Source organism: Helianthus annuus, chromosome 11 (genome assembly GCF_002127325.2).
Source record: "Helianthus annuus cultivar XRQ/B chromosome 11, HanXRQr2.0-SUNRISE, whole genome shotgun sequence".
Classification (NCBI taxonomy): Eukaryota; Viridiplantae; Streptophyta; class Magnoliopsida; order Asterales; family Asteraceae; genus Helianthus; species Helianthus annuus.
The window spans coordinates 116,943,736-117,015,824 of record NC_035443.2 but is presented as its reverse complement, the minus strand read 5'-3'; positions in this window follow the sequence as shown (position 1 = coordinate 117,015,824).

Sequence of the window (72,089 nt, the reverse complement as noted above, 5' to 3'; positions counted from 1 at the left end):
TTTCGGCCAGTTTCTTGGTGCTATCCTTCTCACTGATCGGTAAAAAATGTGCGGACTTTGTAAGTCGATCTACAATTACCCAAATCATATCATGGCCTCTTGAGGTTCGGGGTAACTTAGTAATGAAGTCCATCGAGATTTGTTCCCATTTCCATACGGGAATTTTAGATTGTTGTAGCAAACCCGAAGGCTTTTGATATTCCGCCTTAACCTTGGCGCATGTAAGGCATTTCCCAACATAAGCAGCAATGTCGCTTTTAAGCTTAGGCCACCAATAAAATTCTTTTAAATCTTGGTACATCTTATCCGAACCCGGATGTATAGAGTACCTTGACTTGTGTGCTTCGTCCAAGATAACTGTTCGTAGTTCGCCAAAGAACGGGACCCAAATTCGTCCCATAAAGTACAGTGTTCCATCCCCCTTTGGCACCAATCGTGCCTCCATTCCTGTTAAGGATTCGGCTTGTACATTTTCTTGTTTAAGCGCCTCTTTTTGAGCATCGTGTATCCGAGAAGTGAGATCATTATGTATGGTCATCTCTAAGGCTCGCACCCTTAGTGGTTTTACACGTTCTTTGCGGCTCAAGGCGTCCGCCACAACGTTCGCCTTACCCGGATGATACTTTATCTCACAATCATAATCGTTCAATAACTCGACCCATCGTCGTTGTCGCATATTTAAATCCTTCTGATCAAATATGTGTTGCAAGCTCTTGTGATCTGTAAAGATTGTGCAACGAGTACCATATAAGTAGTGACGCCAGATCTTTAACGCGAATACCACCGCACCTAGCTCCAGGTCGTGCGTGGTATAGTTTTTCTCATGCACCTTTAACTGACGAGACGCGTACGCAATGACTTTGTCCCGTTGCATCAACACACAACCAACACCTTGGTGCGATGCATCACAATAAACCATGAAGTCATCGGTACCGTCGGGTAAGGACAAAATAGGTGCGTCACAAAGTTTATCTTTCAGCAGTTGAAAAGTCGCCTCTTGTTTCTCTCCCCAATCAAATTCTTGTCCTTTTGTGTTAGGGACGTTAGCGGTTGAGCAATTTTCGAAAAGTTCTCTATGAATCGTCTATAATAGCCCGCTAATCCCAGAAACTGTCGTATCTCAGTAGGGGTCCTAGGCGCTTCCCAATTCTTAATTGCCTCAATCTTTGCCGGGTCGACATGGATTCCCTTCTCATTTACCACATGACCTAGGAATTGTACCTCGCGAATCCAAAATTCGCACTTCGAAAACTTTGCATACAATTGTTCCTTTCTCAAGAGTTAAAATATAGCTCGCAGATGTTGCTCGTGTTCCTCCTTGGTTCGCGAGTATATTAGGATATCGTCAATAAACACAATCACGAACTTGTCCAAATACGTCTTACACACGCGGTTCATGAGGTCCATGAATACCGCCGGTGCGTTGGTTAAGCCGAACGACATAACAAGAAACTCGTAATGTCCATAACGAGTCCTAAAGGCCATTTTGGGGATACTTTCCTCTTGTATCCTCAATTGATGGTAACCCGACCTCAGATCGATCTTGGAGTAGTAGCTGGAACCTTGTAGTTGGTCAAACAAGTCGTCGATTCTTGGTAAGGGATATCGGTTCTTGATGGTCAGCTTGTTTAACTCCCTATAGTCAATGCACATGCGAAAACTGCCGTCTTTCTTTTTAACAAATAATACCGGAGCTCCCCAAGGTGAGAAACTCGGTCTAATAAATCCCTTATCTAGCAGCTCTTGCAGCTGAGTAGATAACTCCTGCATTTCAGACGGAGCTAACCGATATGGTGATTTCGCCACTGGTCCCGCTCCTTGCACCAAATCAATTCGAAACTCCACTTGACGTTGTGGAGGTAGTCCAGGCAAGTCTTCTGGGAAGACTTCTGGAAATTCTTTCACGACAGGGATGTCTTCTAGCCTCGGCTCTTTGGTTTCCTTGTCAACTACGTGGGCGAGGAAGGCTATACAGCCTTTTCGAAGACACTTTTGCGCCTTCATGCAATTTATGATCCGTAGAGGTGTCTCGCGTTTCTCCCCATGAATTATAAGTGTTTCTTCATTCGGCAGTGGGATGCGGATTGGTCTTCTCGTGACAAACCACTTCTGCCCGATTGTCGGACAACCAATCCATTCCCACAACCGCGTCAAAGCTGCCCAGCTCAACGGGTAAGAAGTCGATAGAAAATTTCCGCTCCCCAAGCTCGAGTGTACAACCCTTGATAACCTCATCCGCTTCGACTAATTTTCCATTCGCCAATTCTATAGAATACGGGACTTCTAGTTTACTCGACTCTAGACCAAGTATGTTCTTAAATTCTATAGATATAAAACTAAAGTCGGCGCCAGTATCAAACAGAATGGATGCAAAGTGTTGGTTTATAGGGAACGTACCCGTAACTACGTTCGGGTCCTGACGCGCTTCACGTGCTCCAATCGTGAAGACTCTTCCACGGGCTTGATTTTCTTTAGGACAATCCTTCATAAAGTGCCCTAAGTCTCCGCAGCCAAAACAACCTTGGCCTCGTCCATTACCATTTCTACCTTGGTTGTTATTGCTATTGTTTCCGCCCTGATTGTTGTTGTTGTTTCCTCCTTGATTGTTGTTACCACCATGGTGATAGTTACCGTTTCCTCCTTGGTTTGCATTTCTTCCTCCTGTTCCTACCCAACATATTTCTTTGTTGTGCCCATTCCTTCCACATTTGTCACACTTAGCTCTCGGACATCGACCATTATGGTGAAACTTGCACTTATCACACCTAGGCTTGGAACCCAAATACCCATTACCACTAGCCTCATTAGTGGCTCCATAAGCTTTAGTACCACGAATTGGGTTCACTTCCCTTCATTTGTTCGCATTCCAGTTGTCTTTGTTTGCTTGAGTGCCTTTCTTTAAGTTCGAAAACTTCCGCTTGTTATCACCTGTAGACTCCACATGAGTCTCCTTTTTGTTAGAGCCCGGCTTTGAAAACTTGTTTAAACGAAGAGCCTCCTCGGTGAGGGCGACAGCCAAGTCGATCGCCTCGCTGATTGTAGGGGGCTTGGAAGAAGTAACCATGCTCAGAATTTCAGGAGCAAGTCCCCAGATGAACCTCTCAATCCGCTTAAATTCAGGGTCCACCAAGTAGGGAACAACCCTTGACAAATCGTGGAAGCGTTGTATATACCCAGCAATATCAGATCCGATCATTCTTAAATTCCAAAACTCGGTCTCAAGTTTCTGAATCTCCGCCCTAGAACAGTGCTTCTTTCTCATTAGTTCCTTGAGCTCGTCCCAGCTCATGGCACACAGCAGTTTCTCCTTTAGTCTGAACCTGTAGGTTCCCCCATGAAAGCGCCCCATCCAAGAATAGCTCGGAGATATAGGTGACCGTTTGTTCAGGAAGGCATTTGCTCATTCTTAGGACTGAGTCTGTCTTCTCGATCCAGCGCACAAACGCTACGGCGCCGCCTGTGCCATCGAAGTTCAGCGGTTTGTAGTCCAAAAACTGCTTGTACGTGCAACCGGTAGGGGGATTGTTTCCTGATGTACCACCGCTTTGCTCGGAGCGGTTGGCTTCATACTGCGCAATAGCCTGAGAGATGCGCTCATTCAGTTCGGCTTCTGTTCTCGGTAGGGGGTTTGTGTTGGTACCTCGCCTCGGCGGCATTGTCTTCTAATAAGAAACGTCAAGGAAGATTAGACAAATACTTTTGATTAAATATGTGTCTACTAAGGTGTATATGCATATAGATAATAAGCAAATAATCATCACATCATCCAAACATGCAATCACATAAGCCACACATGCATATGTATAAGCAACAATGTGTAATAAAGAAAACAAACTACTGAGCTTTCATATATCAGGCAACTTGATACATTGTTTAGTAGAAGAAAACAAAAGGACTCGAGGCTACACAACCCAGTCGTACAAGTTCATAATACACAAAAGTAGTAAGTCTTTTCCTTCTACATTGGTCTTCCAAAATCTCCAGGTGTCTTCAGCTCACACTAGGTCTTCATATGTACACTGAAAGTGAGTCTGCAACTCCCAAACAAAAGTATCTGCAATAATCACCTAAGGAGTAAGAGGGGTGGTGTGTGGTGAAGGATGGATTAAGTTGAGAAGATGGACACACTCATCCTCCTGCTCGTAGACACTGCGAGAGAGGGCACTGAATTACTGTTGGAGCACTAAGTCAAGCGCTCGAACAGAAAAGTCAGGGTCGGCAGGTGCAGTATGGTGTGGTGGTGGAGGGTAGGCTGGTGGTGGCGGTGGCTAACAATTTTTGTTTGTTTAGTTGACTAGTCTCAACCGACTCGTGATATAAATCGAATGCTAGGTGTGAACAAATATGTGTGATCTTCCGGTGTCGTAGGGTGTTATAGTACCACCCCGGCTAGTGTTCTACCAGATAGAACTTAAGATTTTTGAATAGATAGTGATCATTAGCTTGACCCACAGAGCCCATCAGGATTTCCATGCACTACAAGTTGTTATTACATGGGCCCCGAAATAATAAATTGCCTTGCATGATCACCCTAATGTTCTCTCGTTCAGAGCAGATGATCATATTGAAGGGGGGGGGGACACTACTGTCTTCATACCTTCAACATAGAAGGGACCTTCATGATGGTCCACGTGCTAACATCCGTTGTCATTACTCACGAAATGGCACAACGTTAGACGAAGTAGAAATAAAGACAATTTATAGCAATAGTAGGTGGAGGGGCACCTTCAAGATGAGTACTTCATCTTCCTGGTCTAGACAAGAGTGTCGTTAATCATGATTCGTAAAAGCCACAGGGACCTTGCCCCACAAATAGAGTTGTTGTCTGAGGTTGCCTCCTCCGCCTCGTTGTCGTCACTACCGAAGTCTGGCATCTTCCACATTCAAGGGAAGAACAACCATCTTCTACGGCATCAAGCTTAAGGTCTCACTTAGTAACTACATCCGCCATAAGCTCCGCAATAGATGCGAGGTTGATATTCTCACCGCGCGAGTCAAGAACAAAAATAGAATTTGAAGTCGAAGGTATTTCATTTTCGGCAAAATATTCCGTACAACATGCATATATATATATATATATCAATAAATAATAACATTACTTATTATATATGTATGGGGAAAGTAAATGTAGCATATCACATGTAATCACATTGTCCTTGTGCGTTTCAGTTCTAATTCGGCAAGTCTATCCCATATAGACTATGCCCCGATTAATGTCCTCGCATTGTTTTCTTGAGAAGAGTTTTGTTATCGGAGCTTGGTGCTTTTGTATATGCAATGAAAAACATTTTTCAAAAACAAAATTTTTTCGTGAGAGGATCCTAGTGATTGTAGACTAGACTCGAGAAGGAATCCTAGTTCACTACAATCGAAGCTCTGATACCAATCTGTTACACCCGTTCATTAGCGGAAGCGCGCGGTGTGAACTTGATTAGTTCTCATTGCATACGATATAAGTAAACGACTACATGAATAAAAACATACGATGTTCACCCATTGACATAATAAAATATTACACATCATAAGTTTGTTTAAAATGCCAAACGACATAAGTTATAAATTTTACAAAAGACGAGTTCAACACAAGTTTAAAACATAAGGCTTTGCATCCTATATCTCATTGAAGATGAGATATATGGACCAAACCCTCCAAAAGGGATGACATCGATGACTTGTACTCCAAAAGCTTCATAGTAAACACCAGCACCAAGTTTCATTAGTTTCCTGAAATACATGTGAGTTTGAAAACATCAACAAAAGTTGAGTGAGTTCATGTGTTTTATGTTTAATGCGCATCAAATGAATCTCAAAAACATTTGAAAGTTCAGTTTATAAGTAGGTATGTAAAGCGTTTATGAACATGTTGATCATTAATGTTTTGCAAGGACATTAATATATGTGACGACATAGGAGGTACTCAACCCGCGTAGGCAATTTAAGTGTCGAACTCTCGACGATGGACACAACAGCACTCTAGTGGTCACCCATGGACCGTGAGTGGGGCTCGCCCGTACCCATTAGATCTAACCTTTGTTCCTTGGTCCTCAAAAGGATTAATGGCACCTCAGTTACAGCCTATGCTCACATGATCTAAGAGTTCATTCCATAACTTAATCATACCTAAGTTTGACATGTATTTCCCCCCGAAAGTTGTAAACCGAAACGTTAAAAGAAAAGAGGGACATGAACTCACAGCTTTGCGTTCCTGAGAGAGAAAGAGATATTCAACCAAAGTTTTCCGTAACGCGAGTCAACCTACAAGGGTTCTAACTTATTAGACACGTCGGTCTTTCTTAGACCTTGTACTCGTTGCTCATCTTGAACGTTTATTATTTTCATTTCATTTTTGGAACGCTTGCGTAATTTAATGATAATATGTTGGCATTTGTTTCTGGTATACTTTGATTCGAGACTTTTTATTTGTTACACAAATATAAGTGTAAAAAGTGCTAAAAATATTTATTTTCAACGTCAAAATACGTTGCCGTATGTATACAACCTTAGTGAGAGAGTACACTTCAACAAGTGTATGTGTGTATATCGTCATGTACTAGAGTCTTTTATACATATACCGTATGTATACTTGTATTTGTGTGCTTTATACGTGTACGTATACCGTATTTATACGGGTAGGTATACTATATTTATACGTGTATGGATATCGTATAATACGTGTAGGTATACTGTATTATACGTGTAGGTATACCGTATTTATAATGTATTTTTATAATATATATTTATAAAAATTATACATGTATTTTTTACCTTGGGCCTAGCCTACATCTTAGTGTCATTGGGCTTAACCCATGTATTTTGTCTTTGGGCCTGGCCCATATTATTTACTACAAATGGGCTCTTGTAAGGGTTTATGGAAATGGGCCATTGCCCACCTATTTAAGAAATTGGGCTTAGCCCAAAATTTATATTATCTTAAGCCCACTATTAATTTAAAAGCCCAAAGTATTATATTTTTAGCCCAAATTTAGTGTTTATTAAATTTTGATAACATTTACTAGTTATGCTAGTAACTTGTTATTTTTATAAGTACACTTGGCGTTATGATCAAAGTTAAACTTTCCAATTTTTCGTTGTCGTGTGTGTATAAATTTCAAGTGTCTAGAATATGTTGTTCATTATAATTTGACGCCGTGAGTTGTTATTATATCATTTGTGTCGAAATTGTCCATCTCGTTGTAGAAGCATAAAGAATCGTCCGATGTTCGCGCCTTGAGTTATGGTATTACAATTGTGCATTTTAAGTAGGCGTGAAGGTTCGCAACTAACATCACACTTGTGAATGTTTGTAATGTTTTTGTCGTGGCGAAAGTGTATTTTTTTTATAAGTGTTGCATATTTCATTTTTGGTACATATCCCTACAGCTAATACGTACACAAAATATACACATTTTATACTTCAAATAAAGCATTTAGAATATAAACATATAATTTTTTTCCAAAAATTATATTTGTTATTCTTGGAATTTTTGCCCATCTTTATTTAATAAAAATACCTTTTAGTGTTAACATAAATTCTTGGATAGTTAAAACTTAACCCTTGTCATTAGGGTTCGTCTAATCACGATTAAGGTCGTTAATCGCAATTAAAGTTACTAATCACGATTAACCATGCTAATTACCTCACTAATCTCTTTTTAGTCGTGATTATATTTTTATAAAATTTCGCCATAGTTTCCCTAAACTATGGCGTTTTTCCCATGTATTTAATACATGTTTAAAAATCATCTTCAACTTACCATTAGCATTATTATCATACTAATCTCCACAATCCATACTTTCAAGTAACCAAATATCCCCATTTATTCCCTAAATTCATGAGCTTTTACATACTCATTTTTCTAAAAAGATTTCAAGACTTTTATGTCTTGCATGTTAAGACTTTCTAAATGTAGTTTTTTTTTATAACCATATATTAAATCACTTGATACTTTTAAAAATCACATTTATTAGTTCTTAAAACATCAAGTTTAGGCCATTATAGTCCTTAATCCTTCAAGTTTAACACATATATGAATAAAGCTCATGAACATAATGATGATGATTTTTCATTATTTAAACTCTTAGTTATTTAAATCGTATTTTTAAGCCTAATATAACAAGATCATCACTTATTTAAGTTACTACACTAAATAAACAACATGCTCAACTTAAATTATAAGTTTAAACAACTTATTTTAACCAAGATAAGCAAGATCATACAACTCCTACAACTCTAAAACACGTAATAATCACATAATACTTCACATTTAGTAAGTTGTTAAGTTTTGGTTTAGGGTTTTAAGTGGAATTTTTCTTTGATTTCAAGATGATCAACAAGTACTTTAATAATCTACATATGATAACAAACTTAAAAAAAAAATGGTTAGTGAGAGCTTACAACTTTGCACAAGATTATAAGATGATTAAGAAGAAGATTAAGCTCCAACCAAAGCCCCAGGTGTGCTCCATGTATAAGTGATGCTTAGATGGTCTTGTATAGGCTTAATTTAGGTGAAAATGGGGTGTTTAATCAAAGAAAATGGTGGTATTATTGTGGTGGTTTGAGGCCGAGACCAAGAACCAGGGGAAGGGAGTGTTGGTTGATATTTTGAATGATAAAAATGAGTATGAAGGTGATATGAATAATTGAAAGAAGTAAGGTGTTTAATAAATAATTTCACATACGATGCTCTGCATATCTAGCACCATACTCTAAATTTTTTGTAGGTGATCTTGTGGTAGGGTCCACCATGACCGATTGGGGGTTATAGGTTTATATTAATATTTTTTTTTGTTATATATATATATATAGATATACTAATATGTTAATTTAGGTAATTAATTTAGGTAGGGTAATTAGGGTGTTAATAATAGTTTAGAGTTTTAAATGAACTCTAATTAGTTTACTAGTTTAGTGGGTATAGGTTTTGGATGGTAAAAATACCGCTAGTTCGCTCACCGGTTTGATATCGGGTGATATACAAAAGTTGTAGTGTAGTACCGGGAGCTAGGGTTCTAATTTATCATCAACACTATAGCGTTTTAATCAAGGCGTTTGTGACGCCAAAATATCGCTAACTAGTTGGCTAGCCTTTTAGTTTAGGAGATTGGATGGTAGAAATATAATTTATTCGCCTATCGGCTCGAGTTTGGACAGTGTGTGAAAGTTGCGGCGTGACACCGGGAGTAAATGTTTCGGGTATCCCATTGATATCCCCAAGCTTATTTATGATGTAAAGTATTATTTACAAGTCCTACGAACCTTAAAATAATAGGTTATGGCGTCGCGGAAAAATTTATTTTGGTTATATTTTGGCACATAGCGGACAAAGTGCAATTGTAAGCGTTCACCGGAGAGCTAAGGTGTTTTAAATGTTTAGCGTCCCTAATTAGGGATTTTTATTCGTATTCCATCTACCAAGAGCATCCGTGACCTTTGTTGCTCGTTCCGACAGTTTTCGGAACTTGTTGGCATGAATAGTGTGCTCAGGTGAATAGTGTTTTCAGCATTTTGCCAACATATTAGGACATAGTTTGCAGTTTTCTCGCGACATGGCGATCGTGTTAATGTTGTTTAGCATTTTTAACCGTGTCCTATGAGTGCTAGCCTTTGTACGACCTAATCATGCAATAATTAAATCGTATTGAGAGATATTAAACATTAAATCAAATGTTTAAGTTGTACGGAATTACCATTATTTTTGCCGGTTGTCACATTTACAACTTGTAGTCACATTTTACAAAAATGTTTATTTATTAGACCTTCTTGTTTCATAAGTGTTTATACACTTGTCTTTCCACTAAAAATTAGTGTAAGTTTAAGTAAAAACCACGATCTTTCAAAAATCACATTTTGAACTTGGTTTTCTTGGAAAATCATTCATAATCTTGGATTTATAAGTTTACTAGCTCACTTTGTTCATTATTTTACAAGAAATCTCTTTATTCATCAAGTTCATGTTCATACAAGAAGATGATCATCTTATGTTGTTACATAATCATCCTCCCACTTTGCTAGATCATGTGTTTAATCACAATCTAGCAAGCTCCATATAATGATCAACATCACAATCTCTAGTAAACAACAATCAAACATCTTACATATACTAAACAACATCATTTCATCCATATTTTATCTTATGTTAAGCTTTATGTTCAAGATTCAAGTGTATGTCTTTTAGTGATCTTATGATTTTCAACATAATGCATCTTTTAACCAATCAAAATGGAAGTAAACAAGGGTTATGAGGGATCTTACTACTAGCTCTAAGCTAGGGAAGAAATAAGATGAATATGGAGTGGATAAAAGCTTGTGATGGAGGTCCTTCAAGTTCCGTGAGCACCGAGCTTCCTTAATCACCCTTGAACACCTTGAGATAAGCTTTGAATATATGGAAGCAAAGTGGAAGTGATGGTGGTGGTGGTGGCTTCTTACGGCCGAGAAGAGGGCAAGGGGAAGGAGGGGGGTGAAGTGAGTTGAAGTGTTGGTGATCAAGTCTTCTTATAACCACAATTCTCTAATATCTAATGGTTCTAATGCTTCCCAAAGTACACACCATAATCTCATCAAATCCAAGAGAAAGATTATGGAAAGATTTAGAGGAGATTATGTAGAATCTAGGTGGTGGGGTCCTTGTGACCGTAAATATCAAAAGGGGGGGGGGTTAAATGTAACTTTGATGGTAAGTAGGTTAATTAGTGGAGGTTAAGTGTAAAAATCTAGTGTTTTAAGTGTATGATGCATTATGTAGTATGTTAGGGTGTTCGGGAACCATAACTAGTTCAAAAATAATAAAACAATGCTTCTAGCAATATTTTGGTGTTCCAGGTAATGTCCGGTTGTTCGGTTAGATACCGGTTCGTTAAAGTGTCAAGTTATTCCGTTTAGTGACTTTTAAGTACCCTTTTGTGACACTTTTAATTCCCGACACTTAGGAAAGCATACAAGACCATTTTGCCATATTTTTGCACCTTACTAGCATGTTAAAATGCTGATTTTTGCTGATTAATGCAGAATTCTGCACTTTGAGTGGGTTTTAGGCACTTTCCGGCACTTAAACTATCACCTAGTGACGCAGTTTTATGGTCCTTACTTCCCTACACATCATACTAGTGTAGTACCTTATTTCTGGCTCATATTGGGTCTCAAAACACTGGCTGTCTATGTACTGACATTGTCCGCATGTTTCTGAGTTATCCGCTAACTGTGCTTTGTGCATCGTTTATGTCACTAGAGTTTGTATGTGATAAATGGTGTGACAGCATGAAATGTGATGCACATGTATGTATAATACAGAAATCAGAAAGCAGTTTAAGTTATCAGTTGTAATTAAGCACAGTCATTAACCACTAATCAAGATTAATTAATTGTACGGATACATGCAAATTTGACAGTTGTCACATTCTCCCCCTGTTAAGAAAATTTCGTCCTCGAAATTTTATACTACCTTATCTCCTTAGGGTTATATTATGCGTATATGTACATGGATAATATTGAGGTAGGTAATCACAAAACCGAATCAGACCTTATTCACATCAGGTGAACCCAAGAATATATAACAACACGAATCCAATGGTTAAAAGGTGTGTGCTTCAAACATTTGATGTCAAAGGACACTAGATGTATAGACGTATAGTCTAGTGTAATCTAGTTAACAGGGGTTCCACAAAAGAGGAGTTTTGACCAATAGGATTCTCAAACAATCGGTCACAATCATGCAAACGGGTTTTCACGAACCATATCATCCGCTATATGAATTCAAAATCATCAACTCAAATATGATAGTAACATGAAAATGATCTGTCAACTTCCGAATAAATGAATGGTAAGGTTTAGTGTGTTGACGTTCTTGAATTGCGAAAATACGCTGAATGAAATACAAGCGGAACTGGTGTATCATTGTATGTCACACCCCAACCGATGGCGGAATCATCGGGGCATGGCACTGAGCGAAACAGATTGTCCAGAAGTTTCCATAACAATTATCATCACTATTCAGTTTAAATTAACACGTCCCATACCGTGTCCCAAATAACAAACAAATTATTACAGATAACAACTAGTCAAATATTATGTTCCGACAACTCATATTTTAAATAAAACAAATAAATATTGTTCAAATGCTCCTAAAGACCCAGCCTGACAAGATCTACAGACAACTATGCTCTAGTTGCTTTTTCCTGACAGACAACTATTTGTTGGGGGCCTCTAGAGCTTTATTCTAGCCTCGTTTTCCTAGCAAGCAAACATTTTAAACACCTGTCACATACGCTAAAATAAAGTCAATACACATAATGTAAAGGTGAGCATACAAGTTTGATAATAGCATATAGAGTTCGAATAGTTTACGCATAACCAGCACGTACACAGAGGAAAACGAAGCATGCTAATTATCGACATAGACCTATCGATACCAATGACTGCGGGTTGACCGTCCGAGACGGTTCGCAATACATGATTACCACCGCAATTCATGCAAGTAATTGTCCTTAATAACCCCCGTGTGAACGGGTGCTGAGTCCAAACTATAGTACTACGTCGTTAAGGCAGGTAGACAGCATTCCACGTGTAAACACAATCAACAAGCATTCATTTAGTCACGTACTACATGCAAGTCGGTTAGCGTTTCAAATAATTGAGTAATGTGTTGGATAGTGATTTTGATAAAAAACGTATGTAACACCCAAAAGTGCTAAAGCAAAAAGGGATCGAGTATACTCACAGTGATTGATTGATGGATTGAAGGGAGCGCTTGAGAGTAGGGTTAGCCTGAATAGTTCGATAGCATAACGATGAGCAACACGTAGAACGGAAACAAGTGTAAGTGGGTCGAACAGCCTGGTCGATCGAACAACAGGTTCGATCGGACGGGATGTTCGTTCGGTTAGACAACCCGTTCGGACAGTCTGTTCGATCGGCCGGTAGGCTCGATCGGCTGGATTGTTCGAGTAGATTGTTTCTTCCCTTGAGTAGGATGTGTTTGTGTATGATGGTTTGAACTTTTGAAGTTTTCATTGTAGTATTTGAGAACACTGTAGTGTACTTACCTTTCAGGTCGATCGATCGAACGGTTTGTTCCATCGGTCGGCTTAACCGATCGGTTAGCCACCTCAGTAGTTAGTTAGTCCTCAGCAGGATGTCACCGAATTGAGCAGCATATTCGATCGAACAGCATGTTCGTTCTGATAGCATGTTCGATCGGGTGGCACTCCAATGCGTCGAACGAGTTGACAATTGATTTAGTGTTCGATCGGGTGGCCTGTTCGTCTAACACTTGGCTGTTCTGGTTATTTGACGTTATATCGAGGTAGTTTGGCAACGAGCTAAACCATGGAATTTCCATTCTTACTTGTTTCTCCTGTTTGGACAGGAATCACCCAAATCCGGCCAGTGAACGGTTCGGAACGGTAGTTTAATGTTTAATCCGAAATCGGTGAACCTCGTAGATAGAATCCGAACCTTGAACCTCTCATCCACTAGAATATTTGGTGAGTTGACTCAAGCTCCGTTTCTACCGGTTTGAAGGCATTGAGCGTAAAAGAGTTGAAAGAAAGTTGGAATTCCTTCTTGCAATCCTTCACATCATGTAAATGTCTAGATCTTTGATAGATCTTAGCTTGTTTATGTGGAAATCGGTTAGATCTGAGCTATTCATGGTGGAGTAAGGCCAAAACATGGTGTTCTTGAAGAACACCATGACGACATCATCCAAGAATGCTGAGATCTTGGTGATTTCACGGTTAAAAATCAGGATTCGAAAGATAGAAAGGTGTAGGAGCATGTTTTGATTAAGAAAGTACAAGATTTAGGTTGGAAACTTACCAAAATCAGAAGAAATCTGAGAAAAGAGGAGGAGCACGAGCTGGTCGGTCAGAACTTTCCAAAAGTGGTAAAGAGTGACAATGACAGCCCTATTTATAGGCTCCAAAAGAGGAAAGGGCTGGCCGATCGGCCAGGCTTCCCCGATCGGACAGCCTGCTCGATCGAACAGCCTGTTCGATCGGCTGATATCCTGATCGATCAATAGCCTGGTTCGAGGGTTCGGTGCGACGATGTTCGATATTTCGATTTCGATTGAAGACGATACGAGTAGGATAGAGTTTACTATTCAAATTACTTTCAGTCCCAACTACTATATCTAACATACAATCATCTATAGTTCACCCTATCCTTACGTTACCATTAGTCGTAATTCGATTTCGATTTCATTCGATTTGAGATTCGAGTTTCGATTGGAGTTTCGATTGATTCGATTGAATACCACACAAAATATAAAGTAAACACGCACAGGTAACACATAAGGCACACACACACGTATAGCAACAACCAAAGTTCGTGTAATTCGAGATTCGAGTCCGATGATAGTTAGATCGGTTTGATTACTGATTAGTTAACTTTATCGCATTGTTACTTCCTACTATTCTCAGTCGTAAATCGGTTCGCGTCGATTAAACATTCGATTACTTTGATTCTTTCTTGATTACAACACTTACTCCACATAATACAAATAAAACATATAGTCGACTATATACAGTCAAAGAAAGTCATAGTTGACTTTGACTTTGACTTTGACATTCGAAAACACGGGGTGTTACAGCCTCCCCTTATTTAGGGAATTTCGTCCCGAAGTTAGGCTCAAAGCAGCACAGCACCGTGAATTACCAATTTGACGCTTCAGATCCTCATTTGAATAACTGTGGGTACTTGGCCTTCATGTCGCTTTCGAGTTCCCAAGTGAACTTCGTGCCTCGTTTGCCTTCCCATCGGACTTTCACGATAGGGATGCGTGAGCGTCTGAGTTGCTTGGTTTGACGATCCATGATTTCGACAGGCCTTTCCACGAAGTGTAGCGTTTCGTTGACCTGAAGATCGTTGAGAGGTACAATCAAATCATGGTCAGCTAGGCATTTTCGGAGGTTCGACACATGGAAAGTTGGGTGGACGTTACTGAGTTCCTCCGGTAGTTCGAGTTTGTAGGCGACTTTTCCGATTCTCTCCAGAATCTTAAAAGGTCCAACATATCGAGGCGCTAGTTTCCCTTTCTTGCCGAATCTGACTACACCCTTCCAAGGCGATACCTTTAGGAGTACGTAGTCGCCAACATCAAATTCAAGGGGCTTGCGTCTTCTATCGGCGTAACTTTTCTGTCTATCCCTGGCCTTTGCCAAATTGTCTCGAATCTGGAGGATTTTGTCAGTCGTTTCTTGTAGTAACTTGGGATGGTTAATTGCGAATGACCGATCTCGTGCCACACAATAGGCGAACGACATCTTCTTCCATACAAAGCCTCGAATGGTGCCATTTGTATGCTGGCATGATAGCTGTTGTTGTACGAGAATTCGACTAGCGGTAGGTGTTTGTTCCAACTACCACCGAAGTCTATAACACATGCGCGGAGCATGTCTTCAAGAGTACGGATCGTTCTTTCAGTCTGTCCGTCAGTTTGAGAATGGAATGCAGTACTCAGGTTAAGCGACGTACCAAGGGCCGCTTGAAACGTTTCCCACAATCGCGAAGTAAACCAAGCATCACGGTTTGAAATGATGTCACGAGGCGTACCATGATTACGAATGATCTCGTCGGTGTAGATTCGGGCTAGTCGTTCCACCTTGTAGTCTTCCCGTATTGGCAAAAAGTGGGCTGATTTGGTCAGTCGATCTACTATAACCCAAATGCTGTCGTGACCTGATAGCGTGGGTGGAAGTTTGGTTATGAAATCCATAGCTATACTCTCCCACTTCCATATGGGAATTGGAGGTTGTTTGAGTAAGACGGAAGTTCGTTGATGTTCAGCCTTAACTCTCGCACAAGTCAGGCAACTTCCAACATAGAGGGCAATATCCCGTTTCATACCCGGCCACCAGTACTTGTAACGAAGGTCCTGGTACATTTTATCGGCACCAGGATGAATAGAGTATCGGGACTTGTGGGCTTCGTTCATTATAATCTTTCGCAAATCGGTCTGCTTAGGGATCCAAATTCGGTCTAGATAATAGAAAATCCCATCTGCTTTGCTTACAAGCTGAGCTCCATCGTGGTAGATTCTCTCCTTCTTCAAGGTGCGTTCATTAAAACAAGCATGCTGAGCTTCGCGAATAAGAGCTTCGAGGTTGTGCTGGGCTTGGGTATTGCGAATACTGAGCAAATAACTCTGTCTGCTGAGTGCGTCGGCTATAACATTTGCCTTGCCCGGGTGATAACGAATCTCACAGTCGTAATCGTTAAGGAGTTCTACCCATCAGCGTTGACGCATGTTAAGTTCTTTCTGATTGAAGATGTGTTGTAAACTCCTGTGATCGGTGAAGATCATACACTTGGTACCATACAGGTAGTGTCGCCAAATCTTCAATGCAAAAACAACTGCGCCTAGCTCGAGATCGTGGGTTGTATAGTTCCTCTCGTGGATTTTGAGCTGACGAGATGCGTACGCTATAACCTTGTCCCGTTGCATGAGTACACAGCCAAGGCCAAGGTTGGAAGCATCACAGTAGACAATGAAATCGTCGTTTCCGTCCGGCAACGTGAGAACAGGAGCATTGCAGAGCTTGCGCTTAAGGGTTTGGAAAGCAGACTCTTGTTCAGTTCCCCAAACAAAAGACCTGTCTTTATGGGTAAGAGCGGTAAGTGGCACAGCGATCTTAGAGAATCCTTCGATAAATCGTCGATAATAACCCGCTAATCCAAGAAATGATCGGACTTCAGACGGGTTCTTAGGCGTAATCCAGCTTTTGGCTGCTTCAATCTTCGGGGGGTCGACGTGAATACCCTGACTATTCACAATGTGACCCAGAAACTGAACCTCCTCCAACCAGAATTCGCACTTGGAGATCTTGGCGTAGAGTTGGTTCCCCTGGAGTAACTTGAGAACCAAACGTGGATGTTGCGCGTGTTCGGCTTTCGACTTGGAATAAATCAAGACATCGTCGATGAACACGATGACGAAACGGTCAAGGTAAGGTTTACACACGCGATTCATCAGATCCATAAAAACCGGGGGTGCGTTGGTTAGTCCAAAGGGCATAACAACGAATTCGTAGTGGCCGTATCGAGTGCGAAAGGCTGTTTTGGGTATATCTTCCTCTTGAATGCGCAACTGATGATAGCCTGAACGTAGATCGATCTTCGAGAAACACTTGGCACCTTGCAGCTGATCAAATAAGTCATCGATTCGAGGCAATAGGTAACGGTTCTTGATGGTCAGCTTATTCAATTCCCGGTAGTCGATGCACATCCTGAACGACCCATCCTTCTTTTTGACGAAAAGGACTGGCGCGCCCCAAGGAGAGGTGCTTGGGCGAATAAAGCCTTTTTCAAGTAACTCCTGGAGTTGGTTTGAGAGCTCCCTCATCTCGGATGGCACGAGTCAATAAGGGGCTTTAGCAACAGGGTTAGCTCCAGGAATCAGGTCGATACGAAAGTCGATATCACGACTTGGCGGTAGTCCAGGAAGATCATCAGGGAACACCTGAGGAAATTCACGAACCACTAGAACGTCTTTGACTTCAACCTTCTTTTTCTTTTCCTTCTCTGCTACTACAATGTTGGCCAAGAAAGCGTTGTATTCCTTGCGGAGATACTTGCTAGCTTGGACGCATGACATAAGTTTAAGACCCTTCGAAGATGTTTCACCGTACACACACAATAAATCACCATTCGCGAGTGAGAATCGAATCATCTTTTCGAAGCACTCAACTTCAGCACGGTTTTCGCGAAGAAAGTCCATGCCTACTATGACGTCAAAACTTCCGAGTTGCATCGGAATAAGGTCGATTGGAAAGAGGTAGTTGTTGAGCTCGAGGGTACAATCACGAAGAACAGAGTTAACAGTGACGGTTCTTCCAGTAGCAACTTCGACTTCGAATGACGAGGGGAGATAAGAACGCTTACGACTAAGGAGCTTCCCGAATTCAAACGACACAAAGCAGTTATCGGCTCCAGTATCAAACAAACATGATGCATAAATATCATTCACAAGGAACGTACCATTAACCACGTTGTTGTTAGCCTGGGCTTAACGGGCATTGATGTTAAAGGTTCTGGCACAGGCTGCTTGCTGTTGCTGCTGAGGCTGCTGCTATTGCTGCTGCTGCTGGGGTTCTTGTTTCACAACCCTGTTCGGGCACATTTTTGCAAAGTGGTTAGGGTCACCACATGCAAAGCAGACTCGAGCATTGACTGCGGGTGTTTGAGCTGCAGGTTGGCCCTGAGGGGCTGGAAGTAGAGCTTGATGAGCGGCGGCTTGAACTGGGGCTTGATGGGGACCATAGCGACAATTCGCAGTGAAATGTCCGTAAAGGTTGCAGTGGGCGCAGAAACGGTAGGCGATTCCCACCGGGTGATGGTATGAGCATGTCGGGGCAGAGCGGGTGGGGTCCTGTGTAAGCGCGCTTAGCTGGCGGCGCATTGATCACTGGAGCTTATCGGTGGTGAGACTGCTGCTGAGCTGGCACGGCTTGCAGAGGGGCAGCAGTCGTTGTCACAGCAGAGTTCTTGTTGCTGGAGCTGTTGTTGTGCTTCTTCTTTCTTCTTGATGACTTGGAGGGTTGAGCAGTGGTGGTGTCGACGGTTGATGTGGCGGTGGCTTGGTGCAGAGACTTGGTATGCTTATCCCAAAATCCAGACTTTACCCGCTTGTCATTGATCTCAGCGGCAAGCAGGTAGGTCTCCTCAATCGATGATGGCTTGGCGGCATGCACGAAATCGGCAACACAATCGGGTAGAGCTCGAATATACTTCTTGATGGCCATGTCTGACGTCTTGACCTGATCGGGACAGATGATGCTGAGCTGTTTAAAGCGTGCAGTTAAAGCAGCATTGTCTCCATCCTTCTGCTTGATGTTCCAAAACTCATCCTCTAGCTTTTGGCGTTCATGGGGAGGGCAAAATTCGTCCATCATAATTACCTTTAACTCCTCCCAAGTCAGCTCATAAGCTGCATCATTTCCGCGCTTATTTCGTTCGGCCGTCCACCAGTCTAGAGCTCGGGACTGGAAGACGCCTGTAGCATTGAGGGTGCGGAGATTCTCAGGACAACCGCTTTGGCGCAGAGTGACTTCAACTGAATCGAACCATTGAAACATGGCGGTAGGGCCATCCTCTCAAGTGAATTCTTTGGGTCCGCATGCTTTAAACTGTTTGAAGCTGAAACCAGTTTTGTTGGCATCCTTAGGAGCGTCGATTCGTGATTCTTCAGACGACTTGTTGGCATTTTCAAAGACATCGCTCACAGCTTTTGCCACACTCTTGGCGATGATAGTAGCGAGACGCCTGTCTCTCTTCTCTTGGCGAGTGAGTGGGGTTCAGTGTCCAGATAACGACATGGTCTGCAACAGACATCGTCGTATGCCTCAGACACAACAAATCGAATCTCACCTCACACGTCTACTACTTACTAAAGCTTAGAAACATGTCGAATCACGCATCACATAAACACGTAGGCACATAACCACAGATTCACGTAATCACAGAAGCACATAGACACATAGTGCACAGAGACACATAAACACAGAGGCACATAGGCACATAGGCATTTAATTACCGATGCAGTCAGAATACAGAAACCTATTATTCAAAGCTCGCGTGTCGTTCGCATATAGCGATCGCGTGTAGTATATCGAATAGTATCGCATAATCGTATAGGATGTCGAGTACAGTATAGCGTATATCGTATCATAGTACTGTCTAGAATTGCAGCGACTTGTTAGCGTTTTGAGATAAGATAGCAATGCAAGTCGTGTGTGTCGATCGAAGTGATAGCAAAAATCGGGCGAACATCAAAATTAAACACATAAACAGGTAAATACACATAAAACACATAAAACAACAGGTCATCAGCGTTGGCTGTTGCGGGCTCAGAATCGAAACACATAAAATCGAGGAAATGGATTGTCTGCGGCTACTAGACATTGACTACCCAAAGCGATTCGACTATTCACAATAGACTTGTCGTCACTTTTCGACTTTCGGGATCGCGTTTCCGCCTCGATTCTTGGGCATCCAACACGTATTCCCTAGGTCATACTTGTGAGTTCAGATCGTTGGAGTCCGTCGAGGCTTTGGTGAGATGAGTAAAAGTTGGATAAGTTGCCAAGGTTCGGGTTTCACCCGTGGCTTAGAAATTTCTTCCTTGTTTTTAGTAAAATTTGAGGAGATTATTCATCCAAATATGGATTTCACTCCTGATTTGGTATAATTCTCCTCGTTCGTTATCGAAAATAATGAGGAAATCATTGATAAATTGATAAAATCAGCATTGATCAAACAATTTAGTCGGGAGTTAGCGGCTTTCACACCTAATCTCGGCTAAATCGCTTGACTTTATTTGAAAATTCGGGTGCAGTGATAGCGTAGGATAGCAGGGTATAGCACCGAAACTTGGTCTGTTGGTTCCTAACTATAGTCTAGATCTCTAAGACAGCGACCCGGACTAGGTCGTGTCCTGCCTAATTCCCTATAGTTATGGCTCTGATACCAAATCTGTCACACCCCAACCAATGGCGGAATCATCGGGGCATGGCACTGAGCGAAACAGATTGTCCAGAAGTTTCCATAACAATTATCATCACTATTCAGTTTAAATTAACACGTCCCATACCGTGTCCCAAATAACAAACAAATTATTACAGATAACAACTAGTCAAATATTCTGTTCCGACAACTCAGATTTTAAATAAAAGAAATAAATATTGTTCAAATGCTCCTAAAGACCCAGCCTGACAAGATCTACAGACAACTATGATCTAGTTGCTTTTTCCTGACAGACAACTATTTGTTGGGGGCCTCTAGAGCTGGCCTAATCGATTGGCTGACCTGTCCGATCGGTTGGGCTGTTCGTTCGAATAACCTAACCTTTCGGTCAGCATCCTGACCTCGTCGGCCTGTTCGTCTAACACTTGGCTGTTCTGGTTATTTGACGTTATATCGAGGTAGTTTGGCAACTAGCTAAACCATGGAATTTCCATTCTTACTTGTTTCTCATGTTCGGACAGGAATCACCCAAATCCGGCCAGTGAACGGTTCGGAATGGTAGTTTAATGTTTAACCCGAAATCGGTGAACCTCGTAGATAGAATCCGAACCTTGAACCTCTCATCCACTAGAATATTTGGTGAGTTGACTCAAGCTCCATTTCTACCGGTTTGAAGGCATTGAGCGTAAAAGAGTTGAAAGAAAGTTGGAATTCCTTCTTGCAATCCTTCACATCATGTAAATGTCTAGATCTTTGACAGATCTTAGCTTGTTTATGTGAAAATCGGTTAGATCTGAGCTATTCATGGTGGATTAAGGCCAAAACATGGTGTTCTTGAAGAACACCATGATGACTTCATCCAAGAATGCTGAGATCTTGGTGATTTCACGGTTAAAAATCTGGATTCGAAAGATAGAAAGGTGTAGGAGCATGTTTTGATTAAGAAAGTACAAGATTTAGGTTGGAAACTTACCGAAATCGGAAGAAATCTGAGAAAAGAGGAGGAGCACGAGCTGGTCGGTCAGAACTTTCCAAAAGTGGTAAAGAGTGACAATGACAGCCCTATTTATAGGCTCCAAAAGTGGAAAGGGTTGGCCGATCGGCCAGGCTTCCCCGATCGGACAGCCTGTTCGATCGGCTGGGCTGTTCGATCGGCTGATAGCCTGATCGATCAACAGCCAGGTTCGAGGGTTCGGTGCGACGATTTTCGATATTTCAATTTCGATTGAAGACGATACGAGTACGATAGAGTTTCCTATTCAAATTACTTTCAGTCCCAACTACTATATCTAACATACAATCATCTATATTTCACCCTATCCTTACGTTACCATTAGTCGTAATTCGATTTCGATTTCATTCGATTTGAGATTCGAGTTTCGATTGGAGTTTCGATTGATTTGATTGAATACCACACAAAACATAAAGTAAACACGCACAGGTAACACATAAGGCACACACACACGTATAGCAACAACCAAAGTTCGTGTAATTCGAGATTCGAGTCCGATGATAGTTAGATCGGTTTGATTACTGATTAGTTAACTTTATCGCATTGTTACTTCCTACTATTCTCAGTCGTAAATCGGTTCGTGTCGATTAAACATTCAATTACTTCGATTCTTTCTTGATTACAACACTTACTCCACATAATACAAATAAAACATATAGTCGACTATATACAGTCAAAGAAAGTCATAGTTGACTTGGACTTTGACTTTGACATTCGAAAACACGGGGTGTTACATTGTAGTTGCATCAGGAATGTTTAAATGACAAGTCAAACAAACGTACGTGTAGTTTCTTGTGGAACGGTTGACCATGATTAGCACGAGCTACAAGTTTGTAATGACACCACACGGTGTCGTAATGACATAATACAAATATAGTGGTGACTGAACAAGTTCACCGTGTTTGAAATCAAATGAAAATGTACCGAAACAAGCCTGAAGATTTGATTTACACAATGTCATGGAGTTTTCAATCCATTATGGAACATTAAAGAACTACTGTTTCTGATTGGAGATGGAAAGCAATAAACACTTCGAGGCATTCAATTTATAATGAAGGAATCGTTAGGAGGTACATTGTGATATGAAATGAATCTATGTACCATTGCCTTAACACACAACTGTGTTGAGACTACTTCAATCGTGATAAACAAGGCAGATTTAGAGCAAGTTAATAAGTAAACTGTCACACCCCTCCAAAACCCCACCCCGCCTTGGAGGCGTGACATGCCCAGGATCATAGCCACCAATCATATTGAACAACGTATTTAAGTAAATAAAACCAACCACAATACAATTGGTGTCAAAACATAGTTTGAGTTTACAGCGGAAGCAAAACATAAGTTTTCCCACAACGACCACGCCTCCCAGTGCAAGCTCCTTAAAGCTAGGGACCTAACGACCTGCAAGGCATGTGACAACGAGTCAACAACAAAGTTGAGTGAATTCACGGTTGGTTCACTGGCTTACTAGCCCGTATCGCGGTCTCCCAGACATGTGTGCGAAGGTTAGTATCCGTATCACGTCGCGGCCCTACAGGCATGTGTGCGAAGATTAGTGGAGTGGCATCCTACCTCTGGAGGATGGCCGTGCCTTGTAGAAAGTTCGTGAACTCACCTTTGCTTTTGCTTTGCTCGGTTTGCTTATCTTCTTTGATTGTAAGGGTATGGGATAGAGTTTAGCCTACTGATAAGCCTAATAATCTAATGCACACGAAATTAGGTAAGTAACTAATACAGCATTTACGACAATTCACGAGATTAAACCCTCACAACGATTAACAAAGTGCAATACTTAACAATTCAGTGGATTCACAACGAATAACAGAGCATAGTCCGAAATTGGATAATACTCAAATATTCAAGTTGAAATCACGACGAATAACAAAGTATAAACTCAATTTGAGCAGCACTTAATCATACGTTGGATAGTTTCAATTGATCGGACGTTGAATCGTAATAGCGATCGAATTAATACCCTGAATCGTAGCAGCGTTTCGGGATTGGTGTGTGTTTTGGAGTAATCAGACAATAACTCAACGTATAGAGAGAATTTGTACGTCGTTCCAACTCCCAAATTCAAGTCCCAAAGCCCTCTATTTATGCTGAAAAATTGACTCCCTCGCGTGTCGCGACAGGGAGATGTGCATCTGTCGCGTGGCGCGACGGGTAACAATTCTAGCCTAGGGTAGGTTCGTGTCCAACATAGCCTTGGTGAGTCATAATTCGACGAAATTCAATTCCTACAGCAAATTATAAGGATAATCGTTGGCTAGGGTTTACCCCTCTTGAGTTTTAGGGGCCCTGATCCTGATTCTGATTGTTCTGAAACTTTCAGGGTTTGTGCAGAATCACCTGGGGATCTTAATTAGGGTTTCCTTAATAGATAATTAACACCCTAAGTATTGATTTTAGTGAGAGTTGTTACATAAACAATTAAATCCGTGTATGAAGTGAGTAACCAAATTAACGCAAGCTTCAATTTTGTGAAGGTATCACCGTACGGTATTGAAACCAACAAACGATTTAGTGGAGTGGTAGACCAATCAAGTCTACTATGACTTGAAACGAAAGAACCTTTGCAAAGAAAATATTTGAATATGATGCTCTCAATACATCATATGGCGTCTTAAATTGAACATGCGAAATGGATAAGTTCAAGCAATTGGACTTGGTTTCATCGTAACCCGACAATAAACGTATGTACCAACAAGGGGAATCTCAGCATGGTTACAAAAATTTAACCATGAATGTAACTTGAAAGAAAAGAAGTTTCAAGAAAGTGTGTTGACTTGATAGCAAAAGAGCCAACAATTACAATAATGTAGGTCATTTGAATTACAAATCAGTAATTAGATTTAGCAACATAATATTTGAATTTCAATGAAGCGTTTGTTCGAAACGAAACCACATGCGTAGCAAATGGTGCATGTGTGATATATAAGTTTCCGAGTACTGAAACAATGAGTATTTGCTAAAATGAAGAAATGACCAAGTATCGAAACAAATGTGTGTTCGATCTCAGCGAAGAAAATCAACGCAATGCAACTACCATCATGGGGAGTAGAGATGCAAACATCTACTTGCTAGAAGCAAAAGTGAAGATTTCAACAAAATAAATTTAAGTACTTTCCGTTTGGTTAACTGAAATGGCATATATGTCAGGTTAATGGTGTTTGCTTGAGTTAACAGATGTGGTTCCTAAGTAACAACCTTTGTGAATTTGGACCTGGGTTCCCCATGGTCCTAAGTACATGTTTTCTAGATTCTCAGAGTTTCGTATTTGGTGTAGAATTGTTCTGTGCATCGTGTAGGAACACATTCTTGTGTACGTTTAAAACAAGTTATTGTCCCACAATTTCCCCGGTATACTTTCTTCCTGAATTCACAGCTAACGACACTCGTTCATTGACCAGTCGTGAAATAGTGGTTGGATCCCCTTAGTTAGTTAAATAAGTAATTCGTTAATCCTTAGCAAGAGTCACCGACTCTTGTCGGTTAGCTCGTTTGTCTTCTGGTAGTTTAATGTTCGTACGAAAGCTATCGTCCTTCTTCTTGACGCGCAAAACTGGGGTTACCCAGAACGGGAAACTTGGTCTGTTATCTTCCTTCTCTATCAACTACTGAGGTTACACTGGCAATCCTTGCATCTCTGAATGTCACACCCCCCAAAATCCACACGCGGAGTACCACCGCTTGGAGGCGTGACATGACCAGGATCAAGCCACCAATCATATTGAACATGTAAATAATATCAAGTAAATCAATGCAAACCAATCATTCAATACGATAGGTGTTCAAAACATAATTATAGTTTCAAAATGTAGCGGAAGCATAAGTATGGAAACCCAATGTATAACGTAAGTTCCAATGTTTAAGTGTTTAACATAACATCCACGATCCATGCTCCACAACGACCTGCTCCTCCCTGTGCAAGCTCCATATGTACCTAAGGTCCTGCAAGGCATGCAGCAGAGAGTCAACAACTAGTTGAGCGAGTTCACAGTGTATAGTTCGGTAATTGTAATAGTATGAGTAGCATTATGTGCGTTCGTTTAGTCATGTATCGTATTAGTTTCCATCGCGGGCCCTTTCGGCATGTATGCGAAGATTTGGGGAAAATACTCCCAAATATCCTAGACTATGTATATTTGTATCGCGGCCACCCTGGCATTACTTGCGAAGTTTTAGTATCTATAGTTCGCGGCCTTCCCAAGGCATGTGTGCGAATGACTAGTCATAATATCGCGGCCAACCCTTGGCGTGTATGCGAAGATCAGTTCAATCGGTATACTAGTCTAGCCGTATCTTATCATTTCTCTTCCTCACCCGAGGGCCATATCATTAGGTTCTATTAATTAAGTATGTACGAATAAATCATCAAAATCCCATTCCCACCCTGGGAATCCCATGCCTTGGCTGTGTGAACTCACCTTGGTTTGCTCGGTATGCTAAGTATGTGCTCACAGTTTATCAATCAAGTCCTAGAGTACGCATGTGTACATGATCAGTTTATATCCAAATTGTTCACGTATAGGTATAATCACAGAAGTACTAAACATGTATTCATTATCATACAAGCCATGCTTATCACTTAACAGCAGTTAGTCAATCCAGTTAACATTTAACAGAGTTACATCAGGTTACTGTGCAAAGTATTCAATTCGGCGAAACACAGGTTGGCGAGACACTTCCTGTTTCATCGACCAAACCCGTTGACGAAACATGGTTCTGTTTCGTCAACAGCCCTTGGCAAAACACATATTTGATTCGTCAATCCCCCTTGGCGAAACACCCCACCAGTTTCGCCAACTATTTCCATTTCGCCAAACCATCAATTTCGTCAACAACAAACAGTTACGTCACTTAAATCAGTTACGTCAATTACGCCAATCAGTTACAAAACTTATCGCAGAAACCCTAATCATCTAGAACGGCCGTTACACATCACCATCATCAATCATACGGAAATTATAGGCACCGAAATCATCAACTAAACATCACAAATTTACAATCATTACATAGATAACCGATACACTAAGCCTACGGCTTGCTAACAATTCCCGAAGATCCACATCATCAAGAACATACGTAGAAGGGTAAATCCGACAGTTGTGAACTAGACAATAATCAGACTTTATACTAAACAATCACTATCATGCATAGCCGGCAAGGTTCATAAAACTGTATTTAACATCAAGTTCCGCATACGTTTATTTAATCGATTAGTTACGCATAACCAAATCAATATCATCATGCTCATCTCATTTTCAGAAATCAACATTCACAACATGCATAAAGAAACAAAGAATCAAGAGGCCGATTGTAAACATGAAACTAACCGAGCTAGATGGTATGAGGGTCGATCGTTCACGAGGGCTTGGGGTACTCAAAGCTGCCGTCACACTAGGGAGAGTTCTAGGGTTACTTTTTTTGCCAAAAGTTGTGAACTAGAAGTCAATACACGTTAATATACGCGGATTAACGTTCTGGGCCCGTAATGGGCTTCGGCGAAATTGGGCTCGGCGAAACACGGATATGTTTCGTCGAGAATGGTTTGACGAATCATGTTCCTGTTTCGTTGAGTTGTTATTGGCGAATCATAGTGTTGTTTTGTCGGGCCCTTAGTGGGCTTAGGTCCGTAATGGGCTTAAATCAGTTAGGCTTAAACTAGTTACATTCTCAAGTTACATTAAGAACTTCGAAACCAGTCTCATGTTTAAACAACCAAACACATAACCATGCAAACAGAGTACATTTTATTATAGCACAACGTGTACATTACAAATCTAACAAGTCAACAACTAAACAGTCAAAGTCAACGGTCAAAGTCAACGTGCAATAAAAGCGAAAGTAAAAGTCAGAAACTCGAGTTGTCACATTATCCCCAACTTGAAAGAAATTTCGTCCCGAAATTTGGTATGTACCCACTGAGGAAGCTAGATAGGTTGCATCGTTCACTGGTTTTCCTGGGGTGTCACATCCTCCCCCCGTTGATCTGGAATTTCGTCCCGAAATTCCGCAGTAGTAGCTTCGGCCTCAGTAGTGGTTGTGTTGGTTTCGAATAACTGGGGATACTTTTCTGTGATCTGGTCTTCGCATTCCCAGGTGTACTCTGGGCCACGACGGGAGTTCCAACGAACTCGAACAAGAGGGATTCTCTTGTTTTTGAGGACCTTAACATCCCGGTCCGTGATTTCAACTGGCTCCTCGACGAACTGCAACCGCTCGTCGATAGTGAGTTCTTTAAAAGGAACTATGAGGGTCTCATCTGACAGGCACTTCTTCAGATTTGACACGTGAAAGACATTGTGAACTGCACCGAGTTCAGCTGGTAGGTTTAGCTTGTATGCCACTTTGCCAATCTTCTCTATGATCTCAAACGGTCCGACGTACCGCAGATTTAGTTTGCCCCATTTGCCAAAACGTACCACACCCTTCCAGGGTGAGACTTTAAGTAAAACCCGGTCCCCGACCTGAAATTCCAATGGCTTCCTACGCTTATCCGCGTAGCTTTTCTGACGGTCGCGAGCTGCCGCCATACGTTGCCGTATCTACGTAATCTTTTCTGTGGCGTCCACTACAATCTCTGGACCCGTGATCTGACTATCCCCCACCTCTGCCCAACAGAGAGGTGACCGGCATTTACGTCCGTACAATGCCTCGAATGGAGCGGCTTGTATGCTGGTGTGATAACTGTTGTTGTACGAAAACTCCACTAAAGGGAGATGCTTTTCCCAGCCATTGTCGAAATCGATAATACATGCCCGAAGCATGTCTTCAAGAGTCTGGATCGTTTGCTCAGACTGCCCATCCGTCTGAGGATGATATGCTGTGCTCATGTCTAATCGTGAGCCAAAAGATTTGTGCATCGCTTGCCATAGCTCTGACGTGAATCGTGCATTCCGATCCGAAATGATAGAGGTGGGCACCCCGTGCCTTGAAACAACTTCCTTAAGATAAACGTCTGCGAGAGTGGAGAACTTATCCGTTTCCTTTATAGCCAGGAAGTGTGTAGACTTGGTGAGTCGATCCACGATCACCCATATGGTATCATTCCCACACTGGGATCTGGGTAGGCCTGTAACAAAATCCATGGAAATTTCTTCCCATTTCCATTGCGGTATCTTGGGTTGCTGAAGTAGGCCCGCTGGTTTCTGATACTCCACCTTGACCTTTGCACATGTCAAACACTTGCCGACGTAAGTAGCGATGTGGGCTTTCATGCTAGGCCACCAGTATGTTGTTTTAAGATCGTGGTACATTTTATCCGACCCTGGATGTACCGAGTAGCGAGACTTGTGTGCTTCATCCATCGCAAGTTCCCGTAATCCGCCATATAGTGGGACCCAAATACGCCCTGTTACATAGTAGGCGCCGTCTTCCTTTTGTTCCATTCGTTGCCTTGAGCCGCGTAAGGCTTCAGCCTTGACGTTTTCGGGTTTCAATGCTTCTATCTGAGCAGTTCGTATCTGTGCAGGAAGACTGGACTGAATGGTGAGTTGCAAAGCTCGTACACGCCTAGGTGTAGTATCTTTCCGACTGAGGGCATCAGCCACAACATTGGCTTTGCCTGGATGGTACTTGATGGCGCATTCGTAATCGTTCAGAAGTTCGACCCATCTTCGTTGACGCATGTTCAAATCCTTTTGCTTAAGGATATGCTCGAGACTCCTGTGATCGGTGTAAATTGTGCACTTGGTACCGTACAGGTAGTGTCGCCATATCTTAAGCGCGAAAACAACAGCTCCCAGCTCTAAATCGTGCGTCGTGTAGTTCCGTTCGTGAACCTTGAGTTACCGCGAAGCGTAAGCAATAACTTTATCCCGTTGCATCAATACACAACCTAGCCCCTGTATCGATGCGTCACAATAGACCACAAAATCTTCCGTGCCCTCTGGCAATGAAAGAATAGGTGCGCTGCAAAGCCTATCCTTTAAGTACTAAAAAGCGGTTTCCTGGGAATCTCCCCAACGGTAGGTGACTCCCTTCTGTGTCAGTAGTGTAAGCGGCTGTGCGATCTTCGAGAAGTCTTTGATGAATCGCCTGTAATAACCCGCCAAACCCAAGAATTGGCGTATTTCCGTTGGTGTACGCGGTGCAGGCCAGTTTCTGATCGAATCTACCTTGGATGGATCGACATGAATCCCATCCCTGTTCACCACATGGCCTAAGAAATGGACTTCACGAAGCCAGAAGTCACATTTAGAAAATTTTGCGTACAGTTGCTCCTTTCGAAGAAGATCCAATATCAGACGCAGGTGCTGCTCGTGTTCCTCCCGACTCTTGGAGTAGATCAGAATGTCGTCGATGAAAACAATAATGAACTTGTCTAGATACGGCTTGCACACTCTGTTCATTAAATCCATGAATACTGCGGGCGCGTTCGTAAGCCCAAAAGGCATGACTAGAAACTCGTAGTGACCGTAACGCGTTCTGAATGCGGTTTTGGAGACGTCCTCATCCCGGACTCTCAGCTGATGATACCCTGACCTCAAGTCTATCTCGGAGTAGTAACTCGACCCTTGCAGCTGGTCGAACAAGTCGTCGATACGCGGAAGAGGATAACGGTTCTTCACCGTCACCTTGTTGAGTTCACGGTAGTCGATGCACATTCTGAACGTACCGTCTTTCTTCTTCACAAATAATACTGGAGCTCCCCAAGGCGAAGAGCTTGGACGAATGAAGCCCTTTTCCAAAAGCTCTTGCAGTTGCTTTGACAATTCTTCCAGTTCAGTTGGAGCCAAACGATACGGTGCGCGGGCTATTGGTGCTGCTCCAGGAGCTAACTCAATCTGGAATTCGACCTGGCGATGAGGCGGTAGCCCAGGTAAATCTTCAGGAAACACCTGAGGAAAGTCGCGTACGACTGGAATATCCTCCAACTTCTTTTCTTTCGCTGATGCATCAGTAACAAGTGCCAAAATGGCAGTGTGCCCCGTTCGTAAACATTTCTGAGCCTTCAAGAAAGAGATGATGCCAACCACTGCACCACTCTTGTCGCCTTGAACTTCGAGAGGTTCCTTACCAGAACGAGGAATGCGAACTATCTTTTCCTTGCATAAAATCTCTACGTGATGTTGGGATAACCAATCCATACTGATGACGATGTCGAAACTACCCAAAACTATGGGTATAAGATCAATCGAGAAGGTCTGACCAGCTAAAACGATGCTACAACCCTTGACTACATGTGCGGCTTCTACACTTTTACCATTTGCTAACTCTACGACATATTTGGTGTTTAGGGGTGTTGGTGTACGTTTTAACATTTTACTCACTTTCAACGATATATAGCTTGTATCCGCACCCGAATCAAATAAGACAGTAACATAAATATTGTCGAGAAGAAACTTACCCATAACCACATTGGGATCATTCATTGCGTCGCCCCGACCCAGCACGAAAGCACGACCCCGAGCTTCGTTGCCATTGTTGTTGTTGTTTCCCCCGTTGTTGTTATTCCCGTTGCCTTGGTTGTTGTTGTTGTTGCGATTCTAGTTCTGGTTCAATTGAGGGCAATCACGCTTGAAATGACCTTCTGCCCCACACTGGAAACACCCCCGGTTTCCACGCTGTGGCTGCTGCTGTTGGTTCTGTGGAGCTGGTAGTTGTAGTTGCTGGTTCTGATTCGCAAGTCGCGCACTCCTGCAGTCTTTAGCTTCATGCCCTAGCTTGAGGCATCTCTGACAACGTTCCTTGCGACACCGTCCACTGTGGTGTCTGTTGCACTTGTTACATAGTGGGTGATTTCCTCGATATCCACCCTGCCCCTGATTGCCTGAAGAGTGCTGACTGGGACTCTGATAACTGTCAGTCTTTCGCTGCTGAACCTGTGACTGAACTGAAGCTGACCCCTTGCTGGAATCCCCATCCCATTTTCTTTTGTTGTCACTGGGAGTAGCAGAAGTAGTAACAGCAGTAGTGGTAGCACTGATGCGTTTTGGCAGCTTGTTCTGTTCTACTGCCTGATCCGTAATACGATGAGCAAGGCGCTGAATAGCCTGGATGTTGTCAAGATTAGCCGATGTCACATGGCTCTGGATTTCTGGCGCTAACCCCTTGTGATACAACTCAATGCGCTTGATTGGAGGGTCCACCATCGTTGGACAAAGCACGACCAGCTCGTTTAACCTTTTGGTATAAGCTTCAATTTCTGACCCAGTCATTTTCAAATGGTAAAACTCGTCTTCCAACTTGTGGATGTCTTCCCGTGTGCAGTATTCACGTTTGATGAGCTCCTTAAAATCGTTCCAAGGGGTGGCGTTAGCAGCTGCCAACCCTAGGATCTGTACTTGCGCGTTCCACCAAGTTAACGCGATTCCTTCCAAAGTACCAGTGGCGTACTTGACCCTGCGAGCCTCAGGGCATTCACACATCTCGAATACCGACTCGAGCTTCTCAAACCAATGGAGTAGTCCCACTGCTCCTTCCGTGCCACTGAATGTGCTTGGACGACAGTCCATGAAGTTCTTGAATGTGCAGACAGGTTGGGGAGCGTTTTGACCTATTGTGCACAGAATAGGACAATATTAAATACAAAGGTTGATTTAGGAATGTAGGATTCAAAGATCCTAGTGTGTATCCCATCCGCAGGGCATACTACCTGCTGGTTCAGCTGCAAGTGCCGCAGCTACTCGTTCATTGATAAGTGCCGTCAACTGGGCTTGAGTCATGTTCACACGTCCAGACATGATCTTCATAATAAAGGTAGAATAAGTTAGAAAGGTTCGCGAGTAGTGCGATGACAGAAGAGTGTAAGCACATAGGTATTCTCATGTAATGATGTATAGTAGGCAATGTAATCTAAGCATACTACGAGCAAAGTTCTATATAGTTCTAGCAAGCAGGTAATAAACGTAAACCTTATTACCTAGGATGTTGAGTCTTGCACGTGGAGCGAAGCGTCGTTGTGGATCGTTGAGAGCACTGTTCTGGTTATAGTCTGGTTTTAATAATAAAAAAAACGTTTTTCCCATATTAAAACCAAGTTCTCTATAACCAATGGCTCTGATACCAATCTGTCACACCCCCCAAAATCCACACACGGAGTACCACCGCTTGGAGGCGTGACATGACTAGGATCAAGCCACCAATCATATTGAATATGTAAATAATATCAAGTAAATCAATGCAAACCAATCATTCAACACGATAGGTGTTCAAAACATAATTATAGTTTCAAAATATAGCGGAAGCATAAGTATGGAAACCCAATGTATAACATAAGTTCCAATGTTTAAGTGTTTAACATAACATCCACGATCCATGTTCCACAACGACCTGCTCCTCCCTGTGCAAGCTCCATATGTACCTAAGGTCCTGCAAGGCATGCAGCAGAGAGTCAACAACTAGTTGAGCGAGTTCACAGTGTACAGTTCGGTAATTGTAATAGTATGAGTAGCATTATGTTCGTTCGTTTAGTCATGTATCGTATTAGTTTCCATCGCGGGCCCTTTCGGCATGTATGCGAAGATTTGGGGAAAATACTCCCAAATATCCTAGACTATGTATATTTGTATCGCGGCCACCCTGGCATTACTTGCGAAGTTTTAGTATCTATAGTTCGTGGCCTTCCCAAGGCATGTGTGCGAATGACTAGTCATAATATCGCGACCAACCCTTGGCGTGTATGCGAAGATCAGTTCAATCGGTATACTAGTCTAGCCGTATCTTATCATTTCTCTTCCTCACCCGAATAACTGGGGATACTTTTCTGTCATCTGGTATCTTATCATAATATCACGACCAACCCTTGGTTTCGAATAACTGGGGATACTTTTCTGTCATCTGGTCTTCGCGTTCCCAGGTGTACTCTGGGCGACGACGGGAGTTCCAACGAACTCGAACAAGAGGGATTCTCTTGTTTTTGAGGACCTTAACATCCCGGTCTGTGATTTCAACTGGCTCCTCGACGAACTGCAACTGCTCGTCGATAGTGAGTTCTTTAAAAGGAACTATGAGGGTCTCATCTGACAGGCACTTCTTCAGATTTGACACGTGAAAGACATTGTGAACTGCACCGAGTTCAGCTGGTAGGTTTAGCTTGTATGCCACTTTGCCAATCTTCTCTATGATCTCAAACGGTCCGACGTACCGCGGATTTAGTTTGCCTCGTTTGCCAAAATGTACCACACCCTTCCAGGGTGAGACTTTAAGTAAAACCCGGTCCCCGACCTGAAATTCCAATGGCTTCCTACGCTTATCCGCGTAGCTTTTCTGACGGTCGCGAGCTGCCACCATACGTTGCCGTATCTACGCAATCTTTTCTGTGGCGTCCACTACAATCTCTGGACCCGTGATCTGACTATCCCCCACCTCTGCCCAACAGAGAGGTGACCGGCATTTACGTCCGTACAATGCCTCGAATGGAGCGGCTTGTATGCTGGTGTGATAACTGTTGTTGTACGAAAACTCCACTAAAGGGAGATGCTTTTCCCAGCCATTGTCGAAATCGATAATACATGCCCGAAGCATGTCTTCAAGAGTCTGGATCGTTCGCTCAGACTGCCCATCCGTCTGAGGATGATATGCTGTGCTCATGTCTAATCGTGAGCCAAAAGATTTGTGCATCGCTTGCCATAGCTCTGACGTGAATCGTGCATCCCGATCCGAAATGATAGAGGTGGGCACCCCGTGCCTTGAGATAACTTCCTTAAGATAAACGTCTGCGAGAGTGGAGAACTTATCCGTTTCCTTTATAGCCAGGAAGTGTGCAGACTTGGTGAGTCGATCCACGATCACCCATATGGTATCATTCCCACGCTGGGATCTGGGTAAGCCTGTAACAAAATCCATGGAAATTTCTTCCCATATCCATTGCGGTATCTTGGGTTGCTGAAGTGGGCCCGCTGGTTTCTGATACTCCACCTTGACCTTTGCACATGTCAAACACTTGCCGACGTAAGTAGCGATGTGGGCTTTCATGCTAGGCCACCAGTATGTTGTTTTGAGATCGTGGTACATTTTATCCGACCCTGGATGTACCGAGTAGCGAGACTTGTGTGCTTCATCCATCACAAGTTCCCGTAATCCGCCATATAGTGGGACCCAAATACGCCCTGTTACATAGTAGGCGCCGTCTTCCTTTTGTTCCATTCGTTGCCTTGAGCCGCGTAAGGCTTCAGCCTTGACGTTTTCGGGTTTCAATGCTTCTATCTGAGCAGTTCGTATCTGTGCAGGAAGACTGGACTGAATGGTGAGTTGCAAAGCTCGTACACGCCTAGGTGTAGTATCTTTCCGACTGAGGGCATCAGCCACAACATTGGCTTTGCCTGGATGGTACTTGATGGTGCATGGATTGCAGGCGCGGCGCCTGGAACTCAAATCGATGCGAAATTTGACTTGTCGTTGAGGAGATGATTCTTGCAAGTCTTTGGGGAAGACTTCAGGGTATTCCCTTATCACAGGAACATCTTCGTGTTTTGGTCCTTCGACTCCTTTGTCCACGACATGAGCCAAGAAAACAGCACATCCTTTACGCAACAACTTCCGTGCCTTCAAGCAATTAGAAATCTGTAGAGGCGTATCCTGCTTCATGAGTCACGATCGTTCCTTCATTCGCCATTGGGTTGCGGATATCAATCTCCGCTCGATCGCTTGACAAACAATCCATCCCACTTACCTCGTCGAAGCTTCCCAACTCAGCTGGCAGTAGACCAAGCGTAAACTTACGTGCTCCGGGTTCTATCTTGCCATTTCCAAATACTTCGTTGGCTTCCACTAGCTTCCCATTAGCTAGTTCTATCAAGTGCGGGTTATCTAACTTACTTACTACTAAACCAAGCATACTTTCAAATTCTAGAGATGCAAAACTAAAATTGCCAACAGTATCTAGCAGCACAGATGCATAACGTTGACTAATATGGGACGTACCAATATCCATACTTGAGTTTCTGGCGTGTCTCCCTAGCTCAGGTGTTGAGCTTTCATCCTTGTGCCTGATTGTTTTTAGGACAATATTTTCTGAAATGCTTTTTGCTTCCACAGTTAAAACAACCTTGAGCACGTTTCTGTTTGTCACTCGTTCTGCCTTGACAATTGTCATTGTCGTTGTTTCCTCCGTGATTCTCGCTACCATTTTGGCCTCCATTTCTACGTTCAGTATCTTGCCTACAAGTTTCCTTAGGATGCCCCCTCTTGCCACAGTTATCACATTTTCCATATTTACATCGCCCGACATGATAACATAGATAATTGTCGCACTTAGGTAGGATACCCATGTAGTCTTTTCCCTTTTTGGCCTTCTTCTTGTTACTCGCCCGAGTAACCTTCTTGAAATTTGCGAGCTTTCTCTTGTTATCTCTAGATGACTCTACAGGAGTCTCTTTTTTCTCTTCCGAAGCGGAAAACTTTCCTAGTCTAACCGCTTCTTCAGTGAGCGCCACACTCATGTCGATAGCTTCGATGATTGTTGAAGGCTTAGATGTTGTTACCAGGCTTAGAATCTGAGGTGCCAGTCCCCCGATGAAACATTCAGTCTTCCTAGATTCTGGTTCCACCAAACGCGAAGCAACTTGTGATAATTTGCCAAATCTTTGCACATACTAGTTTATCTTTGGGCCTTCCATTTTCAAGTTCCACAGTTCAGTCTCCAACTTCTGGACTTCTGCCCTAGAGCAATACCTTTTATGCATCAGTTCTTTCAGTTCGTCCCACGTCAAAGCATTTGCAGCAGTCTCATCCATTGTCTAAACCTGAAGGTTCCACCATGACAGAGCCCCATCTACAAACAGTCCCGCTATGTAAGTGACTTGATGTTCTGGGGCGCATTTACTTGATCGCAAAACTTAATCCATCTTCTCAGCCCAACGCACAAAAGCTAAGGCACCCCCAGTGCCGTCGAATTCTTGAGGTTTGTGGTTCAAGAACTGCTTGTAGGTGCAGCCGTTAGGTGGGCTATTTCCTACCTCCACTACGGTCGGAGCGAAGGGCCTCGTGCTGAGCAATGGCCTGTGAGATGCGCTCTTGTAGTTCCGCTGTTGTTGTTGGCAGAGGGTCGTTGGTATCGATGTTCCCTTGTATCGACATCTTCTAAGAAGAAGATTGGTTAGGTCAACTCTTATTTGTTCAGGGAGTGCATATAGTTGTTTAGAGGTCATGTATACATACACATAATAAATTACCATATCAACCAATCAAGCAATAGCATAATCATAGTATAACCAAGTAATTTGGTAATTATGTTTAATGAGAGCATAGTAAGCAAGCACGTAGCATTATAATTATAGCACACATATATGGATCAACAACGTGCTTAACGAAGACATAGCAACTGAGCTTTCGTTGGTCATTGGCCACAAATTATTGTCGCATGTTTAATGATGATTGGGCTCTCATTAATTTCCGACCACAATTGGATTGTCTTTCAAAATGTATCACATCAAAAGGGACACGGGGTCACACTACCCTTGTCCAATAAGTATATTAGCGTATCAAAATTACGTAGTCAGAAGTGGTCTTCAAAAGTCTCCACAATCTCATCTTATCATTAGTGTCTTTACCCAAAAGTAATGCAGTCCGCTAATCCAGAAACCAACTATACTGGTGACTGAGGTGGAGGAGGAAAGATAAGTAAACTGTTAACATGCGTGAACTCCTCCTCGAGCTTATATATACGTCAAAGTAATTAACTGATCTGCCGCTCGACAGTAAAGAAACGAGCATCAAAAACCTGGGAAAGGTGTAATAGCAGCAGGTGAGAGCGCAAAAGGAATCTTGATAAATGTGGAGGATCAAAGTATGCTGGCAATAGACAGGGTGGAGGACGTGGTGTCAGCTCAAGCTCCAACATTCTGCGACTTATAATCTCATATTGTAGCTGATGTTACAGGAGCATTCATCCCGTGTGCAGCCTTCATAATGTGAGGGATGGTAAGGGTCTAAAATCAGCATAGTGTATTATAGGAACCGTCAAAATGGCTCGTCCAGCGATGTAGAGGTGAAAGTAGCAAAGGGTGCGGCCTATGAGGTCGGGGAAAATGCTGCTGTAGCAAAAGGACCGTCATGCGAGTGCTGACCTGGAGTACCCTTCCGGGGTGCGGGTAAGTCCTAAAATAAAGCGATAGGCATGCCAGTGCAATGGACGTCGATCTCCATAGGGGAAGAGGAGCAACATCAGCGATTGCGGGTGCAAAAACAAATGTCTCAATCAAAAGAGAAAATCATCAGGTGCAGGTACTGGGTTAGGTATAAGGGATGCATTGTCTGGTAAACCAAAAGAAAACATGGTTAGGATCAGGAATCGGCTCAAGACCATTAGGCGCATCATCAGGTTGCCCAAAAAGTGCAGAAGCTAGCTCAGGAGCAGGCTCTGGGTCGTGTAAAGGTGTGGTGTCTTGAGCAGGTGATAGGGCAGCAGTCATAGCGACATCGTCGTCTGAGTCAGTAGTGGAAAGCTGTAATCCGGCCGTCTGTAAGGCTGCAGATGTCACAGACTCAAAGGAGTCTGAAATCGAGTGCATGCTAGAATCAGAGGGTAGCTTGTTAACAGGGATCTCAAGAAGTGAAATTAGTAACAACGTTCTTCTCTAACTTTCCATCATCATAGGTGTTATCAGAAGGACGATCAATAGCATGTCGACGTCATCATCAATTATTCGTTGAGTAGCCAACCTTCGGAAGGAATGCCCACAAGAGGCGCATTGTCGAGGATCGGAGCCATGGTGTGTTCACCATCTGGATGACCAGTGAGGAAATGGTCATGGACTGAAACAGGAGTGACGGGAGGATTCTTGTCAGAGAAGCCATCAGCAAGGGTAAATTATCACCAAAATCTGGTAGCGCGGTCTGTTGAAAGTCATCCTCGTCCTTGGTCAGCATATCAGGATCACTCTCAGTGTCTGACTGATGTGTGTGTGGCGTTATATATTTTTATATGTATTTTAAGCCCTTTTACACTTTTTTAGCCAAGTTTTAGATTTATAAAACACGATATTTACTAACACTAAACACACATATGGGTAAGTGCACCCATCGTGGACATAGTATAGTGTTGGTAAGATACCGAGGCCGTCCAAGGACACAAGAGCTTTTAGTACCGGTTTATCCTCAACGTCTAATCAAATCAAAAGTTAGAAAAGGTTTTTAAACTAGAAAAATAAAACTAACTAAAATGCTGAAAAATAAAATAAAAGTAAAAACAGATAGACAAGATGAATCACTTGGATCCGACTCGTGTGTAGTGTAACCTTTGATTATTTCCGCACTTTTGCACTTTTCAATAGATTATCTTAGTTATTGTAGTAGGCCCCTCTTTTGAAGGTGACGTTACCCTCAACCCAGTAGTTTGAGTCAGCAAGGATACAATCCTAAAGGGTCGGATTATTGAAAGATAATTAATTAAGTTATTAATACATAATGTGGTAGGCCCCTCTTTTGAAGGTGACGTTACCCTCGGCTAAGTAGTCTGAGTCAGCAGGGATACAGTCCTAAGTAGCCAGGTAAAAGTTTTAATAGTAGCTTACTTATGAGGGGATCAAAGAGTTTGGACCCCCGCCATCCAATACCGGTGGCTATTGAAGGAGGTCCTACTAAATTTGACCCAGGTCCTTTGCAGGATCTATACACTGAACAATGGCAAGACTCTTACCAAACCGTTCGCTTAACCCCCGACCAGGTAGCCAACATATCTCCATATAGACCGTGGAGATATGAATGGTGAAAATCTTTTATTTTATATAGACAGTAAAATAATGCCAAGACACCACGGACAAACGATAAGGAAGAATCACCTTCAACATAAGAAACTAGTTATTAAAGTCATTAATACATAACCAAATAAAAAGTGCGAAAAGATTAAAAATAAAAAAGTATTACACTAAACACTTGTCTTCACCAAGTGATGTAAGAGACTTAGGCAAACATGGCCTTTGATTGTCAAGAACTCTTACGATCAATCTTGGATCCTGAGACGACTTACACACTCTATGATGGATGATGGTGTTGTGATGGTGGTGGGTGGTGGGTGAAGTGTGAGAGAGGTGGTGTGCCAAGGGATGGTTTGCAAATGAGCCAAGCACCCCTATTTATAGCCTGAACAGCAGCTCGGGCACGGCACCATGTCCATCCTCCTTCTCTTTCTTCATTAATTGCAGTTTGTCTACATTAGTTGACCACGCCCCCGTGTCCGCTGGGCACGACCCCGTGTGCAGAAGTGTATCTGTACTATCAAGATTTGCCTGGATTCTGCGAATCTTATAGTTGACCATGGCCCCGTGTCCGCTGAGCACGGCCCCGTGGTGGGCGATAGAAGCTTCTACAGCTTTGTCTTTTCTGCAGACACTTGGGCACGCCCCCGTGCTCACTGAGCACGGGGCGTGTTCAGCCTTCTGTTTTCTTGTTTTTGCTTGGGAAGATGTTGCCGTGGGGTCGGGCATGCCACGTTTGTTCATTTTCTTGTATTTATGTTAGATTTAGCTGTCTTTTTGCTTCTTTTGTTCATTTGAGCTCATTTAATCCTGAAAATACAAAAGAAAGACAAAAACACACTTTTTCCAACATTAGTACTAAAAAAAGGTTAGTTTTATGCCACAATTGATGTAATTTATATGTTGCATTTTGTGCACATCAAATACCCCCACAGTTGAATCTTTGCTTGTCCTCAAGCAAAACTCTTTAATATGTAGCTTTACACTCCCAAATGGACTGGGTAGAAGAGAAGGTTTTTGGGCTTGTCATAGAGTGTCGGGATTTCCAAGATTCTTTATTAAGTTTTATTTTATTTACAATCCTTTTCGTCATGATTTATTAAAAACATTACATAAGATAAATTACTTATTAGGGCATAACATGCCTTTTTAAAATTCCATTTATATACAAGTTCACATACCTCACGGGGGATCACTCAACACTCGGCCGAAAATGTATTTTAGTGAATCACTCGAGAGCGGCATGGAACTTACTCCTACCATAAGCTTGCCAAGCAATCAATCCTCCTCCTTTTTAACTATACACCTTTGTAAATATCAAGAGGACTTTTGGGGTGAAGGGTTTGGCTTGGGCTAAAGGTGGGTGGTTGGGTTAGTGGTTAGTAAAAAGGGCGAAAGGCGTAAAAAGCGTCGGTTTTCGTAAGACTTGTTATTATTTTGTAACTTTTTATTTTTGATGAAGCATTTCTTCCAAACAAAGTTCTTTTTGATAAACTTGTTTGCTTATTTCTTTGGCTTCATCATCAATATTTTTTTTCATAAGCAAGTAATAAGAAAAACCGAGCCTTGTTACTAAAATAAAGGGTATAAAATGAAAAAAGGTTTTGGTGGGTAAAAGGGTTTTTGTTTTGGGTTAAGAAATGAAAAGGTTTAAGCTCAAAGGGGTTAACCAGGGGGATTTTGGGTAGGTGGTAAAAAAAAAAAGAAAAATAATGGTGTAGAAATAAAAAGGGTTAGTCCTAATACCTCCATCATTTACTTACTCGGGTTTAAGTTGGTAAGGACCGGGAATGTATCGTCGTGGAAAGCTCTAGAGTCGTAAGAACCAAGCGGCTATTCACACAAAAAACGAAAAATAAGCAATTAGTTTAAAGATATGTATTTGTATGCTCATTAAAGGCTCAAAACTCACTTTTTGTGGGAATGGGTTGTTATGTGATCAAGTATATATAATCAAATTTTAACTAAACTTGTCATGTCGTTTCATAATTTTCTTATGTTGGTTCTTTTTATCACGACGCTATCGGTTGTAAATTTGTAAAAATATAACCTTTTTTAGAACTTGAAATTCCCAAATTAAACCTAGACAAGTAAAAAGAAAAAAAATTGAAATTTTTTTTGAAAAATTTTGGGGTGATTAGCGGTTCCAATAGAGTTTTGTGTAAGGCTTGTATTTAGGACTTGCAAGATTCAAAGTTTTAGCACCCCCCCCCCCACTCTTAAATTACACATTGTCCTCAATGTGTCCCAAAAATAAGTTTTTAGGTTGATTGAATGTGTAAAAAGGTGTGAAAAAGCAAAAAATTTATGTTACTTGGCGTCTGGACACGGCCCCGTGCTCGATGAGCATGACCCCGTGTTTAGAGTGCCAGTAACGAAAACTTATAGACGGTGGACACGAGGGCGTGTTGGCTGGGCACGGCCCCGTGTTTGGCAAAAATCTGCAAAATTAAACAAACAGCAGGTCTGGGGAAGTGGGCACGGGGGCGTGTTGGCTGGACACGACCTCGTGTAGACAATCTGCAAAGGTGAAAAACAGGTTTCTGGCTTCGGTTTTCCTGTCCCGGCTTTAGTAGCACTAATGTTTAGTGCTCTAAGCCTCGTATGTACCTGTTTTATCAATAAACACTGTGGGACCTCCTACCAGCTACTCCTGCCTCTACTTCACCCGCCTTGTCCATGTCCTCGTCTTCATCATCACCTCCTCCTCCGTGCCCCACCATGTACTCCCGGATGTTCCTGATGTCTTCCTGAATGTCTGAGATGTTTCTCTCGATTGCTCCGACCCGGGTGTACGTGTTGCTGGCTAAGTTATAGGTGTTCCTGGTGCACATGAGGTTTTCCTGCAACAAATCATGTAAACTTTGGAAGTTAGGAAAACCGCCTCCTTGTGAGGAGGACTGACCCGGATCACCGTGGGGCTGGTATTGGTATTGAGGAGGTGGTTGGAACTGTGGGGCATGAAGGACAAGTGCCTCTTGCGGGTTCCATGCATGCCCATGGACTCTTTGGAAGCTAACTGACCCGTCTTCGGCTTCATAGATCAAGTTCATGGAGCGGCAGATGTGTATGTCAACTCTTCCCGACCATGGGCTCCTTTCGAAAGACCGAGGCATGTTCACGAAGCGCTTGAAGAGACGGTATATCCACCCCCAAAGAAGATAGGGGTTGGTGGAGTAGCAAGCCGGTTCCAATGCATGTTTCGGAGCAGGAGGTACGGAACATCGAGGTGTCTGCGGTTATGAATGCAATGAAGAACTATCAGATCTCTCAGCCCAACAACACCACTGCTATTATGCCTTTGACTAAGAGAGTAGGTGAGGACCCGATGAATGTAACGGTAAAGAGGGTCCCTCAACCTAGCGCTCTTAGTGCTGCTTGGGTTGTAGTGCCCATCTCCTATTTGAGCCCAAGCGGCTTGGCGTTCATCTTCTCCTAGTTCACGTAACCCTCCAGTGTTTTCTTCATTACCCGCATCTTCCTCCGCATACAACCCCACCATTGACCCAAACTGTGCCATCGAAATTGAGTACTTGGTTCCCCCACATCGGAATTCTACCCCCTCATTATCAAATGGGTCGCACCTTGAATTGAACACGAATGTGCTATAGAATTCCAAAGTATATTCGGGGACCGAGCGAAGGCGAGTAGTAAGGGCGACTCTTAGCGGCCCGGTGACTAGGTTGTTGAAGTGGTCCCATTGGTTCAATAATCCTAAAAGATCCGTGCACACTTCTCTTGGGTATTCCTCCGGTTTGGTTCGAAGCACATCGTATCTTGCTCTAGCATCGAGCTCACTTGCATTAAACCCTGTGAATTTCTTCAACATCTGAAAGAACACACCAAAAGTTAGCACGAAACAGTGAAATTTTCAGAGAAAACTGAAAACAGCTAGCTGGACACGGCCCCGTGTTTAGCAGACACGACCCCGTGTCCAAGCGTCTGTTACTCAAAAACTTCATTTTTCGACCCGGTCCCGAAAAATTGAAAATTTTTGGTCCAGTAGGTGCGGTTTCCTCCGAAAATGAAACCCCAAGTGCCGTTTTTCCCAAAACAAACCATTTACCCCTTCGATTTTATCTTTTTTCGGTTCAAAAACAAGGGTTTGGGGTTTTTGTGAGAAATCGGGTAAATCTATGAACAATACAAGTGGATTTACTTCCTATAACACTAATCTAAACTAATGCTAACAGATTTATGCAAAATTTTGCGGTTCGATCCGGATGAAGTTCAAGAACCCTAGATTTTTCCCCAAATTTTTGATGTTTTAACTACATGCAAGTACTTAATCTAACTACTAATGATGATAGAATCATACCTTGATGTTGTTAGAAGTAGAGGAGACGTTGAAATTCTGCGGAAAATCGCCTGAACCAGAGAGTTTTTGGGGAAACGGGGTGTGTGGAATGAAGAAACTGTTTGAGAAAAGGGGTTTTATCCCGACAGTCGCGAGGACACGGCCTCGTGTCCAACGGACACGGCCTCGTGCCGAGCAATTTTTTTAAAAAAACTTTTTTTAGTGCTCGTGTGAGTGCCCTGTTTTCCCAAAACTCGGTTAGAAGACTTACCGATTAAGATGTCACCCCGCTTGTTCGTAACTTACCAGGTATGATGTTGATGCTTTTACTCTTCGACCGTTTGAAGCGAGATTTCTTCCTCTTCATCCTCAATGAATCCTTGGTAGAGTTTCAGCCGTTGGCCATTGACTTTGAATGGAATTCCATTACGAGATTTAATTTCTACTGCACCGTGTGGGAAAATATGGGTGATAGAAAAAGGTCCTGACCACCTAGACTTTAATTTACCAGGAAATAATCGAAGTCGCGAATTAAACAAAAGAACCTGATTTCCTAATCGAAATTCATTAGGTTTAATATGTTTATCATGCAAATTTTTCATTCTTTCCTTATAAATTTCAGAGTTAGAGTATGCATAATTCCTTAATTCGTCTAATTCATTTAATTGACAAAATCGATTTTTACCGGCAAATTCTAAATCTAAGTTTACATTTTTAATTGCCCAGTAAGCCTTGTGAGCTATTTCTACTGGCAAATGACAACTTTTTCCATAGACGAGCTTATATGGGGTTGTACCTATTGTTGTTTTATAAGCAGTTCGAAAAGCCCATAAAGCATCATCTAATTTATCGGCCCATTCTTTTTTATTTAACCCTACGGTTTTTTCAAGTATTCGTTTTAAACCTTTATTAGTCACTTCGGCTTGTCCATTTGTTTGAGGGTGATATGCTGTTAAGACCCGGTGATAGACCCCATATCTTGTTAAAAAAATTTTGAGTTGATGATTACAAAAATGGGTACCTCTATCACTTATTAGTGCTTTAGGTGTGCCAAAACGAGAGAATAATTTTTTCAGAAATCTTACCACGACTCTCCCATCGTTTGTTGGAAGTGCCTCGGCCTCGGCCCATTTAGACAAGTAATCTACCGCCACAAGTATATATTTGTTTCCTTTTGACGGTGGGAAAGGTCCCATAAAGTCAAGTCCCCACACATCAAAAATTTCACAAACAAGAATGCCATTTTGTGGCATTTCGTTTTTGGAAGAAATATTATCTGATCTTTGGCAAGCGTCACACGTCTTGACAAGACCTTGGGCGTCTTTGTAAATGGTAGGCCAATAAAATCCTGAATCAAATACCTTTCGTGCGGTACTAGCGGCACCATGATGTCCTCCGTATGGACCTTCATGACAATGGCGGAGAATTCTTCTTGCCTCGCTACCATGTACGCACCGTCGGACGAGTTGGTCTGCACACATTTGGAAAAGATAAGGATCTTCCCAAAAATAATGCTTTACATCAGCAAAGAATTTCTTTCTTTGGTGATGTGGCCATCCTTTGGCGACTATACCGCTAGCTAGGTAATTAGCATAGTCGGCATACCATGGTTCTTGTCTATATTCCACCATTTCTAGGGACTCCGTTGGAAATTTTTCGTTGATTTGCTCGTCGCTGGTTTCCTCCAAAGCTGGGTCTTCTAAGCGTGAAAGATGATCTGCTGCTGTGTTTTCTGCTCCTCTTTTGTCTTTGATTTCAATATCAAATTCTTGGAGGAGTAGAATCCACCGAATCAAATGGGGTTTAGCATCCTGTTTCTTGAAAAGGTATCAAATGGCTGCATAATCTGTATAGACTATTGTTTTAGAAAGAACAAGATAAGAACGAAATTTATCAAAAGCAAATACCACAGCTAGTAACTCTTTTTCAGTTGTTGTGTAATTTTCTTGTGCATCATTGAGTGTTTTACTAGCATAATAAATTAGGTGAAAATGCTTTTCTTTTCTTTGTCCCAAGACTGCTCCAACTGCAAAGTCACTTGCATCACACATGATTTCGAAAGGTAATTTCCAATCGGGCGCTACCATGATAGGTGCATTGACTAGCATTTCCTTGAGTGTTAGAAATGCTTGATTGCAATCCTTTTCAAAGATGAACGGGGCATCTTTTTCAAGTAATTTTGTTAGAGGCCTTGAAATTTTAGAAAAGTCTTTGATAAACCGCCTATAAAATGCATGCCCTAGGAAACTTCTGATTGCTCTAACGGAGGATGGTGATGGTAATCGAGAAATAGTGTCTATTTTTGCTCGATCAACTTCCATTCCTTCGCTTGAGATTTTGTGACCGAGTACTATTCCCTCCATTACCATGAAATGGCATTTTTCCCAATTAAGGGCGAGGTTAGTTTCCTCACACCAGGATAGCATTCGTTCAAGGTTATCGAGGCATTGGTCATATAAGTCTCCAAAGATAGAAAAGTCGTCCATGAAGACTTCCATTGTCTTTTCTATCATGTCATGGAAGATGGCCACCATGCAACGTTGGAATGTTGCGGGGGCATTACATAGACCAAATGGCATGCGTCGATAAGCAAAAGTTCCATAGGGACATGTGAATGTCGTCTTTTCTTGGTCTTCGGGTGCTATCAGGATTTGAAAGTAACCTGAAAAACCATCCAAGAAATAATAAAATTGATGACCAGATAATCTTTCTAACATTTGGTCAATGAAGGGCAAAGGAAAGTGATCTTTCCTTGTTGCTTCATTTAACCGTCTATAATCTATACATACTCTCCATCCTGTGACGGTTCTCATTGGTATTAGTTCATTCTTTTCATTAGTTATTACCGTCATACCTCCTTTCTTTGGAACTACTTGGACGGGACTTACCCAAGGACTATCGGAGATAGGATAAATAAGTCCGGCGTCAAGTAATTTGATGACTTCGTTTTTAACCACTTCTTGGACATTTCGATTTACTCTACGTTGTGGTTGTATTACCGATTTGTAGTCACCATTCATTAAAATTTTGTGCGTGCACATGGAAGGGCTTATTCCTTTAATATTTACAAGTTTCCAAGCGATCGCATTTTTGTGTTTTTTCAAAAGTTTAATTAATTTTTCTTTTTCTACACTACTTAACTTAGACGAAATAATTACAGGTGATTTACCATCTTTGTCTAGAAAAGCATATTCCAAACCTTTCAGAAGTTCTTTGAGCTTAAGAGGTGGGTCTTTAGGAGACTCCTTATTTGGTTGCTCATTTTGATCAAGAACTTTAAAAGTTTGTTCTATGGCGACCTCTTCTTTAACAAAGTGGTCAATTTTTTCACTTGTATCGGGTGGTTCATCTTCATCTTCAATTAGGGGTCATTATTGTCAAAAGGATATTTCATTGAATGCTCAAGATCTATGCTCCTTTTGAATGCCCCTAATTGGAGAGATAGATTGTTGTACCTCCGGTTTTTCAAAGCTTCATGGGTTTTTACAAAAGGTCGTCCCAACACTAGAGGAGCGTCATCGAGGATGACAAAGTCGGTTGGGATTACCATTTGATTTGTTTGAACCAAAACATCCTCAACTACACCAATTGATTTTATTACTTTCCGATTGGATAGAAAAATAGGTATTTGAAGTGGAGAAAAATCACTAATACTTAATTTTTCGAAAATGTAATTAGGCATTATGTTAACACAAAGATCTTTATCAATCGTGACATTAGTAATAAAGGAATTTTGAAAAAAAACATGGAACCGGTGTAATGTTGATTTCAAATGGGTCTTCTTTTATTAGCGAAGTTTGATCATTAGTTAACTTAATACTTACCGTTTCGTCAATTTTAGTATTAGTGTTTAACTCTTTTAAAAACTTAGCATGAGTGGGTACTAAACAATGATTTTCAAAAGAAGGGACAAGAGATTAATTTCTTTAAAATTAGACTCTTCTAGGATGTTAACGTTAACGGACTCACCTTTTTCGTTGTTTGACTCATGTGTCGGTTTTTCACTTATTTGTTCTTCCATTTTTACCTCTTCAACTATCTCTTCTTTATTACAAGTTAATTCTTCTCTTGCGCGGGACTCCTCTTCCCTTGCGCGAGATTCTTTTTTGTATCGTTCGATAGTTTTAAGGTGTTCTAATATCCTATCGGTCACTTCGGTGATAGAGTAAGGATCGGGATTTTCAAAGCTTGAATCCGGTTGTTCGATCCTTGGTTCCTCATAGTACTCATATGAAGTAGATGGTTCATACCATTGTTCTTCATTGTAAGTATATGATGGATAAGGGTCGTAATTTTTTTCTTAATAATACTCATATGAGGTGGGTTGTTCATGCCATGGTTCCTCATAATAAGCATATGAAGGTGGTGGCTCATATCTTGGTTCCTCAAAATATGAATATGAAGGCTCATACCTTGGTTCATCAAAATATGAGTATGAGAGAGAAGGTTCATACCTTTGGTCTTCATAAGATGTATATGAAGTCGATGGCTCGTACCTGGGCTCCTCATAGTAGGTGTATGAAGTGGATGGTTGAAATAAGTTACAATATTGTACTGAGTGCGGGTTACCACAATTAGTGCAATAGTCTTCCCTATAATCATCCTCCTCATAGGTGTAGTTGTAGCCTCCTGTGTCTTGATCCCTAAGAATCACTCAACAGACCACAACAGAGTCTCGAGACCAGAAAACAAAAATAAAAACGGAAACAGAGGCTGGACACGGCCCCGTGTTCAGTGGACACGGCCCGTGTTCAGGATCTGTATCTGGGCATTTGAATTAAAAGTTACTGGTTTTATGCAGCACGGGGGCGTGTTTAGTGAGCACGGCCCCGTGTTCAGACTCTGTATCTGGGTGTTTTTATGAAAAATATGCAGCACGACCCCGTGTTCAGGCTACTGTAAATGCAAACTAAACTAAAATGCAGAAAAATGTGCACGCGTTTTGAAAAGGTTTTGAAAAACTGATTAGGCCGTCGATTTTAAGCTTTCTTAAAATCCTTATGTCCCTGGCAACGGCGCCAAAAACTTGATGTGTGTGTGGTGTTATATATTTATATATATATATATATATATATATATTAAGCCCTTTTACACTTTTTTAGCCAAGTTTTAAATTTATAAAACACAATATTTACTAACAGTAAACACACATATGGGCAAATGCACCCATCGTGGACGTAGTATAGTGTTGGTAAGATACCGTGGTCGTCCAAGGACACAAGAGCTTTTAGTACCGGTTTATCCTCAACGTCTAATCAAATCAAAAGTTAGAAAAGGTTTTTAAACTAGAAAAATAAAACTAACTAAAATGCTGAAAAAAAAAAATAAAAGTAAAAACAGATAGACAAGATGAATCACTTGGATCCGACTCGTGTGTAGTGTAACCTTTGATTATTTCCGCACTTTTGTACTTTTCAAGAGATTATCTTAATATTGTAGTAGGCCCCTCTTTTGAAGGTGACGTTACCCTCAACCCAGTAGTTTGAGTCAGCAAGGATACAATCCTAAAGGGTCGGATTATTGAAAGATAATTAATTAAGTTATTAATGCATAATGTGGTAGGCCCCTCTTTTGAAGGTGACATTACCCTCGGTTAAGTAGTCTGAGTCAGCAGGGATACAGTCCTAAGTAGCCGGGTTAAAGTTTTAATAATGGCTTACTTATGAGGGGATCAAAGAGTTTGGACCCCCGCCATCCAATACCGGTGGGTATTGAAGTAGGTCCTACTAAATTTGACCCAGGTCCTTTGCAGGATCTATACACTGAACAATGGCAAGACTCTTACCAAACCGTTCCCTTAACCCCCGACCAGGTAGCCAACATATCTCCATATAGACCGTGGAGATATGAATGGTGAAAATCTTTTATTTTATATAGACAGTAAAATAATGCCAAGACACCACAGACAAACGATAAGGAAGAATCACCTTCAACATAAGAAACTAGTTATTAAAGTCATTAATACATAACCAAATAAAAAGTGCGAAAAGATTAAAAATAAAAAGTATTACACTAGACACTTGTCTTCACCAAGTGATGTAAGAGACTTAGGCAAACATGGCCTTTGATTGTCAAGAACTCTTACGATCAATCTTGGATCCCGAGACGACTCACACACTCTATGATGGATGATGGATGATGGTGTTGTGATGGTGGTGGGTGGTGGGTGAAGTGTGAGAGGGGTGGTGTGCCATGGGATGGTTTGCAAATAAGCCAAGCACCCCTATTTATAGCCTGAACAGCAGCTCGGGCATGGCCCCATGTCCATCCTCCTTCTCTTTCTTCATTAATTGCAGTTTGTCTGCATTAGTTGACCACGCCCCCGTGTCCGCTGGGCACGACCCCGTGTGCAGAAGCGTATCTGTACTATCAAGATTTGCCTGGATTCTGCGAATCTTATAGTTGACCATGGCCCCGTGTCCGCTGAGCACGGCCCCGTGGTGGGCGATAGAAGCTTCTACAGCTTTGTCTTTTCTGCAGACACTTGGGCACGCCCCCGTGCTCACTGAGCACGGGGCGTGTTCAGCCTTCTGTTTTCTTGTTTTTGCTTGGGAAGATGCTGTCGGGGGGTCGGGCATGACACGTTTGTTCCTTTTCTTGTATTTATGTTAGATTTAGCTGCCTTTTTGCTTCTTTTGTTCATTTGAGCTCATTTAATCCTGAAAATACAAAAGGAAGACAAAAACACACTTTTTCCAACATTAGTACTAAAAAGGGTTAGTTTTATGCCACAATTGATGTAATTTATATGTTGCATTTTGTGCATATCACTGACGAAAATATTTTCGGCACAGATGTAATCCCATTATCTGTGGCGGTGGTCGTATGGTTATCAATGTCTGACAACTCGCTTTCTAATCAAGGTGACATGTGTGTCGGTACATAATAGCCATAGCACGTATATCCATAGTAATCACTAACAATTAGCGTATGCAAACAAAGTAATTTATCATGTGGTCATGTATTCTCATTATTCTTCATGAAACTTTCTATCCTTCCTAGTCTCCCAGACTAACCCACCTAGCCTCCCAGACTAAACCAACCAGTCTCCCAGACTAAACACCCAGTCTCTCAGACTAAAACACCAGTCTCTCAGACTAAAACACCCAGTCTCTCAGACTGAACTCCCTAGTCTCTCAGACTAAACTTCCCCAGTTTCCCAAACTAAACTACCCAGTCTCTCAGACTAAACTTGTCACACCCCGACCACGTAAAACATTAAATCGTGGCGGAAACGTCAGGGAGTGTTGTAACCGAATTATTGTTCCACAACCAAGGTAATTTAAATAATATTTTATTCATCACCCAAGGGTGGAATACATTGTTTTGAAACAAGAACCAACAGGTTACATAAAAAGAAACAAAGTACATAACAAGTTTTAACTAGTCTAGATCCATTTTATCGTCACTAAGGCCCAAGTCCATCCTAGTGTATCACGATCATCCTATGCATTTGCTCCTGAAACACATGTGAAAATAGGTACGTCAGCATAAAGATGCCTGTGAGATACATAGGTTTTGTGAAAATAGGATCCATGACTTAGGTTTTAGAAAAAAAGTTTAATGAAATGTAGTCATGAACCTTGTTGATTGTATTGTTTGTAAATCATTTGAAAAACGATGGTAGATATGTATTTTTGAAAGGATAATGTATGGTTAAATGAATAACCAAGTAAAATAAGTTGTATAAAACAAGTTGTTTGTAAAACAATGTATTGTGAAAAATATGTTATATAGCTAAACTGAAATGATCTAAACAACGCTGCGATGTGTAATATCATACAAACACTTATATATAGGAAGTACCAGCGGCGTATCCACCATGTTTGTATCATATTACACACGCCTCGTTATTTAAATCACTTACCCAAACAAACCACCAATGTAAATATGTTTAACCAAATGTCAAAATGTTTATGTCAATGTCAATCATGTCATGTGTAAACAAAATGTCATGTATGGTAAGTGAAATATGTATCATCTAAACCATAGGTGAAAAATGCACAAAACAAAGTATTCAAGTAAAACTCAGTTTAAATCAACGTTATGTTTTGTGGAGATGCATGCTATACTGAATACAAACATTTATGTAGTATTGTGAAAATGCATACATTCAAGCCTTGTGACTGTGGTGATAAACCTTTAAACAAATTAAAGGTCTATAAGTTTTTATGTTTAAATCGAATTCGGTCATTCCTTTCATCCAAACATACCCAGGATGTCAGGAACGGGAGTTGTCAATTCCTATGGTACCACTACCTACTAACGAGCGGCGTGATCAAAGTTAATGAATGTATATGGTCCCACTTAAACAAACCAAATGTCATACCCAAAATATAAACATGTGAAAACAATGTACTAAGTATGTAATCAAATGTACACACATAGCGTTAAATATCATGTAAAACAAATGTACTAAGTATGATGAACATACATAGCATGAAAATGGTAAATCAAATGTTCTAAGTATGATGAACATACATAGCATGAAATGTCATGTAAAACGAGTGTACTAAGTATGATGAACATACATAGCATGAAAATGTCATGTAAAACAAGTGTACTAAGTATGATGAACATACATAGCATGAAAATGTCATGTAAAACAAGTGTACTAAGTATGATGAACATACATAGCATGAAAATGTCATGTAAAACAATGTACTAATGAACATAGCAAGTATATAATGCGAAAACATGAAAGCATGAAAGTAACAAGTAGGCACATGTGTTTCACCCCAAAATGTTTGGAAAACAGTAAAAGAGGGGTACTATGTACTCACTAGAGATTGCTTAGAAGTCGTAGGATAACCACCAAGCAATGCTAGAAGATCACGGAATCAAACGGCACCTATATAGGTATCTACATTAATAAACGGACCTATCGGAGGATCGGGTAGTACGAGGTTTTGTAAACCAAATAAGTGTGGGAACTTATGTAATATGGTCTGACAAAGCCTACGTACTAAAACGAAACCTATCCTAAGTGCTCTTGACCCGTTACGACCCGCTTAGGTAGCTTACGCCACTTTAACGCGTCGTTTGCGTAAAACGCGTTCGGAATGCCTAACTAGCCCTATGATAAACAAGATATGCCTTAACATGTTTAATATTGTTGTTAAATCAATTTAGATACCAAAAATTATGTTACATAGGCTTAAAATGAATTTTGGCGTAAAAAGGGTATTTTGGTAATTTACCTAAGGCACATACATTACCTATCATACAACTAGTTAAATGATGTGACCATAAGGTATAACTTCGGAAGGTTATTCTCTATACAGCTATGGTCACCTAAAGTGTTTGGTCGGATCCTAAAGATCGACCAAATGGGTCGGGTTCGAAAGTATAAGCGATTGATTAGATCGCTTACCTTTACGACCCTAAACAAGCACAATTCTAAAAGCGACGAGCTAAACATGCTAGAACATGTTTAGTAATGTTTGAAAATAGGTTTGGTATTAAAACAAATGGTTTTAATACCCTAGAGTAGTTTGGTTACAAAATACGCGAGAAAACGCATTTTGGCCGAAACTACGACTCGTCACTGAGCCTGGATAACGTGGTAATCAGTAGGTATAGTCACTACGGACTATAACCATCGTGATTACGCTCACGTTATGAAATTCAAACGAACTTCGCGTTGACCACATACTAGTCAATGCAGAAAGTCAAACACAGTTTGACTTAAACGCTAAAACGAACGAAAAACACGAAAGAATACTTACAGAAGGTCCCCGCAAGATTGATTTCCGAGTATTTCTCGGGTATGAAGTGTTTATAACTCCAACTTAGAGAAAATCTCAGAATCAAGTGGGTTTGAATGAAGTTGGGGTTGGGTATTTATAGGTGAAGCACAACCGTTAGGATCGTTTCTTGGAAAACGAGCTTCGATCTGAGCCTTACACCTCGTACCCACTGATTTACAAAACCATTGGCACCAAAAACCAGCCCATAGTTTAGGAGAAACCATGTGCATAAGTGTGTAACAGCTGGGAATAGCTGGAAAGCATTTCTGCTGATCTGGGAGGGGCTTACGGACCGTAAGCAACCCCATACGGTCCGTAAGGGACCTGCAGACCAGCTATGTTTTCATTTTGATAGTTTTGGCCCCTATGTGCGCATGGTCGAGTTTTGGCACTTCAAACACCCGTCAAACCCATTTTAAGGCTCTAAAATGAAGTTAAAGTATAGGGAACTTGAAACATGCTCAAAAATATGCCGGATGTCGGTTCGTTTGGCCGTACGATTGCGTTGTTCGGTTAATTACGACGGAAGTCGTAACGGACGCAAAAACGGTCCAAATTGCGCGACGAATGGATTTTTGACAAGCTAATCACTAGAACATAATATTTTACTGATTACATAATTTTTTGGATGTCCGGAAGTATTCAGAATGTAAGTTATGCGCGAAAATGCAAACTTATGCACTTTTTGACGCTTTTAGTCCCTGAATGAGCATAAAGTTTATTTTAGCACACCGAACCCCTCAAAGCCTATTTCTAAGCTATGTAAAGGATATTTAGGGTGTGTTTAACTTATGATCATGTTCTGGAATGTTCGTTACAGTTCAAATCGGCATACTTTCGCAGTTTGTCAATTTTAGTCCCTGTAAGCGAATTGACTGGATTTTGCCATACCAAAGCCTTCAAAACTTATTTCTAAGTTATGTAAAGGTTATTTAAGGTATGTTAAGAATGAATTGATGTTCCGGAGTATTTGTCGCTTTTAACTGATTACGTTTACGCACCAGTTTGTGTATAATTTTCTAGAAAGCGATATAGAGTTTGAAATCGAATAAAAATCAAAACATGAAAAACATCAAACACAAATAAACAAACATTGGGATCAAATAACTTTATTTCATTGATAACTGAATTGTTTACAATGATTACAAGCACAGATGTCACAGTTTCCCCTACTTGTGGAAATTTCGTCCCGAAATTTGTTTAGAGGAAACTCGTGGGAAAAGATGTGGATATTTCGCCTTCATTTGTTCTTCACGTTCCCAAGTAAACTCAGGTCCACGTTTAGATTCCCAGCGAACTTTAACCAACGGAATGCGCTTGCGTTTAAGCCATTTGACTTCGGTTTCTCAACAAAATGTAGTGTTTTATCAACACGGATTTCGTCAAGTGGTATGTGGAGGTTCTCATCAACTAAACACTTTTTGAGATTGGATACGTGGAAAGTTGGATGGACATTTCCAAGTTCGAGAGGTAATGCAAGTCTGTAGGCTACCTTACCGATTCTTTCGACGATCTTGAATGGTCCAACGTATCTAGGTGCAAGTTTTCCTTTCTTTCCAAATCTGATCACACCTTTCCAAGGTGAGACCTTAAGTAATACACGATCACCGACTTGGAATTCTAAGGGCTTGCGTCGTTGGTCTGCGTAACTCTTTTGACGGCTTCGAGCTGCCTGTAAGTTATCACGAACCTTCTTAACCTTGTCAGTTGTCTTTAGAATGAGGTCAGGTCCAGTAAGCTGAGCCTCACCTATTTCATTCCAGCAGACTGGTGAACGACATTTTCGACCATAGAGAGCCTCGAAAGGAGCCATGTTGATGCTGGAGTGATAACTGTTGTTGTAGGAGAATTCAATCAATGGAAGATGTGAATCCCAACTACCACCAAAATCGATCACACAAGCTCTAAGCATATCCTCCAGAGTTTGGATTGTTCTTTCAGTTTGGCCATCTGTTTGTGGATGATATACTGTGCTCAGATTGAGTTGGGTCCCCATAGCAGATTGCATGGTTCTCCAAAAACGAGAAGAGAAACGAGCATCTCTATCAGAAATAATGTTCAGGGGAACACCATGTTGAGATACGATTTCATCCACATAGATTTTAGCCAGATCTTCAGCAGATAGATTCTCACGGATCGGCAGGAAATGCGCTGACTTTGTAAGACGATCAACAACTACCCAGATGGCATCATGACCTTTCTTAGTGCGCGGGAGTTTGGTAATGAGATCCATAGCAATGTTTTCCCATTTCCAAACTGGGATCTCAGGTTGCTCCAAAAGACCATAAGGATGTTGGTGTTCAGCCTTAACCTTGAGACACGTAAGGCATTTTGAAACGTACAAGGCAATGTCTTTCTTCATACCAGGCCACCAATACTGAGTACGAAGATCCTTATACATTTTGTCTGAGCCGGGATGAACAGAATAACGAGACTTATGGGCTTCATCCATAAGCAAAGTGCGAAGATCATCTTGGCTTGGGACCCACAAACGGTCCATGAAATAATATGATCCATCTTCCTTCAGCACAAGATTAGGCTTAATGTGATAGGGTAATTCCTTACCCATCAAGTCTTGTGAAACACAAGCCTGTTGAGCCTGAGTAATGCGTGCTTGGATATCAGATCGAGCGTGAACAGCAGATTGAACACGAACACAATGAAGCATAGTACGTTCCTTACGACTTAATGCGTCAGCCACAACATTCGCTTTACCAGGATGGTAGCGAATTTCGCAATCATAGTCGTTTAGGAGTTCGACCCAACGTCTTTGCCTCATGTTGAGTTCTTTCTGATTGAAGATATGCTGAAGACTTTTGTGGTCAGTGAAAACCACGCATTTTGTGCCGTACAAATAATGTCTCCAGATTTTGAGAGCGAAGACAACTGCACCCAACTCAAGATCATGAGTGGTGTAGTTTCTCTCATGTACCTTCAATTGTCTTGATGCGTAGGCTATGACTTTGTTCCTTTGAATCAGAACACAGCCAAGGCCCAATTTCGATGCATCACAGTAGACAACAAAATTATCATTGCCCTCAGGCAAGGTCAGAATAGGTGCATCACAAAGCTTCTGCTTCAAGGTCTGAAATGCTTCTTCTTGCTTACAACCCCATTCAAAGGGTTTGTTCTTCTGAGTTAGAGCAGTTAGAGGAACTGCAATCTTTGAGAAGTTCTTAATGAAGCGGCGGTAATAACCCGCAAGACCAAGGAAAGAACGAACCTCAGTAGGAGTAGTAGGCATATCCCAATCCTTAATCGCACTGATCTTGGAGGGATCTACATGTATACCTTGTTCATTGACAATATGTCCCAAAAATTGAACTTCCTTAAGCCAAAATTCACACTTGGAGAACTTGGCAAAAAGTTGCTCTTTCTTTAGGAGTTCAAGAGTAAGACGAAGATGGTGCTCGTGATCAGCTCGCGTCTTAGAATAAATCAAGATGTCATCAATAAAAACGATGATGAACTTATCCAAATAAGGCTTACAAACCCTATTCATTAAGTCCATGAAAACAGCAGGAGCATTGGTCAACCCAAATGGCATGACTGTGAACTCATAATGCCCATATCGAGTGCGGAATGCTGTCTTGGGGATATCCTCTTCATGCACACGAAGTTGATGATACCTAGAACGAAGATCGATCTTCGAGAAGCAAGTAGCACCCTGTAACTGGTCAAAGAGATCATCAATGCGAGGTAGGGGATATCGATTCTTGATAGTAAGCTTATTCAGCTCACGATAATCGATACACATTCTGAAGGATCCATCCTTCTTCTTGACAAAAAGAACGGGAGCACCCCAAGGTGAAAAGCTAGGACGAATAAAACCTTTGTCAGAAAGCTCTTGAAGCTGCTTAGACAGTTCTTGCATCTCAGATGGTGCAAGACGATATGGAGCTCTGGCAATAGGATTTGCACCAGGTACAAGATCAATACGGAACTCGACTCGGCGTGCTGGGGGTAGACCAGGTAACTCTTCAGGAAACAGCTCCGGATAATCCCGAACAACAGGGATATCTTGAATAGACTTACCTTGGTCTTTATCTGCCGTAACATGTGCCAGGAAGGCCACATAGTTCTTTCGTAGATACTTCCGAGCTTGAAAACAAGACATAAGCTTGAGGCTACTAGAGGTTTTTCACCACGAACCTGTAGTATCTCACCTGACGAAAGCGGCACACGAACGATCTTCTCGAAACAAACTACTTTTGCGTGATGCTTGGCTAACCAATCCATACCAACAATAATATCGAAGCTTCCAAGTTGCATAGGCGTGAGGTCAATAGGAAAAAGGTGGTCGTTGAGGTTCAACTGGCAGTTGCGAAGAACAGAATCAAGAACAATGGGTTCACCATTCGCAACTTCTACTGTCAAAGGCTTTCCTAGTTTCGTTCTAGACACGTGAAGCAAAGGCTCAAAAGATAACGACACAAAACTCTTATCGGCCCCTGAATCAAAAAGAACAGATGCAGGTTGATTATTAACTAAGAACGTACCGTTCACCACCTCGTCGTCAGCTTGCGCCTCAACAGCATTCATATTAAAAGCTCGTCCACGAGCCTGAGCCTGAACTGGATTTGCATTAACCAGCCTTGGACACTGGTTTCGATAATGGGTCAGGTCTCCACAATTAAAGCACGAGCCAGGAGGATAGTGAGGTCGTGCAGCTTGTGCTTGCTGTTGAACAGGTAGTTGAGCTCCCTGTTGGGCTGGATTTCTAGCAGAACGAGAAACCTCTGCAAGATGACCTGATTTTCCACAGTTGGTACAGAAACGACACGGGAGTTGCTGTTGATGGTGACTATTGCACCTATTGCACAAAGGTGCATTCCCTTCATACCGCTTCTTTGCGGGAGGCTGCGCTGGCTGATTGGGAGCCGCTTGGTTCTGTTGGGCAGTGATGGCAAAATTTTGGGAAGCCTTTCGCTTCCTGGAGCCCTTTGATGAGCCAGAATCCTTCCCCTTCTTACCTTTCTTGCTATCCCCTTTGTCAGACGCCTGATTCTTGCCCTTGTCACCCTTCCTATGCAATTTACCCTTTCTGATCTGCGATTCTGTCAACGTTGCGGATAGTTCGATTGCCTGACGAACAGTGGTAGGTTTACTACCAGTAACGATGTCTTGCACAGAGTCAGGTAGACCATCAATGTATCTTTCGATAGCCTTGTCAAGTGGGGTGACCATTGTTGGGCATAACAAACTCAACTCTTCATACCTATCAGTATACGCCCGGTGCTCACCACTAACCTGTTTCAGATCGTCAAACTCCCTTTCCAACTTTCGTAGCTCATGACGAGGACAAAACTCACTCATCAGGAGAGTCCTCAATTCAGCCCATGTTTGCGCTAAAGCGACTTCAGCACCTCGATCTCTCATAACCCCGTTCCACCATGTTAACGCCCTCTTCTGAAAAACACTTGAAGCAAACTCAACTTTGCGATTATCAGGACACTGAACATGACGGAAAGTATTCTCAATGCTCTCAAACCATTGAAGGAGCCCAGTTGCCCCCTTAGTGCCACTGAACTTGAGTGGTTTAGCCAAATTGAAGCTCTTGAAGTTACAAGGAGCGTTCTGATTGATGTTGGCTTGGTTAAACTGAGCAATAAGATTCGGGAACGCAGCAGCCATATGTTGTGCGATGATTTCTACCAGTTCGGCATTGGGTAGCTGATTTTCGCGTCGAGGAGGCATGCTAAAAAGAGGAAAACATGAGAGGAAACGAGTGAGATGATTAGATGAAAAGAACGAGACGAAACAAAATCAACAAAGCAAGGATGGTGGTCATTTGTCCGTATCACAAAGCAAACAAACGACACACAGTGACTAATCAAAGTAAATGGGCTCATAAATAATGCTTAGCGAAGACATGCTCGCCTATAAGTGAACACTCACCCCAGGAGTTCCTAGGTAAGAGTGACTGGTCCGATTATTTGGATTTGTATGAACACTCTAGCCTTAGACAGAAAACCCAGGGTACAGGCATTCACTCTTCCAGTTTGCACGTGTTCACACTATTTAGAACCCAAAACTTTGACGAGATTTTGAAAACTTGGAAGGCACAAGGCCAAAAGAATCATTTAAAAACAAATGATAAAGTTTCAAAATCAAATTGAAAAACTAAAAAGGGTTCAAAACCATATAAGAAATCATTTGAAAACAGAAGATTGTTTTTCAAAAATCGTCTTAGAGAACTGGGTTCTTGTTTTGGTGATCACCTAAGGATAGGTGAAGTGCATGTTTTAAGATCTAAACACAAGACAACTTGTGTTGGGGTCCTAGAAAGGTTATAGTCTAGGTCAAAGCATTACTAATAACCTAATTCCCTATAACCGTTGGCTCTGATACCAACTCTTCTGTCACACCCCGACCACGTAAAACATCAAATCGTGGCGGAAACGTCGGGGAGTGTTGTAACAGAATTATTGTTCCACAACCAAGGTAATTTAAATAATATTTTATTCATCACCCAAGGGTGGAATACATTGTTTTGAAACAAGAACCAACGGGTTACATAAAAAGAAACAAAGTACATAACAAGTTTTAACTAGTCTAGATCCATTTTATCGTCACTAAGGCCCAAGTCCATCCTAGTGTATCACGATCATCCTATGCATTTGCTCCTGAAACACATGTGAAAATAGGTACGTCAGCATAAAGATGCCTGTGAGATACATAGGTTTTGTGAAAATAGGATCCATGACTTAGGTTTTAGAAAAAAAAGTTTAATGAAATGTAGTCATGAACCTTGTTGATTGTATTGTTTGTAAATCATTTGAAAAACGATGGTAGATATGTATTTTTGAAAGAATAATGTATGGTTAAATGAATAACCAAGTAAAATAAGTTGTATAAAACAAGTTGTTTGTAAAACAATGTATTGTGAAAAATATGTTATATAGCTAAACTGAAATGATCTAAACAACGCTGCGATGTGTAATATCATACAAACACTTATATATAGGAAGTACCAGCGGCGTATCCACCATGTTTGTATCATATTACACACGCCTCGTTATTTAAATCACTTACCCAAACAAACCACCAATGTAAATATGTTTAACCAAATGTCAAAATGTTTATGTCAATGTCAATCATGTCATGTGTAAACAAAATGTCATGTATGGTAAGTGAAATATGTATCATCTAAACCATAGGTGAAAAATGCACAAAACAAAGTATTGAAGTAAAACTCAGTTTAAATCAACGTTATGTTTTGTGGAGATGCATGCTATACTGAATACAAACATTTATGTGGTATTGTGAAAATGCATACATTCAAGCCTTGTGACTGTGGTGATAAACCTTTAAACAAATTAAAGGTCTATCGGTTTTTATGTTTAAATCGAATTCGGTCATTCCTTTCATCCAAACATACCCAGGATGTCAGGAACGGGAGTTGTCAATTCCTATGGTACCACTACCTACTAACGAGCGGCGTGATCAAAGTTAATGAATGTATATGGTCCCACTTAAACAAACCAAATGTCATACCCAAAATATAAACACGTGAAAACAATGTACTAAGTATGTAATCAAATGTACACACATAGCGTGAAATATCATGTAAAACAAATGTACTAAATATGATGAACATACATAGCATGAAAATGGTAAATCAAATGTTCTAAGTATGATGAACATACATAGAATGAAAATGTCATGTAAAACGAGTGTACTAAGTATGATGAACATACATAGCATGAAAATGTCATGTAAAACAAGTGTACTAAGTATGATGAACATACATAGCATTAAAATGTCATGTAAAACAATGTACTAATGAACATAGCAAGTATATAATGCGAAAACATGAAAGCATGAAAGTAACAAGTAGGCACATGTGTTTCACCCCAAAATGTTTGGAAAACAGTAAAAGAGGGGTACTATGTACTCACTTGAGATTGCTTAGAAGTCGTAGGATAACCACCAAGCAATGCTAGAAGATCACGGAATCAAACGGCACCTATATAGGTATCTACATTAATAAACGGACCTATCGGAGGATCGGGTAGTACGAGGTTTTGTAAACCAAATAAGTGTGGGAACTTATGTAATATGGTCTGACAAAGCCTACGTACTAAAACGAAACCTATCCTAAGTGCTCTTGACCCGTTACGACCCGCTTAGGTAGCTTACGCCACTTTAACGCGTCGTTTGCGTAAAACGCGTTCGGAATGCCTAACTAGCCCTATGATAAACAAGATATGCCTTAACATGTTTAATATTGTTGTTAAATCAATTTAGATACCAAAAATTATGTTACATAGGCTTAAAATGAATTTTGGCGTAAAAAGGGTATTTTGGTAATTTACCTAAGGCACATATATTACCTATCATACAACTAGTTAAACGATGTGACCATAAGGTATAACCTCGGAAGGTTATTCTCTATACAGCTATGGTCACCTAAAGTGTTTGGTCGGATCCTAAAGATCGACCAAATGGGTCGGGTTCGAAAGTATAAGCGATTGATTAGATCGCTTACCTTTACGACCCTAAACAAGCACAATTCTAAAAGCGACGAGCTAAACATGCTAGAACATGTTTAGTAATGTTTGAAAACAGGTTTGGTATTAAAACAAACGGTTTTAATACCCTAGAGTAGTTTGGTTACAAAATACGCGAGAAAACGCATTTTGGCCGAAACTACGACTTGTCACTGAGCCTAGATAACGTGGTAATCAGTAGGTATAGTCGCTAGGGACTATAACCATCGTGATTACGCTCACATTATGAAATTCAAACGAACTTCGCGTTGACCATAAACTGGTCAATGCAGAAAGTCAAACACAGTTTGACTTAAACGCTAAAACGAACGAAAAACGCGAAAGAATACTTACAGAAGGTCCCCGCAAGATTGATTTCCGAGTATTACTCAAGTATGAAGTGTTTATAACTCCAACTTAGAGAAAATCTCAGAATCAAGTGGGTTTGAATGAAGTTGGGGTTGGGTATTTATAGGTGAAGCACAACCGTTAGGATCGTTTCTTGGAAAACGAGCTTCGATCTGAGCCTTACACCTCGTACCCACTGATTTACAAAACCATTGGCACCAAAAACCAGCCCATAGTTTAGGAGAAACCATGTGCATAAGTGTGTAACAGTTGTGAATAGCTGGAAAGCATTTCTGCTGATCTGGGAGGGGCTTATGGACCATAAGCAACCCCATACGGTCCGTAAGGGACCTGAAGACCAGCTATGTTTTCATTTTGATAGTTTTGGCCCCTATGTGCGCATGGTCGAGTTTTGGCACTTCAAACACCCGTCAAACCCATTTTAAGGCTCTAAAATGAAGTTAAAGTATAGGGAACTTGAAACATGCTCAAAAATATGCCGGATGTCGGTTCGTTTGGCCGTACGATTGCGTTGTTCTGTTAATTACGACGGAAGTCGTAACGGACGCAAAAACGGTCCAAATTGCGCGACGAATGGATTTTTGACAAGCTAATCACTAGAACATAATATTTTAATGATTATATAATTTTTTGGATGTCCGGAAGTATTCAGAATGTAAGTTATGCGCGAAAATGCAAACTTATGCACTTTTTGACGCTTTTAGTCCCTGAATGAGCATAAAGTTTATTTTAGCACACCGAACCCCTCAAAGCCTATTTCTAAGCTATGTAAAGGATATTTAGGGTGTGTTTAACTTATGATCATGTTCCGGAATGTTTGTTACAGTTCAAATCGGCATACTTTCGCAGTTTGTCAATTTTAGTCCCTGTAAGCGAATTGACTGGATTTTGCCATACCAAAGCCTTCAAAACTTATTTCTAAGTTATGTAAAGGTTATTTAAGGTATGTTAAGCATGAATTGATGTTCCGGAGTATTTGTCGCTTTTAACTGATTACGTTTACGCACCAGTTTGTGTATAATTTTCCAGAAAGCGATATAGAGTTTGAAATCGAATAAAAATCCAAACATGAAAAACATCAAACACAAATAAACAAACATTGGGATCAAATAACTTTATTTCATTGATAACTGAATTGTTTACAATGATTACAAGCACAGATGTCACAAAACTTCCCAAGTCTCTAAGACTGAATCTCTCAGATTAAACTCCCAATCTCTCAGACTCAATTTCCCCAGTCTCTAAGACTGAACCTCCCCAGCCTCTAAGGCTGAACCTCCCCAGCCTCTAAGACTGAACCTCCCCAGCCTCTAAGACTGAACCTCCCCAGCCTCTAAGACTAAACCTCCCCAGTCTCTAAGACTGAATTATGAACATAAGCTTTGAAATGTGTTTTATGCCTTTTGTTTGTAAAAATGTTTGTCTCCTGGATCTGGGCATTTTGTGTATGCAATGAAAACATGTTGTGAAAACATTTTCGTGAGAGCCCAAATGATCGTAGTCTAGACTCAAGAAAGAATCCTAGTTCGCTACGATCGAAGCTCTGATACCAAGCTGTCACACCCTAACTTTTGCGGAAGCGTGATTATGGTGTGACTTTCTTAATATCATTGCATTCAATCATAACATCAACTATATGATAAAACCATAGGTCTGTCATCCATTAAATAAGTTCAAAACATAACAACGTTGTTTTAAAAAGTAGACTTCAAAATTCAAGTTTTACAAACCATACAAATTGTTTATGAGTCCATTAAGGACTCGTCAAAGACATTGAATAACACCAAGTTTTGACAGACGTGTCTCGTCCAGGAATAAAACACACTGACCAAAACCCAAAGACCATGGATGACATCTTTATTTCTAACGCAGCATAAAAACTTCCAACGCCCACCAGATCCACTTACAAATTCCCTGAAATACATGTAGTCTGAAAACATCAACAAAAGTTGAGCGAGTTCATATGTTCGTTTGAGTGTATGTATAAACCTTTGAAATCGTTGTAAGTATGTATGTAAGTTTATAAGTCCCGGTATGAAAGCAACAAGGAAACAGATCAATTAGTGTGTAGCTAATACATTAATATACGTGACATGGTGCAGAAAGACTCAAACCTAGCAGACTTTGTACCGGGCTTCCGGCTGTAAGACATAGTCACCTCATGGCCCATTCGGTGGGCTCATGGATGGGGCTCGCAACACCCAAATAGATCTATCACTCATGCCCCTCGGTCCTACAAGAGGATTAATGGCCTCAAGTATACGCCTACCCATTCACATGATCTATGGTTCTTTCCTAGGCTAACCATACCAATTGTATTGTAAGTAATCCTTTGTAACATGTATTTCACCCTCGAAGTAAATAAACAAAACAGTTTAAAGAAAAGGGGGACATGAACTCATTGTTTTGCGTTGTTCGAATCCGCCTGTAACTCAAGGTGTCCTCTGGTGTACACGACTACCTACAATGTACTATGGTCTTATTAGACGAGCGGTCATGCCTTGACTTAGTATTAATTAGTGCCTTTGAGTTACGTTTCCAAGTGTCTTCATCATTATTCCAAGTTATATAGTTATTCGTTAAAATAATAAATATTTAAACTTAAATTACGTTTATTGAATTTTTGGAATAATTGTTAAACAATAGTTTGTAATGATACTTCTCAAGTATTTATATTTGTATTTCCTTCCCAAGGATGGGGGTATCTAATACATGTATATCTGTATTCTTGTATTTGTACAACTTGCCATGTATTGGCGTCGTATTCCGGTGTATTATAAAAATATGCCAATATATTCCCAATACAATGTATTTTCGAGTCTTACTTAGAAAATATATTTAAACTTATCTTGTCCAAAAACACTTTATCTCCGGAAAATATATATTTTTCCCAAAAATCATATATCTTCTAAATATACTAAGAAAATATATTTTTATCTCCCAAAAATAATATATTTTCTTCTTGTTGAAAATATGATATAACTTGGTAATACGTACAAAAATCATATTTTCACTTCTTGTATCCAAAATAATATTTACCAAAAATATATTTGGAATGGTATCTTCCGGAATATTTCATAAGTTACGTTTTATCGTTCGGCTTCACAATATTGAATGTGTAACTTATGTATTTATTCCTTGTGATTTTTTGGTATTATTTTGGGAGTTGTAAATTCTTGGTATTTGTAAGTTATATTATTTTACCCTAAAATAATATAACTATTCCATAAAGTATACAAATATTCACACAAGTGTCTTAATATAAAATATATATTCTAAATACATATTTATCCATTTTTATTTACAAAAACCAACCTCCAATACTTGTATTTTTGTAACAAAATTTATGGCAAGGTTTATGTTGAAAAACATAGTTTAAAACATACTTGTAAATACTTGTTTAGAAAATATTTTCTAAGTGTTTGTATTTTTAGAAAATTTTGCCATAGTTCCCTTTGAAAATGGAGGTGTCCATGTTATTTAGCATATCATTTTCTTTTCAAAATCAACACACAATAATCAACAATCAACTCTAAACAATATTATACTTACCAAGTGCAAAAACTATACACTTTACATAACAATATGAACTTGATCTTTTATTAAAAAGTTGTAGTGACTTGGTAAAGTGTTTAGTGGGTTTAGTTACCCCTTAAAGTGTGTTTATCCCTTTAAAAAACTCATTCTTAAAGAAACTAGGTGTTTACAACTTGTAGTCACATTTTACAAAAATGTTTATTTATTATACCTTGTTTCATAAGTGTTTATACACTTGTCTTTCCACTAAAAATTAGTGTAAGTTTAAGTAAAAACCATGATCTTTCAAAAATCACATTTTGAACTTGGTTTTCTTGGAAAATCATTCATAATCTTGGATTTATAAGTTTACTAGCTCACTTTGTTCATTATTTTAAAAGAAATCTCTTTATTCATCAAGTTCATGTTCATACAAGAAGATGATCATCTTATGTTGTTACATAATCATCCTCCCACTTTGCTAGATCATGTGTTTAATCACAATCTACCAAGCTCCGTATAATGATCAACATCACAATCTCTAATAAACAACAATCAAACATCTTACATATACTAAACAACATCATTTCATCCATATTTTATCTTATGTTAAGCTTTACGTTCAAGATTCAAGTGTATGTCTTTTAGTGATCTTATGATTTTCAACATAATGCATCTTTTAACCAATCAAAATGGAAGTAAACAAGGGTTATGAGGGATCTTACTACTAGCTCTAAGCTAGGGAAGAAACAAGATGAATATAGAGTGGATAAAAGCTTGTGATGGAGGTCCTTCAAGTTCCGTGAGCACCGAGCTTCCTTAATCACCCTTGAACACCTTGAGATAAGCTTTGAATATATGGAAGCAAAGTGGAAGTGATGGTGGTGGTGGTGGCTTCTTACGGCTGAGAAGAGGGCAAGGGGAAGGAGGGAGGTGAAGTGAGTTGAAGTGTTGGTGATCAAGTCTTCTTATAACCACAATTCTCTAATATCCAATGGTTCTAATGCTTCCCAAAGTACACACCATAATCTCATCAAATCCAAGAGAAAGATTATGGAAAGATTTAGAGGGGATTATGTAGAATCTAGGTGGTGGGGTCCTTGTGACCGTAAATATCAAAAGGGGGGGTTAAATGTAACTTTGATGGTAAGTAGGTTAATTAGTGGAGGTTAAGTGTAAAAATCTAGTGTTTTAAGTGTATGATGCATTATGTAGTATGTTAGGGTGTTCGGTAACCATAACTAGTTCAAAAATAATAAAACAATGCTTCTAGCAATATTTTGGTGTTCCGGGTAATGTCCGGTTGTTCGGTTAGATACCAGTTCGTTAAAGTGTCAAGTTATTCCGTTTAGTGACTTTTAAGTACCCTTTTGTGACACTTTTAATTCCCGACACTTAGGAAAGCATACAGGACCATTTTGCCATATTTTTGCACCTTACTAGCATGTTAAAATGCTGATTTTTGCTGATTAATGCAGAATTCTGCACTTTGAGTGGGTTTTAGGCACTTTCCGGCACTTAAACTATCACCTAGTGAGGCAGTTTTATGGTCCTTACTTCCCTACACATCATACTAGTGTAGTACCTTGTTTCTGGCTCATATTGGGTCTCAAAACACTGTCTGTCTATGTACTGACATTGTCAGCATGTTTTTGAGTTATCCGCTAACTGTGCTAACTGTGCTTTGTGCATCGTTTATGTCACTAGAGTTTGTATGTGATAAATGGTGTGACAGCATGAAATGTGATGCACATGTATGTATGATACAGAAATCAGAAAGTAGTTTAAGTTATCAGTTGTAATTAAGCACAATCATAAAGCACTAATCAAGATTAATTAATTGTACGGATACATGCAAATTTGACAGTTGTCACATTCTCCCCCTGTTAAGAAAATTTCGTCCTCGAAATTTTATACTACCTTATCTCCTTAGGGTTATATTATGCGTATATGTACATGGATAATATTGAGGTAGGTAATCACAAAACCGAATCAGACCTTATTCACATCAGGTGAACCCAAGAATATATAACAACACGAATCTAATGGTTAAAAGGTATGTGCTTTAAGCATTTGATGTCAAAGGACACGAGATGTATAGACGTATAGTCTAGTGTAATCCAGTTAACAGGGGTTCCACAAAAGAGGAGTTTTGACCAATAGGATTCTCAAACAATCGGTCACAATCATGCAAACGGGTTTTCACGAACCATAGCATCCGCTATATGAATTCAAAATCATCAACTCAAATATGATAGTAACATGAAAATGATCTGACAACTTCCGAATAAATGAATGGTAAGGTTTAGTGTGTTGGCGTTCTTGAATTGCGAAAATACGCCGAATGAAATACAAGTGGAACTGGTGTATCATTGTAGTTGCATCAGGAATGTTTAAATGACAGGTCAAGCAAAAGTACGTGTAGTTTCATGTGGAACGATTGACCATGATTAGCACGAGCTACAAGTTTGTAATGACACCACACGGTGTCGTAATGACATAATTCAAATATAGTGGTGACTGAACAAGTTCACCGTGTTTGGAATCAAATGAAAATGTACCGAAACAAGCCTGAAGATTTGATTTACACAATGTCATGGAGTTTTCAATCGATTATGGAACATTAAAGAACTACTGTTTCTGATTGGAGATGGAAAGCAAAAAACACTGCAAGGCATTCAATTTATAATGAAGGAATCGTTAGGAGGTACATTGAGATATGAAATGAATCTATGTACCATTGCCTTAACACACAACTGTGTTGAGACTGCTTCAATCGTGATAAACAAGGCGGATTTAGAGCAAGTTAATAAGTAAACAATTAAATCCGTGTAAGAAGTGAGTAACCAAATTAACGCAAGCTTCAATTTTGTGAAGGTATCACCGTACGGTATTGAAACCAACAAACGATTTAGTGGAGTGGTAGACCAATCAAGTCTACTATGACTTGAAACGAAAGAACCTTTGCAAATAAAATATTTGAATATGATGCTCTCAATACATCATATGGTATCTTAAATTGAACATGCGAAATGGATAAGTTCAAGCAATTGGACTTGGTTTCATCGTAACCCGACAATAAACGTATGTACCAACAAGGGGAATCTCAGCATGGTTACAAAAATTTAACCATGAATGTAACTTGAAAGAAAAGAAGTTTCAAGAAAGTGTGTTGACTTGATAGCAAAAGAGCCAACAATTACAATAATGTAGGTCATTCGAATCACAAATCAGTAATTAGATTTAGCAACATAATATTTGAATTTCAATGAAGCGTTTGTTCTAGTATTAAAAGCTCTTGTGTCCCTGGACGGCCTTGGTATCTTACCATCAGTATACTATGCCAACGATGGGTGCACTTTCCCTAGCGTGTTGTAGAGAGTGATAGTTTTATATCGTGTTTCATAAATTTAAAGTTTGATAAAAGAGTAAAAAGTACTTAAAAATATATTGAAAATTCGTACACACTCGCACCACGTCAAGTTTTTGGCGCCGTTGCCAGGACACAAGGATTTTAAGAAAGTTTAAAATCGGCGGCCTAATCATTTTTATACTTTTCTAATTTTTCTTTTTAGGTTTTTCTTCTTTTTCTCCTATTTTTCTACTTTCTGCAGGAATAACACGGGGACGTGTTTGATCAACACGGGGTCGTGTCAAACCTATAGTATCTGGGAAAAGTTGCTTTTTGGTTACTGTAACAACCACACGGGGCAGTGTTACAGGTGCACGGGGGCTGTCAAACCTCCAATATCTAGGAACCTGGAAACAGAAACATTTTCTAGACAGCACAGGGTCGTGCCTACATAGACACGGGGTCGTGCTACCCTTCTGATCAGTTATTTTTTGTGTTTTTTTTCAAAGAAAGTCACGCAACTCTATATATTTAACAGGAAATACAGCCTGGTGCATGACCTCCACCTCCGACAAAGACATAAAAGTGCCACTCGACGAACCTAAGCGCTTTTTGAGAAGAAGACTTCAAGCTAAATGATGAAGCATAGATATGGCATATGAACATTGCTAAAAAGAATAACATAAACCCATTTGTAAATTTTAAAAACCCAATTACTAATGATTATTAAATTGCTATTAAAGGTCCTTCAACTTCAGGCCATACTAAAGAGTCAGGCCTATCACCTCTCCTATGTATACATCAAATAAGTAAATGGTAATGGACACAATTGTCATACCCGAGACCCATAAACAAGACTTTTGTTGGATTTAGTTATCACACAACAAAATACTTAGAAAATAATTACAAACTTTCATTTCAAACTAAAACACTATAAAACAATAAATTTTAAACTCTAGGTTCCAATGAAACTACAACTCATGTTAGTATCCAGAAGATACCATGTCATAACTCACTATAACTCACCCGTTCGACCACGCCACAAGTACCCGGGTGTGACAACAATAACCAAGTAAAGTTACACAACTATGAAACAAGATTTACCTGCTGATCGATGTCCGACGCATGAACAATTCTCCTAATGACATCTTCTCATTGAGCCATGTTGGTTTGGTTATTCATCCTTTCCTTCTCGTGGTTAAAGTTACCCTTCTTCTAACCATCAACATAACAAACTCAACCCAATCAACACCAACAAGGTAACAACATATAATTTACTAATAAAATAATAATAATTACTTAAAAAACAAAACAAATATAAATAAAAATAAGTATACCCTTCTGAAAGAACCACGGCCATTCATATTAGGAAAAGGGGCTTGGCTAGTTTGAAGCAAAAAATCATTAACAACAAAGTACAAAAACGGAGCTTCGGAAAACAGCGCCAGAACCAACGGTGCGTGGAAACTGTTGTTGGCACAGTAAAGGTCGAACAAACTCCTCAGCCATAGTACCCTTTACTCTACAAAACTAACTTCATTACGTTCATAAAAATTTCAGTTACTTAAGTGTAATGATCTAACTAATAACCAGTTTCCCTTGATCCTATATCTGAAACAACAACCCAGTCTCACCATTGCATCAACAAAGCACCCCAAAAAGCTAACCCTAAATCAAAAGACCATACAAATATAATTGAAGAATTAAATGAGAATATACCGTGTTACCTTGAAGAATTACCGATTCTCGTCACATAAATTGATCGTGTATTAGAATTTAGATTAAACAACACATGTAATTTCCCCCTCAATCACCACCACAGAGTTGTAGGCACAACGAAGACAAAAGGTGAAATTATAATCTAGAAATCAAATTATACATGGCTATAATCTAAGTATATGACAGTGGTTAACGATGCAGTTAAGTGAATCAGGGATCAAATTCTCACAATTATTTTCATTTAATTGATAATATTTTAACTAAATTCAATTTCCATGATAGCATGTAATACTATCACACAACTCAAATCAACTACAAGAACATCATATTATCACAATTTATCTTCAAACCGTATAAATTCAAACAAAAGTCAAAACTTTCATGACAAAACAACACTAAAAATCATGAATTAAAAACCCAATAAACATTAACAATAATACATTAATACCTTGTGATTACCACTACCAGTGGCAAATCTAAGGGGCTGTTTGTTTACCTCTTAATGAGGCTCTTAATGGTTCAGACATCTTACTAGTTCAGCACTTAATGGTTCAGATCGTTTGTTTCGCAAGCTGATGTCTGTTTGGTTCATACATTTGCGTTTGAATGGGTAAGCATTATACTGGGTCTGAATGGTTAAGACATCTAAGCTGAATTGGTTAGATATTTGCCTCTGAATGGTTAAGCATTATACTTGCTCTTAATGGTTTATAATTCTTACTGGTTCAGCACTTAGTGGTTCAGACCTCTTATTGGTTTAACACTTAACCATTCAGAAGTTGCCAAACAGCCCCTAAGCCCACCGGGTTGAACATCAACTGAAAAGATTTGCATTCCTTCATGTTGAACCCAAAACGCACCCTCACCGGAAAGGTGGCTCGCCGGCGGTTTGCAGGAGGCCACAACTCCAAAGGCAACTACATGATAGTTGTTATCATCTCACGAAAGAAAAGCATTATAATAAGTGTAGTAGAAATACACAAAAAGTAAACCACCAGAACACCAGCTCGACATTCAACACTAAACATCCTTAGAAAAAACAATGTAAGCATTTTGAAGTAATTGAGAAATCTAGTCGGGGGTGAGGATTTACCTAATGACGTGTGTTGACAATGGCGATAACACGAACAACGTCCTAAGTTTTCCTCTAGTGTGTCAAAATGTGTGAGTATGAAAGCACCACAGTATAGATCAACTAAAAAACTAACCGAGCGACTCCCGTACACAAAACTCATTTTATTTTAAAAACATATTTGTATTCAAAATAATTTAATTTTGACAAAAAAGTCCAGTATTTCTCAACCAAACACATATTTGGATTACTTATCAATCACGCTACCTAATACACAATAGACAATTACTATTTTAGATGTATATCATGAGTACAATGCAGAAGTTATCTACAAAACTGAATAACTGTGAACTTTTCTCAATTTTTGTTATAAAATTGAACGCCAAAAGTTTCAGAATCAGT